General features: G+C 44.7%; 1 protein-coding gene, 1 long non-coding RNA gene and 1 pseudogene across 2 annotated transcripts; 1 reads left to right on the top strand and 2 right to left on the bottom strand.

Annotated features, from left to right (window-relative positions):
• Positions 1-9,125: 9,125 nt before the first annotated feature.
• LOC123857970 (olfactory receptor 9I1-like) lies at positions 9,126-20,371 on the top strand (annotated as a pseudogene).
• Positions 20,372-29,512: 9,141 nt separating this feature from the next.
• LOC135362310 (uncharacterized) lies at positions 29,513-54,205 on the bottom strand. Its single transcript, XR_010406866.1, has 2 exons — positions 53,413-54,205; positions 29,513-31,922 (listed from the first exon to the last, which is right to left on the bottom strand). It is a non-coding gene; the product is annotated as an uncharacterized LOC135362310 (long non-coding RNA).
• Positions 40,827-48,548, bottom strand: LOC123856388 (olfactory receptor 6Q1). Its single transcript, XM_045892591.3, has one exon. The coding sequence runs from the start codon at positions 44,533-44,535 to the stop codon at positions 43,582-43,584; it is 954 nt and encodes a 317-aa protein (XP_045748547.1). The 5' UTR covers positions 44,536-48,548; the 3' UTR covers positions 40,827-43,581.
• Positions 54,206-72,089: the final 17,884 nt, after the last annotated feature.

A 72,089-nucleotide genomic window follows, 5' to 3' on the forward strand; every position in this document is an offset into this window, starting at 1 on the left:
AAGAAAGAAAGAAAGAAAGCTCCTAGCACAAACCCATTGTTCAATATATATTGTTCTCTTCCCTCCACTTTCCCTCAGTTTCACCATGGGTGTTGCCACAATTCCATGGCCATTAACAAAAATGAAACAGATCACAAACAAGTGATAATGAAAGACAGTGAACTGAGGAAGATGAATAACTCAATCCTTTTCACCCAAGAAATAAAACAAACATGGGTGTTTAGTTGGGGTGGGGGTGCACTTATCTGCATCCCATATGGTCAAGGATAACCAAAAGATGTCTTTTTATTGAATATATTGTTGTGTGCCCAAAGAACCCCTCTGCCAGATCTTAATTTTATGAGAAGTTGGTCCTCCATGACCCTCCATATGGGAACAATCATTGTATTAAAATGGCCCACCACCGTACCTACAGTTGATTGGTTCAGAAATGAGTACCTGACCCAGTGTAGGTTTAATAAACATTTTTCCCTGGGCATTATGAAGTTGAACATGTAAAAGAGATTCAGAATAGGAGGCCAGGCTGGCCAAGGTAGAGAGGTCAAGAGAGATACAAAAATGAAGCAGTTATTCAAAGGGAATCAGCAATAACAGACTAAGAAAGAACCCTGGCAGTTTCCATCCCCTGCTTCCCATTGCACTGAGGGGCAGCCACAGTAGTTTTCTTGCTTCCTTAAGACACACTGTGTTTAGTGTTCAGGATCCAACACTAAATTCCCCTTTGAGAACTAGTTCAAGCTTAGTCATGAGACTCAAAGGATATTTGTAGATCTTTAATGGAGAGGAGTTCTTCAGCATATTCTAGCAGATCTGCACTCACACACACTGATTCCATCCACCCTTTAAATAAAGAAAGCTCTGGGTTTCAGTATCTATATACTTTTTTTTTAAACATAGTTTTCAGAGACATTTATTTTTTATTTCTTAGAAACACAATTTCTATGATGCATAATAATGCCACCAATGATTTTTAGCTCAGACATTTCAAGGACATAACCTTCCAGAAAGGGGTCGCTTTTCTGTTCAGAGAGTTGTTGCTATTCTTTTCTTCGATCTCCTGTTGAGTTTGTAGGTGTTCAGGATGGTTTGATCCCTATCCAGCTGAATTCCTGAGAGGAGACGAAATCCAGGTCTCTTACTCCTCCGCCATCTTGCTCCACCCCCAGTATCTATATTCTTTTATCATACTCTCATTATAGGAGAAACTTCCCCACCTAGAGCTCTTTGCTTAGGTAACCACTGTTCTAGCACTTGACCTTGACCTTCAGGTGATCAAACTAGAAAAAGCCCCTGACCCAGCTTTCATCGATGCATGAACAGAATAGAGAGCCATGACATGCTCTAGAGTTATACAATAATTATTAAGCATAACAATAAAGTTATCTCCCTCTTGAGGGTCTAAACTGAAAAATATGGGAAAAGATGAAGTTATTTGAGAAAGGAGACTCACAAATTATAATTAGTTATGGAGAAAATGGTTGAGTCATGTTAATGCGCAGACCAGAGAGAAAATGAGCAAATATCAGGTGCTGAGGAGGCAGCAATATAACCTGGTCCCTCATGCTGCATTAGATCTTTCAGGTCTTGAATTATGTTCCAGAATGAGTTCTAGGGCGCTCTATAGGTCCCCAAGAAATCCTTATATCCCTTTTGAAGCATAAGAATCTTAGCCATAGACCCACATTCTACTAGATAATCTGAGTGGGCCTCTGTTACAATCTAAACAACGTGGCAACTCATTGCCCTAGCTACTAATAAGAAAATAATAATGATGATGATAGCTAAGTCTTACAGAGCACCTATTATATGCCGGACACTATTCTAAGAACTTTTATATGTATTTAACAACCCTATGATGCTTAACAACTCTATGATGTACGTGCAATTACTATCCCCACTTAGAGATGAGTAAACTAGGACACAGAGAAGTTAAAATAAGTTGCCCAAGGTCTCAGAAGCTACAAAAGCCATAGAAGGCCATGATTTGAGATCATGAAATCTGGTTCCAGAAATTCCACTCTTATCTACTCTCTTATATCACTTTTGAATGCCATTTATACACAACCATCCCTTCTTTGGTACAGAATCACTTAAGGGAAAATAGCCTTACTCATTAGGCTCTTTCTCCAGGAATCAGGGAAAAAAAAAAATGGTTTCCTTGCTTCGGAACTGGAAGTCGTGTGAAAAAAAAACATTCAATGGTTGATGGAGAGGTCTCCACAAGATGAAATAAAATGAAAGACCACTTTAACAAAGAGAGGCTCTTACTTTTCACAAATGCCTATGCACCTGCAGGTTCTTGGCTAAGCCACCAAATGAAAGCTGGAAGAGATTCCCTGTAAAGGACATTCCATGAAGATTCATTCAGAATATACACTGAGCTGGGCTGAAGAGACCCTATTCTCGGTGACAGCTAAGATGCCACCAGGGCATTTAGGTCAGAATCAGCCATAAGGCTTGCCCTAGACAAGGTAGCTCTGTTGACGCTTGACAGAATGAGAGCAACACTGATTCTCAGATCTACCTACCAGTAAGCCCAAGTTCACTTGAGAGAATGAAAGCAACACTGATTCTCAGATCTACCAACCAGGGAGTAAGTCCAAGTTCTCTGTATTCAACTTCTCTGAATAAAAGGAATAAGGTCAGGAGAAACTCATGCCTTCTTCCCAACATCTTTTGCACACCTACAAAAGAGAAACTGTCTGCACAAATCATTCTTCCCCCTTAATCAACCTACAGGACCTACTTCTTTACTTTATCCAGGTCTCTGTTGAAGTGTTGCCTCATTTTGGAGAAACCTTTCTTGACCACCATATCTAAAATAATAGATCCCTTATTGCCTACCATTTCCCATCCCCCTACTCTGTTATTTATTCTTCAAGACACTTAACAATAGTTTGTTTTTAATCCCTGCCCCCAGGAGAATGTTCTTTGTCACCACCCCCATGCAAGCAAAGATTGTCTGCCATTTTTAGTGAATCTTCTGACTCACAGTAGGTGTTAAGTAAATATCTAATGAAAAGCAAGAAGAAGATAGAAATGAATAGGACTTCCATTTCTGGCAATATGGTGGACTAAGGTTTTTCTAACAAGAAACTTTTACATGTATTTAACAACCCTATGATGCTTTAGCAACCCTGAAAAACATGAAAAATAAATAAATAAAAAGGTGAAAAGACACTAAGAAATCAAAGGCTAAACATCTGAGGGAAAATAAGGACCCTAAGAAGTAAGCAGAGTATTGAAACTATGTGTGTCATCAAGAGCATCACCCTATAAGGATATATTAGTTATATATTGCTGTTAATTGGTAGCTTAGGGGCCCATGGCTGGCTCAGTTGGTAGATCATGCAATTCTTGATCTCAGGGTTGTGAGTTCAAACCCTACATTGGGTGTGGAGCCTACTTAATGTGGGGCAGCAAACATATCGTACAGTTTCTGTGGGTCAGGAATCCAGGCACAGGTTAGTTGGATTAGTTAGTCTCTGGCTCAGGGTCTCTCACAAAACTTATTAAGATGTTGCCCAGGGCTCTAGTCATGTTGACAAGACTTGAGTCCTTCCCCACTGTTGGCCAAATATGCCCATTCCTTGCTACGTGGTCCTCTCCATAGGGAAACTCACAACATGACTTTCATCAGAGCAGGTGCTAAAGACAGACGCTGTAGTCCTTTTGAAACCTAATCTCAGAAGTAACATCCCATCACATTGTATTTACTGAAGGTAGTCACTAAATCCAAGCCATACTCGAGAGAGAGGAACTACTCAAAGACATGAATACCAGAAGGCAGAATCATCCAGGGCCATCTTAGGAGCTGCCTCTGCAGTCTGTCCTCTGACCCCAAACAAACTGTTATTCAGCTAGGACTGGATATACAGCCAGACTACTTTCCCCAGCCTCCTTTGCAGCTAAGTATGGACATAGAGCTGAGTTTTTAGCCAGCAGAATGCTTGACTAAATGTTGTGGACCATTTCCAAGCCATGCTCCTTCCCATTCTGCTGGCTTGAGGCAGCTGAACACAGTGACCTTGGAAGCCACTGGTTGAAGGTCACAGAGGTTCAGTAGAAATCACTACTTGGAGGACTGGTAATGGCTCCTCTCTGTCACTAGCTGTGGGGCACTGACTCATCTCATCCTGGTTTTCTTAAATCTTGTCCACATCTTTTTAAATAGTGGTTTTACTAAACCCTCCTCAAATTACCCAAATCAAATGTAGCATCTGTTACCTGTAAGGACCCTGACTGATGCAGTCCTGGACCTCACTCCAAATAAATTCAAAGTAGAATCAAGAACTAAATATGAAAGGCAAATTAACAAACATTTTATAAAATAACAGAGGAGAATATTCTCATGACCTCATTATATGGAAGAATTTCTTATATACAAAACAAAAGGCATTAATCATAAATTTAAATATTCCTAATTGTGTCAGTATTCATTAAAGAGGTTCTGTTGATCAAAAACATGATTAAGAAGATGAAAATTGGGGCGCCTGGGTGGCATGGTTAAGCATCTGCCTTCGGTTCAGGTCATGATCCCAGGGTCCTGGGGTCAAGTCCCACTTTGGGCTCCCTGTGCAGCGGAGAGCCTGCTTCTCCCTCTCCCTCTGCTGCTCCCCCTGCTTGTGCTTTCTTTCTCTCTGTCAAATAAAAAAAAGAAGAAGAAAATGGAAATTGGGGTGCCTGGCTGGCTCAGTCAGTAGAGCATGCAGCTCTTGATCTCAGGGTTGTGAGTTCAAGCCCCCCCATCGGATGTGGAGCCTACTCTAAAAATATAAATAAATAAAAAGAGAGAGAAACTTCAGCTTATATTTAAAAAGAAGATGAAAAATTAAGACACAAAGTGGGAGAAAATATTTTTAAGGTACACAATCACAACTACTATCTTGTGTGTGTATGTGTATACATAAAAGTGATTAAGAGGGGGAAGGGTTAAAAGAAAAAGAAAAGTGATTGAGAAAAGATAGCACAAACACTCAAGCAGTGTTTGAGCCAGTCACAAGGAGACTGTTCAAATAACCACTACCTATGAAGAGATGCTTATTCTCATTAGTAATCAGGAAAATGCAAATTAAAAACACAATATGCTCACTAGACTAGCAAAAATTTTAAAGTATGACACCACTCTATTGACAAAGAGATGAAAAGAGTAGTATAAATTAACTAATTTAGTAGTAGTAGTATCAAATTAGTTTAATTTTGTAAAATATTTTGGCATTAACCTTTCAAAGTCAAATATACACATAACCACCGACCCAGATATTCCAGTGACCTAGGTATACACAACGGAGAAACTCTTGCCCGTGCCCATCTGGATACAGGTACAAAAATGTTCGGGGGCACCTGGGTGGCTCAGTTGGTTAAGCGACTGCCTTCGGCTCAGGTCATGATCCTGGGGTCCCGGGATCGAGTCCCGCATCGGGCTCCCTGCACGGCAGGGGGTCTGCTTCTCCCTCTGACCCTCCCCCCTCTCATGTGCTCTCTCTCTCTCATTCTCTCTCTCAAATAAATAAATAAAAATCTTTAAAAAAAAAAAAAATGTTCATAAAGCACTGTAATAGCATAGGGCACCTGGGTGGCTCAGTTGGTTGGGCGACTGCCTTCAGCTCAGGTCATGATCCTGGAGTCCCAGGATCGAGTCCCGCATCGGGCTCCCTGCTCGGCGGGGAGTCTGCTTCTCCCTCTGACCCTCCCCCCTCTCATGCTCTATCTCATTCTCTCTCTCTCAAATAAATAAATAAAATCTTTAAAAAAAAAAAAAAAAAGCATTGTAATAGCATAAAACTCAAAACACTTATCTTTAGTTTTTTTTTATTCTTCTGATCCGGAGTGTGGATGTGATGGCTGGAGCCTGATAGCCATTATGGACCATAAACTAACCTTGAAGCTGGAAACCATGCTCAGAAAGCAGCAGAGAAGAAACACAGAGAAGGCTAAGCCCCTGATGACATTTTTAATCCACCATACCAGCCATGGGCTACCTTATCTCCAGGCTTCTTTTATGTAGGATTGAAATAAACATTTATCTTATTTAAAAAACAGTAGTGTGCATGTCTATATACATATAATCCAAAAATAAGCTAAACTAAGCCATATTGTTAGCAATACATGGATGGATGAAACTACCCCCCCCCTTCTCCTCAGCAACAACAAAATGGGATTGGAGGCACCCTGCTCTGTTCTTTTTACCGATTTTCCACCAGTAAGGTGGTCTTCCTTTGTTTCTAAGTTACATACACTGTAGGACTGCTCACTACCCCACAGAATATTCTGGAAGGCAGGTGTTTACGGCTTGATGCTCAAGACCCTGCCACAATATAAAATGGAAAGGTAAGCATTGTGTGTCCTTCTGAGGGCGGAGGAACTTGACATGGGGTCCAGTCAGGCTTCCCAGAAGTGGTGAGGCTTAAATTGGGTCTAGAAGGAAGCAACCATGGGCAAACCAGACTAATAGGGAAGACGACCTGATGGAACATGCCACAGTTCCTAGTCCCAGTTCCTCCTCCCCACCATAGCCACCCTCACCCATCACTTCTCACCAGCCCACACGACCTCCATCTGACAGCTGGGAAGCTACGTGAGCTCGGGAGCTCGGGAGAGGCATGTGGCCCTTCTGGACCTGTTTCTTCATCTGTGATGTGTCAACATTAGTCTGAATTCTCTCTCAGTTGTTTGGTTGTTGTTTTTTTTTCCCAGCCCTGGAAGAAGTGACATGAAGGTGACAATATTCATTCCCTGAGGAACATGGGCAATGACATCATTCAGGGTCTTCCACTTATCCTCCTGAGCTTTTTAAACCCCAGACTCACTGTTTTCTTCCCCAGGTGGAGAGAGAGGGGCTATAATACCCCTGAGTCGGCTCTGACAGGAGGAGGCTACCTTCTCCCAGAAGCCCTCGCCTCTCATTTTGTGTTCAGCAGACAAGTCCAGGCTCACACAGCTCCCACTGTAAGGTAAATCATCATAGTGAATCATGGAAAAAGAGTCTGTCTTCCATTTTTCATTATCACCTTCGCACATAAGCACCATCCTAGGTGAATTCTATAAATAGATGTTAAAACCACCAAAGGATTCAATTGGATCAGAAAACTCATTGATTTGGAAACACGATGATCTTAATTGGGTTCTTTGAGCAAGAAGGCAAAACAGTTAGCCACCTGGAGGGCCTGTAGGTTGCAAGCTCTGAATTCCATCCAGCGACGCTGGGTAAACTGGGCACACAGTCTGGCTCTGCCAGCCGCTGGAAGCGTATTTGAAGGGGGGTTTCAGCATATGTGTACAGCCAGCCTAAAGACGATGAGATCATTGCATTTTCTATCATTTTCAGATTGCCACAGTAGCCATCTCCTTGGATCTGCAAAGAAAACAGAAAATATCAACAGTGCTTCACAGAAGTCCTTCATAAGAACAAAAGGAACAGCTCTTCTCCTATGCGGTAATGTGAATCTTGTAACTATGTTGGGAGATCAAATATATTCCCAAGACTATTAAATGTGTTTTCCAAATTTTTGAACAGTGCGACCTTGTGGACAAGCTACCTTCCCAAAGCTTCAACTCTGTCTTCTGTAAAGCAAGCCTAGGAATATATATACCTTGCCAAGGATCGCAGGAATCAGTAACACATAGGCTGAGTGCCGGGAATAATAGTTGGTGTTCAGATATTATTACTCTCCAGACAGCCATACTGTTGAGTAACCAAGTATTCAGAGCAAGAACCAAGGATGGGCCTGGACCCCTCTGAGGAGGTTGTCTCAACTGGTGAGGTCAGAAAGAAAGATACTTGTAATGGGCAGCTTTTGAGAAGAGAATGTGGAAATGGATGTCACGGGAGGGAAGTGCAGTGAGGGAGATGAAGAGTGGGGGGCCCTGAACCTGACCTCTGAATGTCCCAGCAACCCTCCCATCCCTGTGGCCCCATCCTGGGCTTGTCACTTCTGGTTTGTTCTTTAATGACTCCGTGGCCTTTCCTGAGGCTCTAAATAGGATTCTAGTGTCGAGCCCCCACCAGGATAAATTGGGGAGGGAATGTTCCCTGACACACTGGGTAAAAGTTGCTTCTTCTCTGGGCTTCAATTTTTCCCTCTGCCAAATGAAGAGAACATAGTAGACCAGGTGCATTCAAATCTCTTTTTAACATCGAATTCCCTTTCCAAACAAAATGAAATGAAGCACCTGGTTGTTGACAAGAGTTCAAGGAATTGCTGCTTCCTTTGAAGATGGGTGAGTTGGCAGCTCTGGGAAGGCGGGGGCCTCTGGGTAGCAGAGCTGGAAAATTACAGAACCACATCACCCAGGTCCTTTCCAACTCCAGGTTCTGTGGGTCTATGAGGTCCGGGGTCTCTGCTGAGGGTCGTGGGTGCTTTCAACAAGTGTGGAGGGGAGGGGTGCCTGGGTGACTCAGTCAGTTAAACATCTGCCTTCAATTCAGGTCATGATCCCAGAGTCCTGGGATCAAGCCCCACATCAGGCTCCTTGCTCAGCAGGGAGCCTCCTTCTCCCTCTCCCTCTCCCCCTGCTGGTGTGTGTGTGTGTGTGTGTGTGTGTGTGTGTGTGTGTGAGTCTCAAATAAATAATTTCAATCTCAGTTTCAATACCAGTGTTGTGGAGCATGTCCAAGGGCTGGACTGAAAGGTTATGACCATTCTGGGAAAAAAAAGGTGCTGTGATTGGCCAATCATGACAGCCCAAATCCTACCAAGCAGTGGGATATTGCTATAGGTCTGTGAAGCATATGATTAAACATGATAGAAATCTGAATTCATTGGTCATTTAGTTCAAATTATTGAAGCATTCATTTTTTCGAAGCATTCAGAGTAATATATTAACAGCCTCAAAGAAACTCATATTTGTAATCTTATGATTCAGAGATAGGCACAGCAAGAAAAGAGTCCTCGGAAAACATCTAGTTAAGCAAGGTGCAGCTAAAGCATGGAGTCCTTATCTCTAAATTTACATGTCTGTGGAAAGGAGGAAAAAGAAAAACTTTCTTGGCTAAATAAAAGATGGAGAATACTGCCATGAAAGAAGGAGTTACTGAGTCATAGAACGAAATTATAGATTTGGGTACAATTTTAGGATGTTTGTACTAAAAAGTTCCAAACTGAGTAAGGACAGGTCTTGAAGAGATGTCAGATACCAGCCCCATTCACAGCCCAGCGGAAGGTATGAAAGCTGTTTTATCCCTTTGGATATAGCAGACAGTTAATATGTGGGCTGACTACATGCTTTCAACTTTTTAACTTTTGGACTGTCACCTCCCCGCCAAAAAAGGCAGCTGGATAAATAAAAAAATTCTCCTTGTAAAGTATTTGAACGAGGGAATCCTGAAATAACTTTTCAGTTCCTCATGGTACTAACAGTGATGGACCTCTAAGGAGTGATAAGCCATGACTATGTACATGTCAGAGTTAAAGGAAATAGGGAAGATAAAAATGATAGGAAACTCACTTGAGAAAGGGACAGAAAGAAGCAGATGGTTGGAGCACAGAAAAAAAAAATCACAGTAATAACAGAGTTCTGGAAGAAAGCTGCCTAAACTCCTGTTCTTAATGTCCGGAGAATTCACTGAAGTAATCTAGGACTTCCTTCCATCTTCAGTCTCCACTAGACCCGGGTGAGAGAGCACAGGTCAAAAAAGATGGAAGCAATGGGAGGAACTGGGGTAGTCCAGGCTCAGGCTACCACCAAGCAATAAATGGGATATGTATCGATTTCCACACCTTCTTGAAGGTGTTAATGGTTATTCCAGGATTATTGAGAGGAACCGCTAAGTTAATGTGAAAAGGAAATGTCTGACACAGAATAAGGGCTCCATAAATCTAATGGTTTCCACAGAATCACTTTCTTTCTCAGACCCTAGGGAAAGAAATCCAAGACAGACCATGACCTGATTTGTAGGAGAGCAGAAGTAGATGATGAGAGCACTCACAAAGAATTACAGAAGTAACTGGAAATGTTTGACTTGGAGATGAGATTAGATAAAAGTGATTGTTAACACTGTCTTGGGAGAGAGGGATTTTACTCAACATAGTATCAATGTGTAGACTATATCACTGTGTAGAAGATGCAGAAAAAGTAATGTGGCTTTCCCAACAGGGAGACTTTTCCAAAGATAGAGTGTCCCCAGAAGTCCCCATCACAGAAAGCGGTAGTGCAAGGCCCTGCATCTGACAATTTTGGAGGCACCATTCACACCACAGGCTAATGAGCTACCCCACAAGCAGCTGTACTGAGCACAGCCCAAGAGGCCATCTGATGCAGCCCTGGGGTACACTGGACTACACAATTTGTTGGGGATATTCCAGAATAGAGAGATGCTACAATGGTCCTTTCCAGTCTTGATAGTCTAAGGTTCTCTGGTCTTAAAGACAACAAGCAAGCAAATTTGAAGAAATACTGACCCACAGGAGGGGCACAGAGATAGGTAAAAGCCTTTCATAGTAACTGCTAGTTGTGGATTCTCAAGATGGTAAACATTTTCTTCTCTCTCTGAGCAGAGACTATCTGAGGTATTCACCTAACATCTGACACTGAAGAAAGCAAAGGCCTTCAGTTCTGGAATCTCCAATTCCATTCTCCTCTTCCTACCACCTAGCTACATCGAGTCTATGGCCAAAAAAAAAAAATCTCACTGCTGTGACGGAGTTCACAGATCACCCCTGAACTGGCAGGCCCCCTATCCCTGATGTTTCTCATTTTCTATATTGTCACCCTTCTGGGGAATGTGGGGACGATCATTCTGATCCAAGTGGATCTCCAACTCCACACCCCCATGTACTTCTTCCCGAGCCATCTCACCCTGCTGGATGCCTGCTACTCCTCAGTCATCACCCCCTCAGATCCTGGCCACACTGGCCACAAGCAAGACGGTCATCACCTATGACCACTTTGTTGCCATTAGCCACCCATTGCGTTATAACCTGGCCATGACTCCAAGCACCTGCAGGGGATTGTTGGCTGCAGCCTATGTCTGTGGGGTATCAGGGGTCATCTGCATACTACATGCACCTTCACCCTCTCCTTCTGTGACCTCCCGCCCCTGCTGAAGCTCACCTGCAACAACATGACACAAAGCGCGATTGTCATCCTCTTTTTTGCCAAGTTCATGTTCCTGGCCAATGTCATGACCATCGTGGTCTCTTATATGCTCATAATCAGAGCCATCCTGAGGGTGAAGTCTGCTGGTGGGCAAGCCAAGACTTTCTCCACCTATACCTCCCACCTCACCACTGTTGTCCTCTTCTTCAGGACATTTGCCTTCATGTACCAGAGAAGTAACTCAGACCAATCCCCAGAGGAAGAGAAGGTTGTGTCTGTCTTTTACACCGTGGTCATCCCCATGGTGAACCCCTTGATCTACAGTCTGAGGAACAAAGATGTAAAAGCTGCATTCAGAAAAGTCATTGGTAAAATCCAGTTCCCAAAGAATGCAGGTAAGAGTCCTTCATCTTAACCCTTTTTCTCCCCAGATCTTCGTGCTCTGATAAGTATCAACACCGTGTGGTGCTTGCCCTCAAGAATGGTGGCTTTCGGGCGCCTGGGTGGCTCAGTCGTTGGGCGTCTGCCTTCGGCTCAGGTCATGATCCCAGGGTCCTGGGATCGAGTCCCACATCGGGCTCCCTGCTCTGCGGGAAGCCTGCTTCTCCCTCTCCCACTCCCCCTGCTTGTGTTCCTGCTCTTGTTATCTCTCTCTCTGTCAAATAAATAAATAAAATCTTTAAAAAAAAAAAAAAAAAAGAATGGTGGCTTTCAGCGACACCCGAGAAGTGATGAGAAGAACTACCTGCTTTTTTTGTTTGTTTAGTTTAGGGAAAACCACAAGGTTTGTGAAGTTTGCTTAGATGACTCCCTCTACCTCTCTTTTCTTGCCTTCTCCATCTTTACCCCACCTCCAAATTCTCAGGGTTTGGGGGCTACACTCTGATATCACAGAGCTACAAGTTAACATAGTCGTAAGTGAACTGACTACCACATCCAAACCCCCATCCCCAGCTCAACCATATTTAAGTTCCCCAGTTTCTCCTTCTTTATCCTATCATCTCAGTGCTCATTGATTTCAACTTATATTCTCTGTGGAAGATGATAGCTGGGAATCATACTAATGGGAGGACCGTCAGGAATTTTTTTTCTTTTATGGTATGGATAACCTGCCAACTTATTGTGAGGAAGTGAATGAAAAAAACCATGAACCCAGTGGAATTTCCCGTTGATAAAGGTTAGAATAGTAAAAGGAGGGGTGATTCCTTTGACTACTCCCTGATTTATGTCTCCCCAAATGGTTCCCAATATCTCCAGGGTTCTATTACCTGCCTTTCAAGTGGTGATTCTCTACCTTCTGGATCTCCAATTCTTCTGTTTCTCCTCCTCTTAAACACAGCACCTGACTCATGACAGTCACTGTTCTCAATAAGCTCATTCCTATGGGCTGCAAAGTCAGCAACGGTAGACATTCAGCAAACAGTCATAAACGGAATTACCTTCTCAGGTAATGTCCTACCCTTTCAGAACATCAGTTTCTTTTGATAAAAAAATTAATACTTCCTATTTGAAAGAATTATAGAAAGAAGGATTGAGGAAGATCATGAAAATCAATGTGCAGGTTTGGTTTAGTCAGAAGAGGCCAGGTTTGCTCTGGCAACACTCAGCTCCCAAACTGTTCACAATACTTCCCCCCCCACCATGCAAATCAGCAGGGGACCCTGCTGCATGTAGTCACCTGGAGACCCAAGCTTAAAGAATCTCCGCCATTTTGTAGCTGCCCTGTTGACAATGCAGACTGCACGTCATCACAGCAGGGGATAAGAAGCTACAGAATCATAACGGACCTTTGCTACTGCAGCCCACTAGTTAGAAGGAGCCAGACAGTCCTGCCTCACTAGAAGGGGGCCACTAAAGGTAAAAGAGCAAATGGAATATTTGCTAAGCAATACGGACTCTGCCACAGCGATTATCTGCAGTTGCGATGATCAGCATTCTACAAAACCATGAAGAACCAGATTACTTTTTTATTGTTCTGATTATTTTCTACAAACCACCTCTCCCGTATTTAGGGAAATGGCCCGCTCTTTCACCTGCCACCTGGTCAAGTGTCACTGGAATACACATGGGCTTTTCAAGCAAAGATCAGAGTCCTCTGGGAATATTATTAGTGAAATGAGAAGTAGTCTAAAATTCTCTACTAACTGAAGCCAAAAGACATATATAAAGTAGTGTCTACTGAGTAAAACTTAAAGATATTAAACTTGCATTTTGTAGAAGGCATGACTCCAGCCACATGAAATAGAGGAGTAGAAGACAGAGAAGGAAGCCCATGCATAAAGAGGAAGAAGGATGAGAGAGGGAGAGGGAGCCCTAATCCCACTTGGCTAGTACATTTTCCAAGCATAACATACCCAAAATAGGAGTCTTGATTCCCCACCCCCAAAACTGCTTCTCCCAAATCTTCTCCTGTACCACCTGGAGAACCAAGTTGGCCAGGCAAAATAAATAAATAAATAAATAAATAAATAAATAAATAAATAAATCGTCCTCATTTTCTTATTCCTCTCATTGTCTCACATCCAACCCATCAGCAAATTCTAACAGTCTTTAAATTTTATTTTTTTTTTTTAAGATTTTATTTATTTATTTGAGAGAGAGAGAGCACAAGAGGGGGGAGCGGGAGAGGGAGAAGCAGACTCCCTGCTGAGCAGGGAGCCCGATGCAGAACTTAATCCCGGGACTCCAGGATCATGACCTGAGCCAAAGGCAGTTGCTTAACCAACTGAGCCACCCAGGCGCCCAGCAAATTCTAACAGTCTTAACTTAAAAGGAAACCCCACCTAGTTTATGCAGGTGCCAGAGTCAGTAACCAACGTCCTGTGTTGGTACTGTGGTTGGGGCAAGAGTTCTAGTCTTTCAGCCTGTAAGCATCCTCTTCTCGGTTTGAAATGGCTTCACTTCTCCAGCCTTCCTGCTAATCTATGAGCTACCCAATATCGTTTCAATAAATCCCTTTTCTAATTAAATTGGACAATCTATATCAGTTGCTTACAGCTAAGAAAACTAATTGATACAGAAATCAGTAGCAGGATTGTTGCAGGAAAGAAACCATTGGAAAAATTGGAGGAATCAAGTTGTATTCTTAGCTACTTTGACTCTATGCCAAAAATTATATATTTTATATATATATGTATATATATAATAAGGAATTGGGTCAGATAATTATGGAGGCTAAGAAGTCCCACCATCTGCAGTCAGCAAGCTGGAGACCCAGGAGAGAGGATTGGGTAAGTTCCAATCTGAGTCCAAGTCCAAAGGCAGGAAGAAACCTATGTCTCACCTTAGTGTTGGTCAGGAAGGGAGAGTGAATGCTTCTTTACTCAGTCTTTTGTTCCATTCCGGTCTTCAACAGATTGGATGAGACCTACCCATATTGAAGAGGACAATCTGCTTTACTCAGCTACCAATTCAAATGTTATCTCATCCAAAAACACCCTCATAGACACACCCAGAATAGTGTTTAACCAAATCATTTGGGTACCTCATGACCCAGTTAAGTTGACACATAAAACTAATCCTCACAGAATTGGCTCTCTTGTCTGAGTCAGACTGAAACTGCAAGAATATATCTAGTATTACAACACAGGATGCAGACTAATACTCCTTTATCCCATAGCTCACAGTAGTGAAACAACCAGTAGCTTATGATCCTGAAATGTGATGTCTAGAAAAGGCAAAGCTTTGAGAACTATGAGGTCTCTGTCACATAATGAGTGATAAGTAAGGCATGAGTAATTCAAGACTGGATGGTAGGTGGTTGCTTCTAAAGGCACTGGCCAGTCTAAGGAAATTAAATGGCATATATTTCCTAAAGTCTTGGTCAAAACACAGAATAAAAATCAGGGATTATAAATTACTATTCTTTTAAAAATATCTTACTCTCGGGGCACCTGGGTGGGGGCTTAGTCAATTGAGCATCCAACTCTTGATTTCAGCTCAGATCATGATCTCAGTGTTGTGAGATCAAGCCCAGCGTCAGGCTCTGTCCTGAGTGTGGAGTCTGCTTGGGATTCTCTCACTCACTCTCCCTCGACCCCTCCCCCTGCTTCTCTCTCTCTAAAAATTTTTTAAATTAAAAATAAATAAAAAATAAACCTTGGGCGCCTGGGTGGCTCAGTCATTAAGCATCTGCCTGCGCCTCAGGTCATGATCCCAGAATCCTGGGATCAAGCCCTGCATCAGGCTCCCTGCTCTGCAGAAAGCCTGCTTCTCCCTCTCCCACTCCCCCTGCTTGTGTTCCCTCTCTCGCTGTGTCTCTCTCTGTCAAATAAATAAATAAAATCTTTAAAAAAAAACCTCAAATGAGGTAACTCACGTAAAACATTTTAAAAAAATAAAAACATCTTACTCTTTCAGCATTAGGGCTGATAATAAAAAAAGAAGCCTAACATTTGAACTGTGGGATGCCAAATTATATTGCCAATTGGATTACAGCCCAGAACTGAGTTTCTTATCCACCTAGGCTTAAAACTGTGGCGCTAATTGAAAAAGAATGAGAAAGAGAACAACCTTCCCTTCTGGGTGGCTCTGAGTCCCTCACAGCTCAACCCCACTGAGCCTCCCTTGCTAGCTCAGGTACCATCTCTTTCTCTGTATAATGGAGCTTCCTGACCTGCAGGAAGACCTAGTCACAACCTTGCTGTTATCTTGCCCTGCAAAGCAAAGCTGATTCTCTTCCTGCTCACGTACTACCAACCCTCATTTTCTCCAGATCTATTAGTGGAGTTTTATTAGGGTTAGATACATATATACCAAGATAGGTCAACTGCAAATTCAAACCAAGAGAATTCTTATACATGAAATAATTTAAAAGGTTCTATAAATTATAACAGCAAATACTGTAAGTTTCTAAATGAAAAATTAGAGAACTCGGCTTTAAATTGAGCTAGTGGAGCACCTCTGTGGCTCAATTGGTTAAGAGTCTGCTTTTGTCTCAGGTCATGACTTGGGGTCCTGGGATCGAGCCCTCCACCTCGGGCTCCCTGCTCAGGGGGGAGTCTGCTTCTCCACTCCCTCTGTCCCTCCCCATGCTCTTGCAGGCAAGTAAGCTCTCTCTCTCAAATAAATGAAATCTTTTTAAAAAATTTTTTTAAATTAATTGAGCTAAATTCATTGGTATGGGCCCTCATAACAAGATTTTTTTGAACCAGCAGAAAAGAACAGCAAATAATTATGGTTCTTTTTGTAATTTTGCCTTACAGAATATCTACAACATGCCATCCCGAAAGTCCAGCACACAATAAAAAAGTTACTACATATGAAAAAGGCAGTGACTAGGATTCAAAACCAAAAGAAAAATTCACACAGATGCATGATGATCCAGATGTTGGAATTACATGACTTTGCAATAACTGCTGTGGAAATATGTTAAAGAATTTAGAAGAAAAGGATTAAATGGGTAAACAGATGGGGAATTAAGGCAGAGAAACAAAAAAATCTAACAGAATACAAGTTTTAGAACTATATAGCACAGTATCTGAAATGGAGCAGATTGGATACAGCAAAATAGAGAGTCAATAAACACAAATACAAGTCAACAGAAATGATCCAAACTGAAGCAGAGGGAGGAAAAAATATTTAAAAACCAAAAACAGTTGGAAAAAAGCAAATGATCCAACATACATGTAATTGGAGTAGCACAAAAAGGCACAGAGAAGGGGCGCCTGGGTGGCTCAGTTGGTTAAGCGACTGCCTTCAGCTCAGGTCATGATCCTGGAGTCCCGGGATCGAGTCCCACATCGGGCTCCCTGCTCAGCGGGGGGTCTGCTTCCCCCTCTGCCCTCTTCCCTCTCGTGCTCTCTGTCTCTCATTCTCTCTCTCTCTCAAATAAATAAATAAAATCTTTAAAAAAAAAAAAGGCACAGAGAAAAGGAACAATAGAAATGTTTGAATGGAATGATGTCTTTCACATGCTAAAAAAAGAAAAAGAAAAAAAGACAAATAATAACCCAGAATTCTATATCCAGTGAAAATAGCATTCAACAGTGAACGACTATCCAACTAAATAGACGTTTTCAGATAAATTAAAGCTGAGAGAAAAAGTTGCCAGCAGACCCAAACTACATAAACATGATTAAAATATAAATATAAAGAAATAACAAATAGAAATATTAAAATAAAAATATAAAAGAAATAGTGCCAGGATAGTTGGGTCCATAGGAAGGAAAAAAAAAAAAAAACACCATAAAGAATGAGTATATATGGGGGTGCCTGGGTGGCTCAGTTGTTAATCGTCTGCCTTTGCTCAGGTCCTGATCCCAGGGTCCTGGGATTGAGCCCCGCTTCAGGCACCCTGCTCAGCGGGAAGCCTGCTTCTTCCTCTCCCATTCCTCCTGCTTGTGTTCCCTCTCTCACTGTGTCTCTCTCTGTCAAATAAATAAATAAAATCTTTTTTAAAAAAAGAGTGAATATATATGAACATAAAGGACTGCTTTTTCAAAATGTTTAAGAAACTATTGACAGCTTAAATTAAAATAATTACAATGTCTGATACAGTTCATAACACAAAGACAAAATAAGTGACAATAGTAACACAAAGGTCAAAGGGAGAGAATAAATGGAATTACACTCAAAATAGAAACAAGGATTTTACATTGAAAGTTAAATGGTATAAAATTAACTCAAGGTAGCTTGTAATAAATTAAGGGTGTATATTATCATTCCGAGAGCAACCACTCTGTGATGAAATAAATAGCTACAAATTATCTTCCCATTGAGAGTCAGAATATACTTCTCTGCCCCTTGAATCAGGGGTGGCCTTGTGACCCACTTTGGCCAACAGAATATGAGTGATGTTGCATGAGTTCCAAACCACTTTGAATATGTGCTGCTTATTTTACATAAAACATCAATGGAGCTAGCTTTAAAAAAAATAATAAAAATAAAAAAATAAATCTAGAGTTATTCCTTCCTCTCATATTTTCTAGAGAAGTATGTGTAGATCTGGTATGTCTTCCATATATATATACACACACACACACATTATATATACCCATATATATATATATATATACACACACACACACAATTACCACAATCAATATAAAGAATATATATATTCACTACCCCAAAAAGGTTCTTCGTGTACTTTGTAATTCATGCCTCCCACCCTCCATCCCCACACAAACATTTATCTGCTTTGTGTCATCATAGGTGTGTTTGAATTTTCTAGAACTTTACATAATCAATTTAAAAGCATTTACCCTTTCTCATCTGGCTTTAGTCACCATAATTATTTTGAAATTCATCCATGTTGTTGCATTTGTCATTAGTTCCTTTTTACTGCTGAGTAATATCCCGATAAATGAATACACCAGAAATTGTTTATCTATTCACCTGTCAAAGGACATTAAATTGTTTCCACCTTCTGCCTAATACAAATAAAGCTGCTGTGAATATTTCTGCGCAACTTTTTGTGTAAACATATTTATTTCATTTCTCTTGAGCAAATACCTGGGAGTGGAATGGCAGGGTTTTATGGTAGGTGTATGTTTAAAGTTTTAAACAACTGCCAAACTATTTTCCAAAATGGTTTTCCATTTGACATTCCCATTTGCAACATATGACAGTTCTGGTTTCTCCATATTCTTTGACACTTGGCATGATCAGTATAAAATTGCATGACTTTGGAAAACCATTTGCCAATTTCTTATGAAGTTAAGTTTCCACCTACCCTAAGTCCCAGTAATTCCTTCTCCTCAGTATGAATGAGAAATGAATGCGTATGTTCACCGGAAACAACTTTCACATGAATGTTCACAGCAGCTTTGTTCACGATAGCTCAACACTGAAACAACCCAAATCTGCATAAACAGAGGAATGGATAAACAAACTGTAGTACATCCACACTCAGCAATTTAAAAGGGGATGAACTAATGATATAACAACATGGACAAATCCCAAAAAATACTATGTGGAATGAGAGAAGCCAGATCAAACAGTTTCTTTATATAAAGTTCACACAGACAACCAACCTCTGGGAAGAGAAATCAGAACAGTGGTTGCCCCTGGAGGGTGGGGGAAGAATGATGGTGTGGACAGGGACAGGAGGGGTTTTTCTGGGGTATAGACATCTTCTATATGTTGATCTGTGTGATGGTTATATGAATACATGTATATTGCCCAAGTTTATTGAGTTGTGCTCCTGAGATTAATGTATTTTGCTGTTTTACATTATACTCAATTAAGTGCTGTTGGCATAAAACAACAACAAAAACCCTATATCAGGTAATCAGTTCTCCTGAAGAAAAGCTTTAGTGTTTCAAAAAGAAAGAGAGAGAGATCCAGAAAGAAAGAAAGAAAGAGAGAAAGAAAGAGGAGGAGGAGGAAGGAAGGAAGGAAGGAAGGAAGGAAGGAAGGAAGGAAGGGGAAAGGAAAGGAAAGGAAAAGAAAGAAAAGAAAAGAAAAAAGAATGAAGGAAAAGGGAGAGGGAAAGAAGGAGGAAGGGGAGGGAGATAAGAAGGAAAGGAAAGAGAAGCACTTTTACAACTTCAGGGTTTCCCAGGAGAGCCTCTATTTACACCTGTTGTCCTGGCACCCTAGTCAGTGTAGCCTGTGTCCCAGGTCTCTCACATTTGTAGTTAATAGGTCAGTAGACCTTCGTTTTACGCTTCCCGCTCCTGCTGCACTCAGACCTAGTAGTGTGTGGAATACGTGTACAGTGAATGGAGTTGTCATTTTGACATGTATTAAATCTGAAAGACAAATCAGCCATATCTCATCTCTCTTTTCCTGAGTCTTCCCGGACCGAAATCTCTTGTCCAAGGACATCACACATGGTGCCCCGCGCTTTGAAAAACAAAGCACTCAGACACAAGGATCTACGTTGGGCTCCTTTCTCTGGTCTAGGGTGGTGGTAAGAGAAACATCGAGCACAGTGCCCCTGGCAGTTGTCCGGCGGCCCATGCGGAAGCCCACAGGTTGTCCCCCGGCAGGCACTCAGGTATCAATGCACAATGTGCCCAAAACAGAGACTAAGAAGCGCTGCTGTCGAGCATATGCAGAGCGGGCTGAAAGCTTTTGTTACCATGGTTTGGTCCCTTTTTGCACGGTCAAAAGCCACAGCAACATATTTTATCGTTTGGTATCACTCTTATATTTTGCAATAAGCACTTTCCGTAGCGACAAAGTCAAAAACAAACAAAAAAACACAATTGCATGTTATAGGAAAGTCCACGATGAACGTGTACTCTGCACAAGATGTTCGTCAGCATTTATCACCCTCCGTGGGAGTCGTGGTGATGTCTGCGAGGACTTGAAAAGTAGAAGGCGCAAATCTGCGAAGATGCATCGTCGCTTGCTTCCAAAGACGGTGCTAGACAGTAATGATTGAAAATCACAGGTGTGTTTGCATTGCACTCTGTGAAGCGAGACTTTTCAGTCACATCAAAGGTCACTTAGCTCATTTATTTAATTCCAATTTTGTGTGCGCGTGCGCGCGCACACACACGAACTAAAGCAATACTTGGTAACGCATTGGCTCCAGGAGAAAAGAACAATTCTACACAGAGTGAGAGGATGATAGTTTTATATCAGTGTCATTAAACACTTCAAACAGAAAATCATTTGTTATTCTAATAACTCTTTCTATCCAATTCATCAAAATAAAGCTGTTGAAAGTTCATTCTGTCAGAGATGAAATATCTGACATTATTGCGAACACCTCAGCTTAAAATATCAAACTGGAAGACCACAGCTCTGGTTTTGGTTAGAGTAAAAATACAAATTTTTTAAAGATTTATTTATTTATTTATTTGAGAGAGAGAGAGCACAAGCAGTGGGGAGGAGCAGAAGGAGTGGGAGAAACCACTTCCTGCTGAGCAGGGAGCCTGATCCCAGGACCCTGGGATCATGACCTGAGCCGAAGGCAGACGCTTAGCCAACTGAGCCACCCAGGTGCCCCCAAAACACAAATTTTAGTGAAGCACAGCTTCATGATAAAAGTAATGTTCTTACTGAATTATGGAACTTATGGAATGGAAATATGTTTGGAATCAGTTGTAATACGCATAATTTAGAACTGCAGCCAAATAAGTTATGATGGTTTTTCCATCAAAATAGAAACTGTATTTGTTAAAATTTACAAATATTTCCATATAAACACAATTAGAGAAATGGAGTTACAAAGTTTTTGAGTACAGTGGGATGGAATACCGAAAAACCAGAACCAAGAACCTTCTGTATGGTAGCTCATTTCTTTCCTGCTTCTTATCCATAGGATTGTGGAAGCATATAAGCCTTTGAAAAACTATTCTTTTTTTATTTTTTTAAATATTTATTTATTTATTTGAGAGAGAGAAAAAACATGAGTGGAGGGAGGGGCAGAGGGAGAGAGAATCCTCAAGCAGACTCTCCACAGAGGACAGAGCCTGACACAGGGCTTGATCCCATGACCCTGAGATCATGACCTGAGCCAAAACCAAGAGTCAGATGCTTAACAGACTGAGCCACCCAGGTGCCCCAAAAGACTAACTTTCAATCAACCTAGGGATCTGCATAATATTGAACTCATTTGTTACAATGTTCTCAATTTTTTCATTGTATTCATTTAAAGCAGTTAGAAATCTTGTATCTTTAATCAAAGCATGTAATGAATAAAGGGCAAGAACCTTCAACTCTTGAAGACTTTCACAAATTCCAAGGGTTTTTTTTAAAGATTTTATTTTTAAGTAATCTACACCCAAGGTGGGGCTTGAACTCATTAACCTGGAGATCAAGAGTCCAGTGCTCCACTGACTAAGCCAGACGCCCCATGAATTCCAAGTATTAGAAACAAATCTTACAAATGGAAGGCACTGAAATCGATCCCCTCCCTAGGAAAGAAAAAAACTAAACAAAATGAACAAGCAAAAATAGTGCACAAGACATAATCCTGAAATTTTGGTGGACCTCCAAATTTTAATTGGTTAAAATTATATTCTGAACTGGGGTGAAGTAACAGATGAAATCAGTAATTTTGCTGCGTTTACATTTTTATTGAGATATAACTGAAACACAATTATGATATTAGCTTCAGGTGTACAATATAATGATTTGATATTTTTGTATATTGTGATCATTTAAATTTGATGAAACATTCAAAAAATCAAAATTTTATAATTTTGTCTTAGAAAAATGGGTCAAAGTAAGATATTCCAACTGGAGGCCAAAAAAAAGGCACATATGAAAATACAGGGGCTGAACTATTTATACAGTTCAATGAAGAAAAATAGAATGAAGAATACCCTCCATTCAGCAAAAATCTCTTACAGCTTATTCAACCCCTGTGTGAGGAAGTGGTATTCTATCAAAACAGTGACGGTGATCTGCAGCAATCTGGATGACTCACACTAACATAACCTGAATGAAAGAGATCAGACATACATGACTACATGCTATAGGAATCCAGATGTAAAAAGGACAAAAGCAAGTAAACTAATCAAAGCCATTAGAATTGGGGGTGGTGAATGAAACAGGGCACAGAGGGTTTCAGACATTGGTGATGTGTTTAATCTTGAACTTGGGCTAGTGACTGAGGTGTGTTAAGACTGTGAAAATTCACATATGATATTCATTTCTTTGAATGTGTGTTATACTTCAATGCCTTTTTAAAAGTATTATGAAGATTAATGGTATTCTTCCACACAACCATAATATTATAATACCATTACCACCCCTGAGAAAATGACCAATTATACCATCACATAATTTAATATGTAGTCCGCATTCATAGTTCTTTTTTGTCTAGGAATAGATTTTATTATTTGTATGAATTTAATCAGGATCCATTCTAAGTTCAAGCACTGCATTTGATTTTTATTTTTTTAACATTCTTTTAATCTAGAACAGTCCACTTTCTTTTTCAGACCCTGATAGCTCTGTTATAAATATTCTATACTCTAAAAGTGTTTGATCGGCTGCTGATATCTGCAGTAGACAGAATTCTAAAATGACCACTAATGATCCATGTCCTTGGGTAATGCTCTTCCCTAAAAGGAGGGTCGGACCCGTGAATATGATGTGATAACACTCCCATTATTAGCTTACCAGATTGTGAATGTATAAGTAAGGTCCCTAATCAGCTGACTCTAAGTTCATCAAAAGGGAGATTATCCTGAGTGAGCCCGACTTCATGGAGAGAGCCCACAGGAGAAAGCCAAAGCAGCAGAGATGCTCTCCTGCTCACCTTGCCATGTTGTGAGATGGGGGGCCACACAGCGGGCACCTGAGGGTGGGCTCAAGACCAGCCCTGGCCTACAGCCCACAAGGAAATGGGCACGACGGTCAAACACTTGCCACACAACGAATTCTACCCACAACCAGATGGGGCCTGTAGGAGGCCTTCGCCTCTGGAGATGCCATCCTCGAGAGATGGATGCCATCCTCGAGAGATGGATGCCATCCTCGAGAGATGGATGCCATCCTCGAGAGATGGATGCCCTACCCCGAGCCTTGATTCCAGTCACAGAAGACCCTGCCCAGAGGTCACAGATAAGCCACTGTCTGTCTGACTCCTGCTTCTGGAAAATTATGAGATAATAAATTTGTGTCAAATTTAAGTTGCTAACTTTGTGGCAATTAATTACTCACCAATAGAAAACTCACACATGTCACTCAGCCCTGTATTTCTTATCAAGTGAAAGCTAGTTTTAGAGCAGCATCCAACAAGCTTTTCCACAAACAGATGGTAAATATTCTAGACCTTCCACGCTGACCGGTCTCCTCTTCAGCTACTCAGATCTGCATCCTCCTGAGAAAGTAGCCCCAGGCAATATCGAAACCAAAGTCTGCAGCTAGCTGTGTTTCAATAAAACTTTAAGAAGCAGGGGGCCTGCCACGTTTCAATTCTTGGACCCGGATCTCCAAGCCCTCAAGCTTCCTGCTCCCTAGCGCCCCCTGCAGGCCGATGGGGGCACAGCCCTGCCCAGCCCGGTCCCCCAGCCTGAGAGCGGCCACTGACACGCTGTGGGGGCTCTGTTTGCAATCCTGGCAGGGCCCTCCCTTGTTTCTCAAAGCATTGACAACTTACAGGGCTCTTTCGAATCCCTGATTACCACACTTCGGCTTCTCAACAGCCGAGTGAGCTGAATGAGGAAGGCCCCATGGCGCCCGCCTTCAGGAGAGGAGAGGCCCGTGATTGAATGTCTGCCCGGCTCATGAAGCCAGTTCTCAGTTTATCAGTCGTTCCTGTCCCTCGGTGTCACTAGTCTCCCCGGTGCAGAGGGCATGATCCCAAAGCCCACCTCTGAGACGGGGGCTGGACTCCCGTGGCCTCTCCTCTGCCCCAGTGCCTCCCGGGTTAGGACAGTCCCCATGCTCGCCCCATCATGCCGGCTTGGAAAGTAGACTCAGACTTGAACGGAGCCTCAGAGGTGACTCATCCGAGGCATCAAACTGTGCTCCTTGCAGGAGGAAAACTCCAGGAGCCAAGAAAGCACCGAGAGGTGCAGGGGACCCAGCAGGTGTCACAGAGGGTGTCCCCACCCACCTGATTTTAGGCACAGAGCTAGCATGTTGTGGAAGGCTGTGCTCTTGAAACAGAGTTTCGGGACCACCTGCGGAAGCCATGTGTTCCTGTCACGGAGGAGAAAACAGAGGTCCCAGAGAGAGGAAGTGAATTGCCTAAGAGATGGGATAGTATTCAGGCCACAAAGAGATTGAAGCCGAACCCTAAGGCCAGCCCGCCCTGGCTGTGTCCCTCTGTGAGCACGATGTCAAGTGTACCCTCCCCGGGGACACTGAGGTCTGCGGCCACAGACTCAACAGGCTGCTTCACTGCTTCAGCCTGACCCTGGAGGCCTCAGCCTCCCCTGTGCATCACGGCGGTAATTCTGGCTTTGAAGATTATGGGGTGTGAGCAGGCCCAGGGGCCCTGGGGCAGGAAGGTGGACAACTTCATAAACACAAGCCCCCACGGCAGGTCCCCAGAAGAGAGGAGGTGCCGGTGGGCAGGGCACCCCTCTTGCTCTCAGGTAGTGGGCCCGTCTCTGCCGGGTCCTCAGCCAGCAAGCAAGGACAGTTAGTAGCTGTGAGGACAAGCGACGCAGGGATCAGGGTGCTGCAAGCCAGGCCCGGAAGCGGGTTGCAGAGCCCTGCACGACTCTGAAAGAATAGGCACGTAGGGCAAAGGCCAGGAGCTCAGCCACACTCACTCACCTTCTCTCTGGGGTCCCGTGAAGACTCAGCAGATGTGCCCAGAGCCTCCAGGAGGAGGCCCGGCCCAGGCGGTCTGACAACAAGGACCCCCAGCCACACGCCCTCAGGAAAGGACAGCCTCCATGGCCTGTCCAGTTATCCTTGTGGCCCTGCTCTTGGCAGTGCCCACGGGGGACGCTGTCCATGCTCCTGGCTACCTGCCAATGTCCAGGCCCTCAGACGGCTTCTCCACCAAAGGAAACGTGCTCATCGGGGCTGTGACGCCCTCACACGTGGTGCTGGATCAGCCACAAGCAAGGTTCCAGCAGCCTTTGGGGCAGCCACTGTGCCAGCGGTGGGAGGACTCTTGATCCTTAGGGAGGTATGGCCACCCAGTGAGGGAGGGCGGGGGAGGGACGCCTTCCTGATCACTGCAAGCAGCTGGGGGCGCTAGACCTGTCACCCAGCGTCCAGAGCCCCTGGGCAGGGACAGCACTGGCTCTGAGCACCAGGTGCCAGACTAGGTTCTGGTCCCGGCCGTCCCTGAGTCACTGATCACCCAAGGCAAGTCCCCTTCTCTCTCTGCACGATGCTAACGTTCCTTTGGTTCGAAGGTGAGAAGAGCTCTGCAGCTGGTGTCCTGGCGCCAGAGCTGTGGGAAGACGCACGTAGGGGTTGTGCAGGGGGCCCAAGGGGAAGGCAGCCCCAGGCCGGCGCCTGTCTGCACCCATCCGTGCCTGCCCGGCTTCCACAGGTATCTGAGCTGCTCCCAGGGCTGCACTGGGCCCTCACCGCCTTCCAGGCTGGGCGCCTGCAAGGTCTTTCCAGAAAGGTGCCCAGGAAGTCTGTAGCCAGACCGATGTCACTCCGCTCCCCACGTCTGTCTGTCCTCCTCCGGCCTACGTGTTGGTCAGGGGCACTCTGGCATGCGTCTGCACCCTACTCAGGGCTCTCTACCTGTGTCTCTGGCCGTCTGTCTCTGCAAGGGTGTGTCCGTCTGTGTGCCGTGCACCCGGCTGCCGGCCTCTGCATCGGAGCCTCCCACCGCAGGGCGTGTGCGCTGTGTGTGTGTGCGCTGTGTGTGTGCATGTGTGCTGTGTGCGTGTGTGTTTGCGTGTGTGCTGTGTGCATGTGTGTGCGTGTGTGTGCATGTGCCCTGTGTGTGCGTGATGTGTGTGCGTGTGCGCTGTGTGTGTGAGCGCTGTGTGTGTGCTGTGTGCATGTGCACTGTGTGTGCGTGTGCTGTGTGCGTGTGTGCGCTATGTGTGTGTTGTGTGTTTGTGTGTGTGCACTGTGTGTGTGTGATGTGTGTGCGTGTGCGCACCTCATCCACACCTGAGCGCCTGTCTCTGCATCGGAGCCTCCCACCGCAGTGTGTGTGTGCCGTGCGTGTGTGATGTGCACATGTGTGCTTGCATGTGTGTGCTGTACACGTGTGTTGTGTGTGTGTGCCATGCATCTGTCACTTCCGCTCTGCCAGTTTGTCAGCTGAGTGCTGCACTGAGGTCAGCCTCTCTTCACGTCTGCATGTCTGTGTGTGTGTGTGTCTCTGTATGTGTCTCTCTGTGTGTATCTGTATGTGCGTTTGTGTGTGTCTCTGTGTGTGTTTGTGTGTCTCTGTGTGTGTCTCTGTGTGTGTTTGTGTGTGTGGCTCTGTGTGTCTCTCTGTGAGTATCTGTATGTGCGTTTGTGTGTGTGTCTCTGTATGTGTGTTTGTATGTGTGTGTGTCTCTGTGTGTGTTTGTGTGTGTGTCCGTGTGTGTGTGTCTTTGTGTGTTTGTCTCTGTGTGTTTGTGTGTATGTCTCTGTATGTGTCTCTCTGTGTGTATCTGTATGTGTGTCTGTGTGTGTTTGTGTGTGTGTTTGTGTGTCTGTGTGTGTGTCTCTGTGTGTGTCTCTGTGTGTGTCTCTGTATGTGTGTTTGTCTCTGTATGTGAGTGTGTCTCTGTATGTGTGTTTGTCTCTGTGTGTGTTTGTGTGTGTGTCTGTGTGTGTGTGTCTTTGTGTGTGTGTCTCTGTGTGTGTGTTTGTGCCTATGTGAGTGTCTGTAAATGTGTCTGTGTGTGTGCTTGTGAGCGTGCGTCAGGGTCTGAATGTCTCTCGCTCTGTGTGTGCCCTTGTCCACCTCTGGGAAGCTGCCGGCCTTTCCCCGTGTATGTGAACTGGTGCATGGCCGTCTTTCCCCCAAGGCTTCGTCCTCCCGCCAGCGTACATCTAAATGCAGTCTCCCTTCGCACCTCGCCACGCTCCTTGCAAGGACACACCCTCTGTGGCAGTTTTATGTGGCTCAGCAGAATGCTACTGACCGATCCTAACTGCCCCCCGTCCTTCACCCTCTCGAAGGCTCAACACCCGCTTTTTCCTGAATGTCCTGGGCCTTCTCTTCGCTGTATCCGAGGCGAAAGAGGACCCAGCCTTCCTGCCCAACATCACCGTGGGACTGCCGGTCCGTGATTCCTGTATCTCAGGGTCTCGGGCCCTGGCGAGCACCCTGGCCCTGCTGTCCAACCAGCCCCGGCCCACGCCCAACTTCCGCTGCGGCCCCCGGCCACGGCTCCTGGGGGTGGTTGGTGGGATGAGCTCCCCAGAGTCTGAGCCCATGGCTGAGCTGCTGTCCATGTACAGAGCCCCTCAGGTGAGGATGCACCTGCAGAGAAGGAACCACTAGCGTCCTCTGGCTGTGAGCTACAGGATCACGCTGCACCCGGCCAGACCCATCACAGGTTGTGACCTGGAGAGCTTACTTCCCTTCCCTGGGCCTGGGGTCCCCCGTCCTACAAAATGGAGGAGCAGGTCCCGGACTAGATGGGTGGTTCCCTAGTGCTTGTCCCCAAACTGGTGCTGATCCACTGGGATGCTTTCTCTGGTTTGCAACAACAAGACAAAGAAATGCCTTGGGGTCGGTGTATGCATGTCAGTGTGAGGTCGCCGGCCCTCCTTCAGCAGTGGTTCCTTTTTTTTTTTTTTCAGTTTTATTGAGATATAATTGAAAGACATCACCGTATAAGTTCAAGGTGTACAGCATGATGGTTTGACTTACACCCACTATGGAATGATTACCCCAAGAAGTTTAGTTAGCGCCCATGGCCTCATAGAAATACAATGAAGAGAGAAAGCAAAGGAAGGAAAAGGAAAGTTTTTCCTTGTAATGAGACCTCTCGGGATTTACTGTCTTGACAACTTTCCCATGTGCCAGACAGTGGTGTCAGCTCCTGTCCCCAGGCTGCACATGCGTCCCCAGCGCTTACCTCTCTCGGAGCTGGAAGTCTACCTTTTGGCAGCTTCTTACAATTCCTCCTTCCCCCCTTCTGGTGACCTCAAATCTCATCTCCTTTCCATGAGTTTGTTAGGGTTTTGGTTTGTGTTTGTTTTAGTTCCACATGTAAGTGAGATCACACTGTCCGTGTCTTTCTCTGTCTGGCTTATTTCACTCAGCATGATGCCCTCCACCCATGCTCTCACAATAACAGGATTTCCTCCTTTAATGGCTGAATAATATTCCATCATACATGTACACCACAGATCCTTTATCCATTCATCCATCGATGGACACTTCAGTTGTTTCCAGATGGACCTATTGTAGGTTTTATTTTTCCAACACACTTCTGTGGCAAAATAAACCTTTGGCCACCTTATGCCAAACTCTCGTAATTTTTGGTTGATTAAACAGCCTGGGACACATGTGCTCTAACTGCCCATGATCTGAGGGCTGATGAGAGCACTCAAGGTTTATAACCCAGGCCAGGATGAGCTCATTCCTTCTCCCACCCTTCTCAGAAAGTTGGAAAGTTGAACAAGTCACTGACCACAGTGCTGGATTTCATGATGTTTCCATGAAACATCCGCCTAGACTTGACTTCTGTTTGATCTTTAGTACGTATCAAATCTGTTAGGCAGGGAAGCAATGTTTATGAAATCATTTTCCAGTTGGAGAATCCTTATTTTTCCCCACCATGCAGGGAAATAAGTTACATGACTATGACTTGTGAGCTCTAAAAGACACCACAAGAAATATTAAATATCTTCTCTCCCAGATTCCACGGAGGCCTCAAATGCCCCAGCTGAAAAATCATCCAATAAGATGCAAACGCTTAATTCTCAGTAGCTGTTGTTCAGTGATGTATAGCTATTGTCAACCACTCACATCCTAGTATAAATGAGTTTATCACAGGCTTTCTTCTGCACTATTGGTTGAGATTACTTAATAGTAACTATGCCTGTAATTTCTTGAGTCATTACCCTCAGTGGGAACTGCTTTCTAGATATTTTGCATGTATCAAATTCTTATGAAAATTAAATGGGTTAATACACGAAAAACACTCAGAAAAATGCATGACTTATAGTAAGCTCTGTATCAGTATTTCCTCTTATTAATATCATTGCCTTTATTTTTATTATCTCATGTAATCCTCACAACAACTTTAGGAGGTAGATATTATTATTCCCATTTTACAGATTATGAAATTGAGACTCAAAGAGGAAATGTCACTTGCCACAATTCACACAAATAATAAATGGGAGTTTGGGATTCGAAGCTGGGCAACCAGACTCCACAGGGAGAAGAAGGTACAGAAGCAAGAAGGAGGAAACCTCACCTAAACAGAAATACTGCCTATTGTGGGACTGGTTATTGTTTCCAAATTCTTACTGAGCACATCACTCATGGCATAGAACGCTATGCTATAGGTACCATATGCCATGGCTCTGTCCTCAGAAGTGCTCCTACTCTGGACAAGAAGGCAAGCATGAACCAGAGAGCCATAACACCAGGGCACCCTCTGGCTCTCGAAGGGTTGGGACTTGGGGCGGAACAACCTAGCCTCAAGGTTCCAAATGGAACTATTCGTTTAGGGTGACCTTGGCTTGTCAGTCAATAATCAGGACACTTAGCTGACTGAGGATGGCTTTTCTCATTTCTTATTTATGTGGAAATTCTTACAAAGGCATAAAAATAAATCACTTCTGTAGTGAGGATGCAGGAGGCTGTAGTTTGTCTAGACAGCAAACAGAGCACACATTATGCTTTTCTTAACTGGAGTCATTGAACCTTTTACATTTGCTCAAATTGCCGACGTGTTTGATGCCATTTGGCCCTCTCATAGAACTTTCTATCTCTTAGGCTTTGTCATAACTTTCCACAAAAAAATTTAAAAACATAATACTAGAAATAACAAATAGAAAGCTGTTTTATGTGTTATTTAGTTTGAAAGCGTTTCTATGCTTTCATTCATTTTTCCATTCATTTTTCATTCATATTTATTATGCTTTTTTCTTGTTTTGTCCTTTCTTGAAATTTCCTGATTTTTTTAACCTTTTTTTTCTTCCACTGCTTTGGATGTTCTATATCTTGTTTCTATGCTTCTCATGATTATTCAAGTTTTTAATTCACTTGAACCTTTACCTCTCAAGCAATGTCAAGAATTATACAACGCATAAACACAAATCACTTAGCACACCTTACTTCTCTGTTTCTCCCACTGGCTTCCTACTCTGCCTTCTTGAGTCCACTGCTGTCCTTCTTCCAGGAAACTGGCCTCCCAGGCCTGAGCATATAGGCTTTGGAAGGACCTGGAGGTAGATGATGAGATAGGCTGAGATAATATTTAAAAATAAAAGACAGACACAGAAGGATTAATACAACTTGATATTACTTATATGATGAATTAAAATAGATTCCCAGAAGCAGATAATAGAGAAGTGGTTCAGGCCTGGAAGGAAGGAAAACAGGGAGATATTCGTCAAAGGGCACAAAGTTTCAGTTACACCCAATGAGTTCTAGAGATCTCCTGTACAGCATAATGCCTAGAGTTCACAATATGTACTGTGTTCTTAAAAATTAGCCAAGAGGGTAAATAGTGTGCTAAGTGCTCTTATCACACAAAACCAGACTAATATAATAGAGAAGAGGGTGGGAGCAACTTTGGACTGATGAGTAGGTGCATGGCGTAGATTGTGCTGATGGTTTCACAGATGTACACTTATCTCCAAACTCATCAGGTCGTAAATGGTAATCACGCACAACATTCTGTATGTTAAAAAAAAAAAGAAACTATTTGCATATAGAAGGGGGGCAGTGAGGGCGGGTCCAGGACAGCAGACACTGGGCAGGGGTGGTAAGGTGTCCCCACGCAAATATACAGCCCCGCTTCTCCCCCACGGGCAGCCACAGATCCCAGCACCCCCAGTTCTCCGACTGTCCCGGTTCCCGTCCTTCCTCCGCACGGTGCCCAGCAGCGCCCACCAGCCCCAGGTCCTGACCAAGCTCTTGAGCCACTTTAACTGGACCTGGGTGGGCCTGGTGGGTTCTGACAGTGGCAACTTGGAGTGGCTGGAGCAGCAGCAGCTGCGGAAGGAGGGGAGGCGCGCGGGCAGCTGTGTGGCCTTCTCCAAGATCGGCAGCCAGGCCCACAGCATCCACAGCGTGGCCAGCGTGCTCGCCGCCAGCCCTACCACCACGGTCATCGTCTGTGACTGTTACCACCTCCACTTCGGGCTGCTGGCCGAGGCCCTCTGGGAGAAGAATGTGACCAGGAGGACGTGGGTCTTCTCCACCTCTTTTCCTCTACAACCCATCGCACCTTGCTGAACGTCACCTTGAGCCTGACCATGCACTCGGGATTCCTGCCGGGCTTTGAGGACTTCCAATTGGTGCTGTGCCCAGCCGCCTACCCGGGCAACAGTCAGGTGAGGAAGCTCTGTGAGGAGTTGCAGGGATGCAGGTGGCCTGGATCAGGGGCTTCCAGCCCAAACGCCAGAGAAGAGGCTCATCACTGCAAAGAGCATGAGAACATGACAGTGGTCTACCTGTCTACCTTCAAACCGCATGACCTGACGGCCACTTACCAAGCCTACCTGGCAGCCAGAGCCCTCCTGGCCGCCTATCAGAACCTGACGTCCTGCTCCCAGGAGACGGGCCTTTCCTGGGAGGCTCCTGTGCAGACCCACACAATGCCAGCTCTTGGCAGGTGAGCAGCCAAGACCTCCGGATTCAATCCCTATCCCTCCCAGCTTGCTCTGAGCCACAGGCTAGTGCTGAGGAAGCAAGGTCTAATGAAAGGAGTACTGACTTTAGAGCCAACGTCTCCTGGGCTCAGATCCCTTATTATGAAAAATGTCAGGGTCTATAGCTAGAAGAGAGGACTGGCTCCTGCCGGCTTTGAGAGTCAATTGTAAAATTTTCAGGAATTGCACAAGCTCTTTGCTCACCATGGAAAGTAGGAGACCTAAAAATCCTGCCTTTTTCCCCCAGAGAGCTGGTTGTTGAGCACTCAGCCACATGCCGCTACAAATATCGAAGTAAAATTATAGAAACAAAGTCAGAGTAGAAGAAAAATCCTCTTACTACTAAAAGAATGCTTTCAAACTAGGCACAGCTTCTTTAAGATGGCTTTTAGGTGATTTCATCAGTACTGTGTAGTGTGAGGTTTTTAAAGGCTTTAAGAGTAATAATACTTAACAATTTTCAAGTGCTTTTCCATGCCAAGTAATGCTGCAAGCACTCTGTATGTATTAATACATTGCATCTTCACAACGACCCTAGGAGGTAGGTCCCCTTTCTACAGATGAGAAAATGGAGAGGCAGAATAACACATCCAAGGTCACACAGCTGGTTCAAGTAGATTCAGGAATCACACCAGGCAACCTAACTCCACAGTATGGGCGCTGGGCCAGGCTCTCTGCTGCCTCCCTATGCTGAAGTATTCCTGGGATCTCTCAATATCTAAGCCCAGCATTGCCCCCAGCCAACATCTTTGCTGAAACTCCCTCCTATGGTCTTACTGAGCTTCAGTGGCCTAACTCAACAAATATATGTGTGTAACACAAGTATTTACTAAGCCCTTTTCATGCTCCTTGGAGCAACATGGGATACAGAAATGTACAAAATGTGTGCTTGCCTTCAGAGTGTTTCTGTTTCCTAGTCACCAATCATGTCTGGCACCGAGAAGGAAACTAAGTAGTATGTATGAAGGGACGCTGCTACGAATACGTGGAGACACCCATATTCATAAGATGAGCCTGTCCGTGAAATGTCTCAGGCAAGCCCTAGACGACCAGATTTCCATTAACTTGACTTCCACTTCCCTATGCACTGCAGATTAAGGCAAACTTGAAAGATGAGAAAGCAGAGTTATTTTCCATAAAATGTGCAAAGAGGAGGTGCCTTCCTCCATGTGTTGGTGAGCACAGATGTGGGAGAATGGTCCGGTGATGTGAAGGGAGCTCCCTTGCCTGTGGTACGCCTAACCAATTTCTTGCCTTGTACTTTCTGTCCCTGCCTCAGGTGCTCCTTTATACCCAGAATCTTCGCTTCACCACCAGAGCCCACGAAGAAGTTATCTTGAGATGCTGGCAATGTTTAACATTAAAAACGTCTATGTCTTCCCAGACCAGAGAGGACAGACAGCCATTGTTGGACATTTTGACTTCAGCACTCCTCCTGGAAAAGAGCTGCTGATAAATGACAGTGCCATAATCTGGGCAGAAGGGCTCTTAAGGGTGAGAGCTGAGAGCCCCCCTACCACACCCACAAAGCACCTCACACTTCTGAGCACCCGACAGTATTTGTTACATTGAACTGGCTTAGGGTACTTGGTCAAAGGGAGTATAGAGCGGACCATTGACTCACACAACTCTAAGGCTGTTCAGCAAATAAAACCTTCCAAAACCACCCCTGGCTTCCCAAACAAAGGAGCTTGCTAAAGACAAAGGTAATTAATGAGCAAATGGGAAAGTAAAATATATATAATTTCCAATTTAATTCAATTTGATCTGCATTCCCCTGATGATTAGTAATGTTGAGCATCTTCTCTTGTGTCTATTGGCCACTGTATATCTTCTTTGGGAAAATGTCTGTTCGTGTACTCTGCCCATTTTGTAACTGAACTGTCTGGTTTTTGTCATTGACTTGTATAAGTTATTTCTATATTTTAGATATTAACCCTTTATCAGACATATCATTTACAAATATCTTCTCTGATTAGGTAGCTTGCCTTTTCATTTTGCTGATGGCTTCCTTCACCAAGCAAAAGCATTTTATTTTGGTGTAGTCCCAGTAGTTCATTTTTGCTTTTGTTTCCCGTGCCTGAAGAAACATATCTAGAAAAAGCGTTGCTTAGGCCAATGTTAAACAGATTACTCACTGTTCCTTCAGGAGTTTTATGGTTTCAGGTCTCTAGCCTTTGATAGGAGAATTTAGTGCATTTACATTTAAAGTAATTATTGATAGGTATGTGCTTATTGCCATTTTGTTAGTTGATATAGGCTGTACTTGTAGTTCGTCTCTGTTCTTTTCTTCTTCTCTTCTAAGAGATCATTTTTACCTACTGTTATTTCACTAATATCCTGCACGGTACCTGATCCATGGAACACATTGGTAACTACCTGAGCAAGGAAGGAAGGGAAGGTAAAGAGGAAAGAGGAAAAGAAAGGAGGAGGTAAAGGAAGGAGAGGGAAGAAGGAAGAAGACAGGAAGGGTCCTGGTAAGGTAGAATGATGCTGGTAATTCTTCTAAGACTTGAATACACAGATGCTGCACAGTCTCCCCGGTGCTCTCTCTCCTCTCGTGCATAGGTCCTTATCTCGATCTGCAGTGAAAAAGGTCCTGTGGGAACCAGGAAGTCGATCCTATCTGAGAAGTCAAACTGCTGCTACAGTTGCATTCCCTGCCCCAGAGGAGAGACGGCCATGGCAACGGGTAAGACAGAGGCTGCCCTTGTCGACGGGGGCCAGCCAGCAGCCATGATAGGCTTCAGACAAGCCTTCATCATCACTTCAAGGAATGACTCCTTTCTTTACTGGGAAAGAAAAACCCAGCAAAGAGGAAATCAAAAGATGTTTTCAAGATGTCCTTCCCACTTGCTACAGTAAAGCCATTTAAGGCTATCCATTCATTCTTTCTTTCATCGACTCTGAGTTTGTCCAAATTCTGTGCCTACTTTCATGTCTGCCACATAGTAGCCATCCCATAAATATTGAAAAAGAAAAACCCTTGGGTGCCTGGGTGGCTCAGTTGGTTAAGCGACTGCCTTCGGCTCAGGTCATGATCCTGGAGTCCCTGGATCGAGTCACGCATCGGGCTCCCTGCTCGGCAGGGAGTCTGCTTCTCCCTCTGACCTTTCCCCCTCTCATGTGCTCTCTGTCTCTCTCATTCTCTCTGTCTCAAATAAATAAATAAAATCTTAAAAAAAAAAAAATATATATATATATAGGGCGCCTGGGTGGTTCAGTTAGTTAAGCGACTGCTTTCGGCTCAGGTCATGATCCTGGAGTCCCGGGATCGAGTCCCGCATCGGGCTCCCTGCTCGGCAGGGAGTCTGCTTCTCCCTCTCCCACTCCCCCTGCTTGTGTTCCCTCTCTCAATGTGTCTTTCTCTGTCAAATAAATAAATAAAATCTTAAAAAAAATAATAAAAAATAAATTAATTAATTAATTAATTAAAAATAAATAATAATAAAAAATTAAAAATTAAAAATTAAAATAATAATAATAAATAAATAATAAAATAATTTAAAAAATAATTAAAAATAAAAATAAAAAATAATAATAATAATAAAAGAAAAAGAAAAAAATAAAAATAATTTTAAAAAGGAAAAAAAGAAAAAGAAAAAGAAAAACCCTTCTATCGACTTAATCTGCATCTTGCTAAGATGTCATTCATTCAACAGATATCAACTGGCACCTCCTATATGCAGCCACTGTGCTGGGTGCAAAGGTGGTGACAACAAATGAGGCACAGCCCTTGGACCACAGAGCTCATGATCTCTTCAAGGAGATGATCCCTGTGTCTTCCAAACCTGGGAGAGTAAAGAAACTAGACTATGAAGTGAAATCAATTGCCTTAATACAAATTCAAGCCTCGAACCATGAAAGTGCAGAGGAAAAACGAATTCTAACAAAGGGGTATGTAGGGGAACTTTCCACTGGAGGGGGTGGCATACGATTTAGGCCTTGAGCAACAAGTGGAATGTCCCAGGCAATGAAACATGAGAAGGACAGTCGGGGCCAAGGAGCCCATCAACAAAGTTTCAAGACAGGAAAGCAGTAAGGAGCACAGAGTCACTTGAACACAGCCACTGATGGGAGATGCAGGGAGCAGGTGGCCAGATAACAGAGGGCCTTCCTTGCCAGACTCAGGACCGTGGAGTCTACTCTGCAAAAATGGGGAGCCAGGGAATTAATTACGTGGAGAAGCAGTGTGCGTTTCAATGTGTTTGGGGAGATTGAGAAGCGATCAATGTACTGAAAAGAAAGAGAACTGATCAGGAGGCATAGGCACAAAATCCAGGGAACTGTTGAAGCCATGGGATGGGGAAGGTCTCCTGGCACAATGGAAACTCTCAGTGTAGGGAAGGCAGGGTCCTTGAGGATCCTCTTTGCCCATTGAAAGAGAAAGGCACCGCGGAATGAAGCCGGGGACAGGGAGGAGACACCGGTTGGTGAAGAGAGGACAGAAATGATAAATAAGAAATCATCCTTGGACTTGCAGACTAGGACATGAAATCAAGCATCTGGGATCATAGAGATGTAACCAAATCAAGGAAGAGAGTTAAATGAGAACGTATGTCTGCTCTAGAGCTCCGGTAACAAAGCCCATCCTTAAAATCACTACGGAAAGCAAAACTCTGATACGTTCCATCAAAGGAGTGATTTAGACGTAGGTGCCTCCATTAAAAAAGAGAGAGTCTGTGTACATAGTAAGCACCCCACTGAAATTCTTTAAATTAAATGGGCTGATGAATGAATAAATGCATGAATAAACTAGCCATGACTGTGAATTATGACACGGCCACAGTGGTGGTTGGACTAAAAGGGACAAAGCCCAGAGAGGAGTTAGAGCTTCTGTAGGTCATTGTGTCGATGTTATTTTATTACAATCTGAGGCATGATGACCAGTTGCCACTAGGATTTCTGCCCTCTGTGTCTTCGGCCCTCAATCTGAGGACATCAAGTACCATGGAAGGGTTACAAAACTGAAATACACAAGACCTAGTCCTGTGACTTCTTGGCCACAGGACAGTTTCCAGAAGCTTCCCCACTCTGGTCTCTGACCCAGTTTCTCTTTCTCCCTTCAGATAGTGTTGCATGTGAGAAGTGCCCTGAGGACCAGTGGCCCAATATGGGGCAGAGTCTGTGCATCCCCAAAATGCTTGACTTCTTGTCCTACCACAAGCCCCTCAGCGCAGTGTTGGTGGTCTGCACAGCCCTGCTCTTCCTCCTTGCCCTGGCCATCTTAGGCATCTTCATCTGGCACCACCACACCCCCATCGTCTGAGCCAATAACCGTCAGCTCAGCTACCTTTTGCTGTCCTGCTTGGCCTTCTGTTTCCTCTGCCCCTTCCTGTTCATTGGGCACCCAGGACCCTTCACCTGTGCTGTGAGTCAGGCAGGTTTTGGGGTCACCTTCACAGCCTGTGTGTCCACTGTGCTGGCCAAGACCCTCATGGTGGTGGCAGCCTTCCACGCCACCGGCCGGACACCCAGCTTAGGAGGTGGGTGGGGCCGGTTCTCCCTAGCACCGTCCCCATTGTCTATTCCCTGATCCAGGCAACCTTGTGTATGCTCTGGGTGATCAGATGGCCCCCACGGCCTGTGAACTCTACTGGGCCTGGATCCATGATGACAGTAAAGTGTGATGAGGGCTCCTTGAAACTGTTCTATGCCATGCTGGGTTACTTGGGTCTGCTAGGGCTGGTCAGCTTGCTGGTGGCCTTCCCCACCCACTGGCTGCCTGACACCTTCAACGAAGCAAAGCATATCACTCTTAGCACGTGTGTGTGCTCCTGTGTCTGGGCCTCCTTCATCCCTGCCCACATGAGCACTCAAGGCAAGGACACGGTGGCCGTGGAGGTCTTTGCCATCTTAGCATCAGGAGCAGGCCTCATGTCCTGCCTCTTCTTTCCCAAATGCTATATCATCATTCTCAACCCCGAGAAGAACACAAAAGAACAAATGCTTGGCAGGCAGCCTCTCAGGCAAGGTCAGAAGCTGACTGTGGGGAGTGCCGCGTTCCCAAGGATGCCCTCCCTGGGCTGGCCGTCAGGACAACATGCCCTGTGACACTGGTCTGGACTCCTCCTCGTCACTTAGCGGCTTCTACTATCAGAGGGACGTGAGACATGTTTGCAATAATGTTGTCCTTGATGGAAGCATCTGGTCTCATTCATCCTGCAGCCGCTCGGCAGCCAGCCAGTGCCTGGTGTGGAGAGGAGACAGAAGAGCTGTTTGGTGAACGAATAAGTCAACGTCTGCAAAGCTAGTATTGGAGGAGATCTTGCAGAGGAGGCAGCGAGGTAGAGTGGTCGGATGGAGTCAGAGAGTCCTGGCTCAGAGCCTCCTGGCTCCTCCATGTTGCTGCTGTGTGAACCTCGGGGTGTGGCTTAACCTCTCTGAGCCTCAGGTTACACCAACGTAGAATGAGACTATAAGGCTCCCTCTGGGTTGATGTGAGGATGAAGTGAGAAAATGTGGGGAGTGCCCAGCACATACTAAACACTCAAAGGGAGGTATTTAAAGTCATCCATCCACCCTGTCCTTTTACAAGGGAAATGATGCCAAGAAGGGACGAATATACCCGGGCATCATTGTGCAGTTAGATAAACAAGTTTAAAGACCTAGTTCTCTGTTTCCTTAGCTGTGTGACTTTGGACAAGTTACATTACTTCTCTGTACAACAGTTTCTTCACGTGCAAAGGGAGGTAACAGCACCAACTTCATGGGGTTATCAATGAGGAATAAATGAATTAGTATTTATAAAGCACTGAGGATAGTACCTGGCCCATAGTGAGAACTAAACAAGTATTTGTTAAGTAGTTCAATAAAATTATACAGAGTGGCAAACCTGGATGTCTTGACTCTTTGCTGAATAACTGAAACTTTTATGAGACCCTTGCTGCAAGCTATGCCCTGGGGAGGGAAATTCAGAATGGCTGAAGTGGAGCACTTGCAAAGCTTGTGATCTAACATTTCCAACCTAACCTGATTGAAGTAAACTGAATATATCTCTTGTGGAACTAACTATTCTAACAACCTGCACCTGCTCTGGCTGGCCGCTTACCTTTGGGTAGATGAGGACAGGTGACTGGCACAGACCCAGCTGAGCAACCACTAGAGAAGAGTCTGCTCTAAATAAAGCCCCTCAACTTCCCTGGGAGTGTGGGGGTGCTAATGAAGCCCACAAAGTTTTGGGCATCAATTAATTAAATGTTAGTGCTCCTGGACTGCTCTCTGGGGAGGGACAGAGCTGAATGGCACTACACAGATGGTCTCAAGGTCCCGAAGCATCCACGTTTCTGGGCAATGAGATCCATTTTAAGTTCCTGTCAAAAGGGGTTTAAAATGCTCCTATCTTACTGACCAAGAATGATATTTAGACCCTGACAATGAAGCCATCGATGGAAACAAGGATAGAGGTAGAAAAGACTCAATTTAGAGAAACAGAAAGCTGTTCTAAAATCTATATTTAAAAAACTGAAACATTAAAAAAAGAAAATTACAGAAAAAATAATAAACAGAAAGCTGTAGCATCCCACAGCCAAAGCCAGTGTTTTGACAAACAGCTTAGAAGTCAAGGATTTCCAAGGATTTCACATGTGAAAATTGAAATTGAAAGCCACAGCCAGAGATAGAATAAGATCTCTGAAAAAAGGAATACCAACACAGGGGTAAAGGATAAAAAGAATGTGGAACCATAGAAGGGGGTCCCATAGACCAGCATCAAAGCCTTCAACAATGGTGACATAATGGTACACAGCAAACTGTAGAGTTCTGATTTCAGTGTACGGAGCCCGTCATTCATACCAAGTCCCAAGTCAAAGCACCTTCTCCAGGATGGCTCCCATGTAGTCCCTAGCTAACAATTAAATTGCTATCTAGGTACCCAGGATGGGCAAAACAAGTTGAACGGCGTTCTTTACAGCATTCTGTCTTAATAAGTCTTACTTCTCTTGGGGCACCTGGGTGGCTCAGTTGGTTAAGTGACTGCCTTCGGATCGGGTCATGATCCCAGGGTCCTGGGATCGAGCCCAAATCAGGCTCCCTGCTCAGCGGGGAGTCTGCTTCTCCCTCTCCTGGCCCTACCCGCCCCCTCGTGTGCTCCCTCTTGCTATCTCTCTGTCTCTCTCAAATAAATAAATAAAAATAAAATTTAAAAAAATTATTAAAAAACAAGTCTTATTAAGGAGAGCCCGTGATGTAATGAGCACTGGGTATTATATAAGACTGATGAATCACTGACCTCTACCTATGAAACCAATAATACATTATGTTATTAATTGAATTTAAATTTTAAAAAATGAAAAAAAAAACAAGTCTTACGTCTCTCAAATTATTCATTGTGACATTCTCTGGGTACCTCTGGGTCTCTTTGGTATCCCCCAAAGAAGGAATTATATTCTCAGAAATGCCCTATTTACAAGAATACATATTTTCCTGTCATGATTTCATAATTTATCTTCATTGCAGAATGATCTACCATTAATAGTGGGTTTAAAATCTTTAGCCGTTGAAACTTCCAGTTTAAAATAAGTCACTGGGATGTAATGTACAGCATAAGGAATATAGTTATTAACATTGTTCTAGCTTTGTTTAGTGACTGATGGTAACAAGACCTATCAAGGTGATCATTTCATAATGGATAAAAATGTTGAATCACCATGTTGTACACCTGAAAGTAATATGATATTTTGTCAACTATAATGCAAAAAACAAAGCCAGAAGCTGATTAATTAATTAAAAAGAAAAACTTTTGCTGTCAATACCTACAAATATCATGTATCTCACCAGCACTTCAGATTCTGGTAGATAGGTCTTTTTTTAAGGGAGTGATTGCTTTACAATGTAAATAATCACACTCACGAGGCCTCTTTTTTTCAGTTTTTTTTTTTTATTGAAGTATAGTTGACCTATAATATTATATTATCAGTTCAGTTTCTCATATCAGATTTTATTAAAACAAGACTCACTTTTACATACGTAGGATCCTTTCTAAAAGTATGCTTCTGCGTTTTTACCATTTTAAGTAATTTATCTTCCACAAGCTCAAAATTGTAAGCTTTACCAATACTTCCCATAGAGTTGTTCTTAGAGTCAAAATCCAGAAAGCATTCTGTTTGAATTTGAGTTCTTTCTGGAACCATAAATGAGAATGACATGACCCTGTATGAAGGTTCATTCTATATGTCAACTTCACTGGGCTAAGGGATGCTCGGACGGTCATTAAAATATTTTTGGGGTGTGTGCGAGGGTTTTTCTGAAGAGATAGCACTTGAATAAGTAGACTGAATAAAGAAGATTGCTCTCATCAATACAGGTGGGCATCATCGAGTCCATCGAGGGCCTGGATGAACAAAAAGGAGCAAGAAGGGAAATTTTCTTCTCTTGGCTGGTGCTGGGACATCCATCTTCTCTTGCCCTTGAACATTAGAGCCCCTGATTCTTGGGCCTTCGATGTCAAACCACAACTTACCCTATATGTTCCCCTGGTTCTCAAACCTTCAGGTCAGACTGAATTACACCACTGATTTTCTTGGTTCTCCAGCTTGCAGATGACAGATCATGGGACTTCTCAGCCTCCATATTGTGTGAGCCAATACCTATAATAAATCTCTCAATCTATCTAAATAGATAGATAGTTATATCATTATCATTATAATGATAGATGATAGATAGATAGATCTTATTGGTTCTGTTTCTCTGGAGAACTCTTATATACCCAGTATGATTTGCTTTGTTTCCCTCAGCCAGAAACCTAAAAGTCAAATGCATTTTGTGCTCAAATCTACTCAGGTCAGGTGTCTGAAAGTTCTACTCTTATTTCATTCATATGAATTCTTATTTCTGATTCTGAAAGGTTCTCATCTTTGCACTGTTTATGTATCTTGCCATCATCCAAAAGAATATAAAGCACATATATAATATTCAATAAATTATATATAACTTTCAACAAATGAAATGGTTTTCAAAATGTGTGATTTGTCTCTACTAGTCATTAAGCAACAGCTAAGACACTGGGTGGGGCAGGGGCGTAGATGCTGTGGGCATCATCATATCATCTGTTCATTCTTGGCCAGGTGAGAAACACCATCACAGAAAATCTGTCCTTCCCCCAACCCAGTCAAGCTCTGCACTTTTCTCTTCCATACACTGTAGTTTCTAGAATGAACATTCAAATGGTGATCGTAAATGTTTTTAAGAGTACAACTATCTAAGTGTAAGGAATGACTTGAATTATAATTGTCTTTTAAGCCTTACTTCAAGTGAGTTGACATTGCCATACAGATCTTCTTAAATGCATCTTTTTTTTTTTTAAAGATTTTATTTATTTATATGACAGAGAGAGACAGCAGGGGGGAGTGGGAGAGGGAGCACAGCAGGGGGAGTGGGAGAGGGAGAAGCAGGCCTCCCGTGGAGCAGGGAGCCCGATGTGGGACCTTAAATGCATCTTCTTAAATGCATTTTCAGAGCACGGTTTGGTAAAGAGGGCAGGTGGGCCTATATTTCAAATAAGACAATGTAGCTTCGAAGAAAATAAGTACATGGATCACAATGGAAAAATCAGCTGTGGTTCTGAGGACTTTGTGGTGGAACCTGCTGGTTGTCTGCCAAAATTTGTTCTTTCCTTTTTCTTCACAATAATCAGATTGGGGCTGGGTACCTGGCTGCCTAGCTATGGACTATTTTTAGCACCCTGGCTATTAGACATGACTATGGCTAGCTTCTTACCAATAGAGGTGAGTAGAAATGATGGTTTCCACATCTAGTGGAGAAACTTTAAGACATGGGGTTTGCTTCCTCTGTGATCTATCCTCACCCTTCTTGCCCCCTGGGATCCTGTGTTGACCATGTAAATAACAAGAAGGCCCTAGATTGGGGATTGGCAAATGGTCTCTGTCACAACTACTCAACTCAGTCATTGTAGCGCAAAAGGAGCCATAAACAACATATATGGTGTCACTGTATTCTAGTAAAACTTGATTTATGGACACTGAAACTTTTAATTTTATAAAATGATTATGCATCATGAAATATTATTCTACTTTTGATTTGTTTACAATCAAGTATTGAAAGTATAAAAACCATTCTTAACTCACAGGTCATTAAAAACAAGTGCTGAGTTGAATTTGGCCTACCGCTCTTAGTTTGCCAACATCCTAAGAGATGTTGACCTTGCAGATGGAAGGAACTTGGGTCTTTGAATGCCTGTTGAGCAGAGCCACTCACCAACCTGGAGCACTCACCTTGGACGGGTGCAGGAAAGAGGAAATCTTCCCTCTTCAAGCTACATTATAGTTAGGTGTCTCTTGTTACAGCAGATTAATATTTTACTTTAACTAATACCTAATCCATAACTCCTGGCTACCCAGGGCACTGCTCTGTCCCACAGCCCTCCTTCTGAAAAGCCAAGACAAGAAAACTAGATCCTCACTTGCCTCCTCAGTGACCTTTCCAAGACCTGAGGGAAAAGGCTTGGCCCAGAGCTCCCTTCACCTCCTTGTTCCGAAGACTGTAGATGAGGGGGTTGAGCATTGGCGTGACAATGGAGTAGAAGACAGACACCACCTTGTTGAAGTTGAAGGAGGAGGCCACTTTTGTCCGGACATACATAAAGAAAAGAGTGCCATAGAAGAGGCTCACCACGGTCAGGTGAGCTGCACAAGTGGAGAAGGCCTTTCTGCGCTCAGCAGCCGAACGGATATGCAACAATGTCCAGACGATGTTGCCATAGGACACAGAAATGACCATAGAGGAGGCCAGGAGCACTGCCAGGGAGACTAGGAAGTCCGTGGTCTCCTTCAAGGTGACATCTGAGCAGGACAAGGCTAGCAGGGGTGAGGCATCACAGAAGAAGTGGTCGATGACATTGGGGCCACAGAATGTCAGCTGGGACATGAGGTAGATAGGCAAAACAGGTGTGAGGAGGCCCACCAGCCAACAAGCAGCTGCCAGACGGACGCAGGTGCCCCACGACACCAAGGTCCCATATCGGAGAGGCAAACAAATGGCCACATAGCGGTCATAGGCCATGGCAGCCAGTAGGAAACACTCGGTTGCTCCCAGGAAGGTAAAGATGAAGAGCTGAGACAGGCAGCCAGCGTAGGAGATATTCTTGCCGGCACCTACCCCGATAAAACCAGCCAGCATCTTAGGCACTGTCACTGACGTGTACCAAATTTCAAGGCAGGACAAGTGTGTCAGGAAGAAATACATGGGTCTACGTAGCCGCTGGTTCAAAGCCACCACCAAGATGATGGCCAAGTTCTCCACCAAGGTGAACAGGTAGATGGTGAGAAAGAGTGTAAAGAAGAGGAGGCGTGCTTCATGCACCCCAGCAAAGCCCACCATGACAAACTCTGTTACATGGGTCCAGTTTGGGGCATATGGCAGCATATGTGGGAGTGGAAGTCAGGACACTCATAGCCTCATAGATGAAGACAACTCAAAGAGAACCAGTGAGGATGGTGCACTAGGACATCTTTCATTTTGGAAGAGGAAAGCAAAGTCCAGTCATTGTCCCTGCCCTCAAAGAATATATAGTCTGTGAGGAGCTCCAGAAAACAGACAATTTCATTACAAAATTTAAAGTGCTGGGGGCGCCTGGGTGCCTCAGTCTTTAAGCATCTGCCTTTGGCTCAGGTCATGATCCCAGGGTCCTGGGATCGAGACCCACATGCAGCTCCCTGCTCTGCGGGAGGCCTGCTTCTCCCTCTCCCACTCCCCCTGCTTGTGTTCCCTCTCTCAGTGTGTCTCTCTCGGTCAAATAAATAAAATCTTTAAAAAAAAATTTTTTTTAAGTGCTGGATATAGATGGTGATATTATGGGAGGAAATAACAGGGAAGCTCCCCCAGTCTGGAGGAATCCAAGAACACGTCTCAGCTGGAACCTGGAAGTTAAGGATAAGTGAGTGAGATAAAAGAGAAGTAAAGAGAGCACAGCAAGGGGGCACCTGGGTGGCTCAGTCAGTTAAGTACCTGTCTTCCCCTCAAGTCATGATCCCAGAGTCCTGGGATGGGGCCCCTTGTCGGGCTCCCTGCTCAGTGGGGAGTCTGCTTCTCCCTCCTCCCCTCCCCCCATAAATAAATAAAATCTTGAGAAAAAGAGAGAGAAAGAGCACAGCAAGTATAAAATCCCAGATACCAGACACCATGCATTTGGGAAATTTTAAGTACATACAGGTTACCATGGAAGTTAAAATCTTGGCTTCCTGATCAAGCATACCTGGCTTTAAATGCAAAAGAATTTAATGAATAGACTAGTGAAATTTTACAATAGATAATCCCTCTAAAGCATTTAGCACCATGTTTGGGTCAATACACAGTAGAGAAAAATTTAAATGTTGACTTCTCTTGGATTCAAGTATGGAGGGAAGATGGCTCTTGTTGAGCCTGAGGTGCTTAAACAGAGGAATAAGCTAAGCCCTCTGCCCTTCATAAGGACGAAGTTTGCTGTGCCAAGGCAGCTTTGGCTTGTGGTGGAAGGATTAAGAAGGGACACAGAAAGCCAAGTGGGGAGGTTTTGCAGGTCATAGCATGGGATGATGATGGCCACGGGCACAAGGCATGGGGAGTGAGCAGGGCTATTCAGAGACAGAATCGGGGCTCCTGGGTGGCTCAGTAGGTTGGGCGTCTGCCTGTCTTGGGTCATGATCTCAGGGTCCTGGGATCCCCACGTGGGGCTCTCTGCTTAGCAGGGAGTTGGCTTCTCCCTCTCACTTTCCCTCTGTGTTCTCTCTCTTCAAATAAATAAAATCTTTAAAAAAGAAAGAGCAAGGGGCACCTGGGTGGCTCAGTCGTTAAGCATCTGCCTTCAGCTCAGGTCATGATCCCAGGGTCCTGGAATTGAGCCCCGCATCGGGCTCTCTGCTCTGCAGGAAGCCTGCTTCTCCCTCTCCCACTCCCCCTGCTTGTGTTCCCTCTCTCGCCGTGTCTCTCTCTGTCAAATAAATAAAAACTTTAAAAAAAAGAGAGAGAGAGAGAGAGACAGCATCAACAGGATTGTGTTTGAATCCAAGTTCCAACATCAACTTGAGATGTGTGACCATGGGCAAATCACTAAAAATTCCTTTTTTAAAAGCAGATAATAAAAAAAGAGGTGTTGGGAATGCAAACTGGTGCAGCCACTGTGGAAAAAAAGTATGGAGATTCTTCAAAAAATTAAAAATAGAACTACCCTACTATCCAATAATTCTACTACCGGGCATTTACCCAAAGAAAACAAAAACACTAATTCAAAGGGATACATACACCCCAATGTTTATTGAGGCATCACCTACAATAGCCAAACCGTGGAAACAGCCCAAGTGTCCATCGATTGATGAATAGATAAAGAAGATGTGGTGGATATATATACAATGGAATATTACTCAGCCACCAAAAAGAATGAAATCTCGCCTTTTGCACCAACACACATGGATCTAAAGAGTAGAGTGCTAAGTGAAATGTCCATCAGAGAGAGACAGAGACCATATGATTTCACTCATATGTGGAATTTAAGAAACAAAGCAAATGAACAAAGGGAGGGGGAAAGAGACAAACCAAAAAATAGACTCTTAATTATAGAGAACAAACAGATGGTTACCAGAGGGGGGTGGGGGTGGGGCTGAAATAGGTAATGGGAATTAAGGAGAGCACTTATCCTGATGAGCACTGAGTAATGGATAGAATTCTTGGGTGACTATATTGTACACCTGAAACCAATATAACATTGTGTGTTAACTCTACTGGAATTAAAAATTTTTAAATAATAATTTTTTTAAATAAAAAAGAGGTGAGTGAGATGAATACGAAGTGAATAAGAATAAGAGAAATAAGATGAATTCCTACCTTGTTTTAGATTAAATGAAAGAATATAAGGTCTCCATTTTTGGCTGTTTTAAATCACAACCCCAAGTTCTTGGACACTCTTCTCATTAAAAAGCGGGGCCTGTGGCCACTTCCCTTGAACCTGGGCTTGGTGACTGCTTGTCTACAGAATAAGACAGAAGTTATGCTGTGCCAGTTTCCAAGCCCAGGTCCTAAGAAATGGATTCCTCGGGCGCCTGGGTGGCTCAGTCCGTTAAGCGACTGCCTTCGGCTCAGGTCATGATCCCAGGGTCCTGGGATCAAGTCCCACATCGGGCTCCCCGGGGAGCCTGCTTCTCCCTCTCCCACTCCCCCTGCTTGTGTTCCCTCTCTCACTGTGTCTCTCTCTGTCAAATAAATAAATAAAATCTTAAAAAAAAAAAAGAAAGAAAGAAATGGATTCCTCTTCCTGATTCTTGGAAGGCAGGCACCATGGTGTGAGGAAACCCAAGTCGCCTGCAGAAAGGCCATGGTGGGAAGGAACTAAGCTCCCCGTTCTCATCTGGGGCTGAACTCCCACGGACAAGCCGGCCAGGTGACTGAGCCACCCGGGGAAATAGAACCTCAGCCCCCAGCCGAGCTAGCCCAGCAGACACTAGCCTGCCCTGCTGGGCCGTCACCCCCATTGCCGATTTATGAGCTAAATAAGGGACTATTGCTACTTTAAGCCACTAAGTTTGGGAGTGGCTTGATTAGCAGCAATACATAACTGAAACAATGACATCCCGGTTCTGTAACCTCGGGGGAATTATTCAATATCTCGGACCCTCTGGAAAGGTATAATGTCTTGCCTACACTCACAAATGCCTACACTAGGATTTGAATTCAGGTTGACAAGGTCTAAAACCCTTGCTCCTTCCCCTAAAAAAATAATAAAGCGTGTTCCTGCTGGCTTCAACATTCCATGATTTCCCGGCAACGAAAGCGCAGAGAGATACACAGTCAGAGAAAGGTCAAAGTCTTCAGATTCCTGCATGCATCTGCACCATGCCTAAATCCACAGCAAATGGTCTGTAAACACAGGCTTCCTGGCCAAATCACTGCCTCGCACTTTATGCTTCTGCTGGCTCCAGGACATTCCAGGACGCCATCCCTGCACGTTTCTCCCCTCTGCAAGCTGCCTTATAATCTAGCAGCTTAGGAGCAGTGCCTACCCTTCCTGGATGCCCTTCCTAACACATACTCGCTGCACACGCTGCAGAAGCCTGACTTGACTTGCTGTGTTAAAAACAGGCTTCATCGCATCCCAGGCCCTAATCTCTACTTAATAAAGTAAAATGGAGCCAAGTCTTGGTTTCCAAAAGCCCAGTATTTAACCTACATGATCGTGCGGATCATCGAATCAGTCTTCCTCTGCTGCCCAAGACCCAGTTGTGTTCTTTGAGATCCAAGACAGTAACTCCAGCTGTCAAATGGATTGAATCTTTATACTGAGAAAAGCATCCAAAAAGTTTTAATGCATAAAATACTTGAATAGATGTCCCATTACTTCATTTACTAATGTATATTAATTCCCTCTCATTCATTAAAAAAGAAAGAAAGCCCAGTGTCTGCTGGGCTAGCTCGGCTGGGGGCTGAGGTTCAAAAATAAAAGGAAAGAAAACACATTAAATAAATAAATAAATAAATAAATAAATAAATAAATAAATAAATAAGGAAGAAAGATTCCTACAATTATCAAACCCTTGGCAAATTTTGAAATCAACAGCATTTGAAACTGACTAATCTGTAATTTACTGATGTGGTTTACCCAGACTTAGATTCTTGCCACTGCCCCAGTCAAGCACTCCTCAAGGAGCCCCTGGGTGTCAGGCATTGTACTAGACACCAAATCCATAAGAGTTCATGAGCCCTGCCCTTGAAGAGCCCAGAGTCTTTCAGGGGAGACAGAGAAGTATCCAAGTGGTGCCACAGCAACATGATGAGCTCCTTTTCATGCATATGGGAGAACAGAGCAGGGACAATCAGTCTGGCCCCAAAAGAAGACGGGATAGGCAAGATCAAGAAAGAATCTCCAACCACATCACAGTGAGGGACAAGATAATCCTTGACGGACAAAAATCAAATCCTTGACTGACAAAATACTAATCCTAGGGCGCCTGGGTGGCTCAGTCAGTTAAGTGTCTGCCTTCGGCTCAGGTTATGATCTCAGGGTCCTGGGATCCAGTCCCACGTCAGGCTCCCTGCTCAGCGGGGAATCTGTTTCTCTCTCTCTCTCCTCTGCCCCTCCCCCCTGCTCGTGCTCTTTCTCATGTGTGTACTCGCTCTCTCTCTCTCTCAAATAAATAAATAAAGTCTTTAAAAAATAAAAACAACAATAATAATCCAGGTTCAGCAGAGGAGAGTGGGGTGGGCCAGGGAGGAGAGGTGTGAAAGATGAATCTCTGAGAAGAGACTGTGGGGTCCCCACCGGGGCAGTAGACAGAGGGAGCAGGACCCCATTCAGGCGTCAGACTACTCCAGTGTCTTCATACCCCAAATCCACCACCTCCTAACCAAACTGTGATGAAAAAAACTAGATGGAGGGCAATGTCCAACCCAACTGAATGGATTTCTCATGGAATCGTGTAAGTCACCAGGGATGGGTTCAATGAGGAAAGCTTTCTGGGCAACTTTCTGGAGGAGCTGAGCCTCCCCTCAGAGCACTCAAATCCTGTGTTGGTAGGAGAGGAGCCTCCCTCCAAGGAGGGAAGAGAGGATGTTTACCAAGCTCCTCCCGTGGCCCACATTCTGCAGGGCTTAGATCATCCCCACAACAAGGCTGTGATCCCATGACCTAGGCCTTGTCAAGGTAGGGACTGTCCTGGGTTTCATGCAATTGAAAAAACAAGCTCAGAGACAGCAAGTGACTTGCCTCAGATCAAAGAACTAGGACGTGACAGAGATAGATGCAAACGCCCACGGGCCTGACCCAAGAGCCGGTGCCCCCCACTTGGGCCATGCCACCTCACTGTGCCATGGCCTTTCACTGTAGGACACCCCTGCCCCCAGGCAGCTGCCCTGCCTGTGAGGTTAACTCCTCTGCACTCAGGGACCCGCGGGAGAGATGCCCCGCAGGCTCTGGGACTGTTAATCCATGGGCCTCCCCTCTGAGATGAGAGAACTTTATCAGCCAAGTGCATGTAAGGAGCAAGGGGCCAGCAGGGAAGGGGACAGTCACAGGGGACAATCACGAACGTGACTGGATGCAGACAGAGGCCGCACAGGCACTTGGCCTAATCTGACGTCCTCAAAAGAAGGTGCTCCCTTGGCTAAGGTTTTCCCTGACAAATACAGAAAAACAGTTTGGGGCTCAGGCAGGGAAATCCAAACTGCAGTCCTGCAGCTGTTTGCGGCTACGTGACCAGCTCCCTGTCTCCCTGCTCTCTCCACCTGGCCTCTGAGACGCTCGTCGCCAGCGGTGAGACGAAGTGCCAAATGAGCTCACTAGCACGCAGACAAAAATTTCGGGAAACAGCCACCACCCCAGGGTGAGCAAGCAGTGGTGGCTGGGCTCCAGGAGGCAGACAGCAAGGGCTAGGCTCCCTGCCCCCGCTCACTGCAGGCCCACTTCTCGGCTCCTGCAGCAACGTGACAGCCATGGCCCATCCCTCGCCACCCGGGTACAGACAGCCCGGGTGCCCAGCAACGCCTCTGCAATCAGGGGAGCGGGGCTCGGCTCTGGCGCCATCAGGGACCAGCTCTAGCCTGGGAAAGTCCCTTGATCTCGCTGAGCTCAGCTTTCTCATCTTCACATGGGGGGCACGACACGCAGATTTGCAGGGCTGGTCTAAAGATGGAAGGAAACAGCAGGAAGGGGCATTCAGGGACTTTGCCCTAATTGTCTTTGTTCTCTCTGCCTGTGTGGCTTCCTCCTCCACTTCCTGCAATTCTCTGCATAAGGCTGTTTTAGCAGGGAGGCCCGTTCGGACCGCCTGCCTGAAAGTGCAGCTCCATCACACTCCAACCCCCTTCTTGCTTTGACATTTTTGTCTCAGCCTCACTGTCATCTGTTAGACATTTATTTGTTTGGCTATAACATCACACACACACACATACACACACACGCACACACACACACAGCTCCTTGAAGACAGTCCTTTGTCCAGTGCCAAAAGGAGTCACTCGTTTGTAATCTGCATGCAATAAATTGTGATGTAATAAAGGACTGGGTACATGCTCTGAGCATCCTGCTGAGCCAGAGTGCTATTTCCTTTCCACCTTCAGCTACTGGTCTCAAGCCAACAAGAAAGCAAGGAAGCTCACCAGGACTTCCGGAAGGAAGCGCCCTCCTGTGTGGGTGTGGATGTCTCTGCAACCCTCCTACCCATCAGCGCCAAGATGCAAGATGTCTGTGGATCTGGACGAGTCCGCTCCCACTGGCCCGTGGGCGGAACGAGTGGAATTGGTCTTATGCATAATTTCCTTTTCTTAGCTACTGACCTTACTTTTAAATGTCCTGAAAAACTGTACTACCTCAGCTCTTTTCAAACTCTGCTCCACTGAGCCCTCGATGACTAAGTCAGGTAGCTGTGCAGGGGAAGAAAGGGACCTGGCATGTGAGGCTCCCAGGAGCCTTGTTTCAACCAGCTAGTAAGTGACAGAGTCCTGAGGAGCATACAGCCCAGCCTGACCCCACAGCCCACCATCCTTCCATGATGCCACCTCCCCGGGGTTTAGCATTCCTACCACCAAATCTGATCAATAACTGAGAGCTTCTCACATTATTCTGGCAGCTTCGGTACTGAATAGGCATGACCTGTTCCTCACAGCTACTCACGTATAGCCTCCCCATAACGGGAGCACACGGGAAATGCAGGCAGAAGAAAATACATGGAACATCTCTGCAGTCAGATGTGCAAAAGAGACCCCAGTGCCAGGGTGAGCTGGAGAGCCCACTACTGCAGAGGGAACCAAAGTGAGCATCGAACTTTCTGAGCTTCTAGCTCCTAATCTTTAAATGGGAATAATACCTGCTTTTCCGGGCTCCCAGGATATTAAGTACATCGGTGAGATAATGGACGTGCAGGCTCTTTGAAAACATTAATCCCAGGAAGACTTTCTTATTATCTTGCTTCTGTTGCTCACGGACTATGTGATTATCGCCGAGTTTCGGGAAAGGGAGAGCCTAGGGGATGGCAGTCTCGGTGGGGCCCCGGGCATGGCCTTGAAGACGCAGCTGATTAACAAGCAAACTGATTCTGTTTAGACTGTAGGTTAATTTGAGGTGACTGGAAAGGCGGCGGAGATGAAGGGAAACTTGGCACCCCTACTCTATGTGACCTTAAGCAATCCAGTGGAATTCTGTGTGCCTCTATTTCTTTGCTTGGAAAATGGGTTGGTATTTAAAACCTCAATGACTCAGTAAAAGAACTTTCAAGAGAAGAAATGAGATGACAAATTGGGCAACTCTGAAGAAAGGATTGGGTCGTACTGAAGTCAAGAATTCTTATTCTAGGGGCACCCGAGTGGCTCAGTCAGTTGTGTGTCAGACTCTTGATTTCGGCTCAGGTCATGATCTCAGGGTCGTGAGACCAAGCCCCACGTTGGGCTCCGTGCTGAGTGTGGAGCCTGCTTAAGATTCTCTCTCTCTCCCTCTCCTTCTGCCTCTCTCCCCACCTTGTGCTTTCTCAAAAAAAAAAAAAGAAGAAGAAGAAGAAGAATCCTTACTCTAGACTTGGTACCTCTTTGCAGCTGTTCTTCCATGCGCCACCTTCTGCATGCTCTCCGGGTATGAGCTCCGAGTTTCCAACTTTGGTGTAAACCAGAAACTAAATAGCCTCTCTCCAGGTGCCTCTAAAGAGCCACTCACCTGCCCCCTGCTATTTCCCCATCTCTTCTCTGGGGGGAACACAGAGGCCTAACATACTCAGAACATTGGGGCTGGTGGCAAATGCAGGTCATGGATCTCATTGTGGGACACAGGCCCCAAATTCAAGGATCACAGCTTCTCTGAACCTATGGAAAAGGGTGGAGATCCACCATCAGCTGAACTAGAAAAGGAAGAAACAAGGGTTGTCACTGGCTATGACTCATGTCCCACGTATATGGCTCTTACAGCCCCCAGGGTCTCCCATGGGATCAGGTCTCCACAGAGGTTCGAAGCACTCAGACAACAAAGGAAAGAAGATAATAAATCATGGAAAACTCGGCCCCAGGGGATGTGCGGAAGCTCCATGGGAGTCCCAAGTGTGTAGACTAGCTGGACAAACATCACTGCAGGACGAGGGGCCCGCTGAGGAGGATTCCACGCCAGCTGGACTCTTTGCCAATGTCTCTGGCTCTAAACTACTCTAGTATAGGGTGAAATGAAATCTTGAGACTTCCACATTTATGAAGGATGCAAGGAAGCCTGCCTTCACTAGAATGAGCCAGATATCCCCTCCCTACCTGCCTGCCCTTTATCCCCCCGTGGGGAAAATCTACAATGACAACAACGGATGTTACCTCATAGCTTCTCTGGGCCAGGATCTGTGCCGTACAGACGTGGAAGACCCAGCCTCAATCCTGAAGGAGCTCACGGTCTAATAAAGGCTGTGACTGAGACTCACTTTTATGCAGAACGTAGCAACACCAAATTGCCTTCCTTCCAAAGAACTTCCTCCAGAGCATTTGATGATTATCTGCAGGCTGAGTAATCTTTCTTCTCCAAAAAGGAAATATGATATCATTTCACTATAAAGCAAAAGGAACATCAGGGGTGTGATCCTATTCTGATCGTAGGAGGCAGCTGAGCCAAAGCTAACAGCACCCTGTAGACGACTGGCCTTCAACATCTCTTAAACACACAGGTTTCTCTTTGTTTCATATGACTGCGTCGGCCTAAATGCTTCAGGGGCAGATAGCTTGTGTCCCCAAACAAATGACAAAGCTCCTCTATGTCTTACATTTAGCTGCATCCCCCAGAACCTAGTGCCCTGTAGCTCAGTGTAAAACAGCACAGACATGGATTTGAATCTACATAAGCCTTCGATAGATGTGTTACCTTAAGCAGGTCGGGCCCTCTGAGCCCATTTTCTCATCAATAAAGCTGGAAGATAACACCACCTGACAAGGATGTGGTGAGAGACAAATGAGGTACCGAGAGTGAAGAGCTCCCTCACCTAACTGGACACGAGGCAGTCACACTATAGAACTTTGTGCCGCTCGAGGCACGGAGGACATTGAAGAGTGGCATACCTATGTCCCTGCACAATGGAAAATTTTCAGCTCTGACCCTATTTGACCCAATCTAACAGAGACTTTTCCTCTCCCAAAATGCAAAGCAAACTGCCGCCCGCTCTTCGGCGCTGACATCTGAGGCTGGTCCAAAGCCACTGGGAAGACCACCGCACCAGCTGGCTGAGAAAGAACTACCTGGAAAGCCAGGGAAACAGGCAAATGCCAAACCTCTGCTGTCACACCCCGGCCCCCCTGGTTCCTGTCTTTCCTCCTCCCCTCTCTCCCTCGGGAACATTCTGTCTTCTGCCAGCAATACTCTGCCTTTACAGTGTAAACCAACCCAGCCTTGTGGGTTTTCCTGAGTCTGTCACTCCATTGTCCCAGTTTTACACCCTAGAAGTCCAAAATCGAGCAATGAAAGGCAGAATGCTTCTCTGTGAGTGAGGGCAATAAAAGAGGCTTTGGATGATCAGATTCCTTTTATTTTGCTCTTGCCCAAAGAATCAAATATCCCAGCCCAGAAACCAGGACACAGAGGAGGATGAGCAGCCGCAACTCTCTGATGGAGGAAGAGGAACCCAGACTGGAGGGAAAGGCTGGGGGACTTCACCAGTTCCTCTGAGTAGGGATTTGAAATCAGTAGTTGTACTTTTATATATCATCGTCATGAAGGATACAGAATTGGATGCAGTTGTTATTCCAGAAGAGAGGCTCAATCTTCTCTACATAATGATTTGCAGCCTTAAAAACATCCAGAAGCAAAGTCTGGCCTGGTATTCTTGCAGGTATTCTTTTTAATACATTTTTATCATGACATAATTCTGATATCTACACAAGAAGAAACATAATCACTTTATACCCACTACCCAGCTTTGTCAAATATTAGCTTTTGACAATTGTTACGGACTGAAGGTTTGCATCTCCCCAAAGTCCTATGTTAAATCCTAATGCCCATTGTGATGGGATTAGGAGAAGAGGCCTTCGGGAACGAAGTTGGTCATAAGGATGGAGCCCCTATGAATGGGATTCATGCCCTTATTAAAGAGACGCCAGAGAGTTGTCGTGCCCTTTTTCCACCATTTGAGAATACAAGAATTTGGCAGTCTGTAACCCAAAAGAGGGTTCTCACTGGAACCCATCCAGGCTGGCTCCCTCCTCCCTCCTCAGAATTCCAGCCTCCAGACCGTGAGAAATAAATCTCTGTTGTTTATAAGCCACCCAGTCAACGGTATTCTGTTACAGCTCCCTGAACTAGGACAGCAATATTTACTTAAGATCTTTTTTTTGAAAAAATACAATTAATAAGGGGCACCTCAGTGGCTCAGTCAGTTAAGTGTCTGATTCTTGGTTTCGGCTCAGGTCATGGTCTTGTGCTCATGAGATCGAGCCCCAGGTCAGGCTCTGCACCCAGGGTGGAGTCTGCTTCAGATTCTCTCTCCCTCTCCCTCTCCCTCTCCCTCCTCCCCCTCTTCTTTCTCCCCTTGTGCATCTGCTTTCTCTAAGAAATAAATAAAATCTAAGAAAAAAAAGTAATGATAGATACATGATAGAAAGATAATAGATAGATAGATAGATAGATAGATAGATAGATAGATAGATAGATAGATGATAGAAACAATGCAGGTGCAGTTGAGGCCCTCTGTTTATCCATGTCTGTCCCATTAGCCTCACCCCCTCCTCACAATTAACGAATATCATAAATTGGGAATTACCCCATTCATGCATGATTTATATTATTTGCTATCCATAAACATTATGTTGTTTTGTTTTGCATGCCTTTAAAATGTATATAGATGGTATCCAGCTCCATATATCACTTCGTAATTGGCTTTTTTCGCAGAATATTTTTACTTTATTTATTTATTTATTTGACATAGAGAGACTGAGACTGACCACAAGCAGTGGGAGCAGCAGAGGAAGAGGGAGAAGCAGACTCCCCGCTGAGCAGGAGCCTGATGTGGGGCTCGATCCCAGGACCCTGGGATCATGACCTGAGCTGAAGGCAGTCGCTTAACTGACTGAGCCACCCAGGCACCCCCAGAATATGGTTTTTAATATTTTTTGTTGAGGCGCCTGGGTGGCTCAGATGATTAAGGATCTGCCTTCAGCTCAGGTTGTAATCTCCGGGTCCTGCTATCAAGCCTGGCTTCAGGATCCCTGCTCAGCAGGGGGTCTGCTTCTCCCTCTGCTCCTCCCCCCTGCTCATGCTCTCTCTCTCTCTCAGATGAATAAATAAAATCTTTAAAAATATATTTGTTGTTATACTTGCATCTCTGGTTCTTTCATTTTAATTTCTATGTATATTACATTGTATTAACAAAACCCCACAATTTCCTTATTCATTCTCTTGCAGGTGCGCATTTAAATTGTTTCTACATTTTGCTATCCCTAACAATGAACATTTTTATACACATCACATCCTGCACCTCTGCCAAAGGCTTCTAGAGCAGTGAGTGGTTCTCAAAGTGTGATCCGGCTAATAGCAAGAGCATCACCAGGAACACGTCAGAATGCAAATCCTCGGCCCCCGACCGACTGCGTTAGAAACTCTGCAAGTGGAGCCCAGAGAGCTTTGCTTTAATGATACCTCCAGGTGATTCTGAGACAAGCTGAAGTTTAAGAACTGCTTCTCTAGGATGTACACCTAAATGAGCATCTCCCACATCACTAAATATACCAAATTGCTCTCTGAAGAGGTTGCCCCAACTATATTCCCACCAGCAGTGCCTCAAAGCCCCATGTTTTTTATTTCAGTGACTATTTTTTTATGTTCAAATATTCTAATTGGCCTTTTTTCGTATCTCTCCATTCTTATTTTCAGCCTATTTTCCCATAATTTTTTATTATTTAATGTAAGTTTTGATTTCATTTATTTCTTTGAAATAATCCATATATTTACTCTAAAGCCTTGTCTGATTGTTCTGTAAAATCAGTTTCTTCTGAAGCAAATCCATGTTCTGATTGTTGGTTTGTTGACTGCTTTTCTCAGTATTAGCTTTTATTTTTTAAGATTATTTATTTATTTATTTGAGAGAGAGAGAGAGAGCACGAGCGGGAGGAGGAGCAGAGGGAGAGGGAGAAGCAGACTCCCCACTCAGAGGGGAGCCAAACATGGGGCTCCATCCCAGGGCCCTGAGATCATGTCCTGAGCCGAAGGCAGATGCTTACCGACTGAGCCACCCAGGCGCCCCTCAGTATTAGCTTTTATCCATCAGTTTTTTACTTGATTTACAGTCTAACTGGGATATGAGGTGGTGTGTTTGTTTCAGTTCTCTCTCTCTTTCTCCACCTCCTCTCCTCCCCTCCTCCCCCCTTCTCCTTTACCTCTATATTCAATTATCCTATTGAGCAGCTTTGGGGCTCCCCAGTCAAAGTCCAGGTCTAGTAAGGGCAGCAACAGGAACTGTCCTGCAGAGCCAGTGGGCTGTGGTCAACCCAGGCTGGGTCAAGGGGAAGCTTGACTCAGCACTTGGTCACAAGGCTGTTTCATCTTTCTCTCCCCGCCTGGAGCTGGATAGGAGCCATTGCTCCTTCAGCATTTGGCAGCAGGTTTATTTCTAGCCTCCTCCCCTGAGGGTGGGAGGTAAGGAATGAATACCACGCTAGCCCAGGGCTTCAGTCAGGGAGCCTACCTCTGCTTCCCCATATCACAGGGAATACTTTTTTTTTAGAGAGAGAGAAGGAGAGTCGGGGGGTGGGGAGAGGCTGAGGGAGAGGGAGAGAGAGAATCTCAAGCAGACTCCATGCCCAGCGCTGGGCCTGACGCAGGGCTTGATCTCACAACCCTGAGATCATGACCTCAGCCGAAATCAAGAGTCAGATGCTTAACCGACTGAGCCACCCCAGCTCCCCTCACAGGGAATACTTTTGACTCATGACCACCACTGACTGCCTCTGCATTCCAAACCCTGCCAGTCCACCCACCCTTTCAGGCCTGATTGCTGTTTGTGTTTTTCTGTGCCAGCTGGGATCTTCAAAAATGCTTGTATTTAAGCCTCACCATGCCTTCTTCTGTTTTCTCTTTTTGTTTTAGCCAGTACTGCTATGTTTGTGGAGCACAGGGGATTCTTGAAGCATGCGTTCCGTCTCGATCTGGCTGTCAGCAGGTACTGTTAAAGCTAGAGAGTTGGATTGTGTAAATCTCAAGCACGGTCAATATCTGGATGCCCAGAGTGGCTAGACCGAGTCATCCGTGATAATGAACGCCCCTCAGCCAGGCTGAATTTTGTCTCCATCTGTTACATATAACTGAAGCCCCAGGCGTACAAGAGGCAGTCAAATCTAAAGATTAACTGAATCTATGCTGAATATTCAGAATTCAAACAATAATAGAGTAGAAATCAATAGAATTGAGATAAAAGTTTGAAGTTAACTCGTTTTAGAAAAATCTGTTCCTATGATACACAACTGTAGAACCTCGCAGTGTTGTAGAGAGGACTAAGGTGGGGGAGGCACTTAGTACAAGCCTTAGTACGTCTTAGGTCCATAAGGATGCACCTGGTATCAGGATGCACTACAAAGGGGCCAGAGGATCTATTGGGTATAGAGGTCTTTAGAGGATCAACAGGAAGAGAGAAACAAAAGGGAACAGGAAATGTTCCCAGCCGACAGAAGGAAATTTTTTCCAGCCAACAGGAGGAAAGGATTAAAAACAGAAAAAAGATTATTATCACCAATGAAATGAAGTTTTCCTCCCTTCTAGTAACCTTCACCCTGTACACCATAAACAAGGAATTTCTAACATAAATCCACAGGCTTTGGAAATCCAGAGAAGCTACTAGGAAGACAACATATTAGACCCTCTGGAATGTATTAGTACATTCTACGAGAGCTGGGATTTATGTGTTGTTCATAGATCCCTGCCTAGGGCACAGTGAGCGTTTAATAATTGTGGAATGAAAGAACAGATGAAAATGTTTGTTGTGGCAGATCCCAATGCGAGCATTTGTGAGGATGAATTTATATTGTGCATACAGAGGGGTAGCAAATCAGCAGAGGAAATATTCTCTCAGCCTCCAAGATTCAGTGTAACTCCAACGCCAAAAGGAAAGACTCAAACCAAATAAACATACGTCCAACACCGGCCATGGGGAGGATCAGAGCAGGAGCATTCTCTCTGCATGTGGGTTTTCTTATTTGTAAGCTACTTAACAGCACTTCCCGTGGTGTAGTTTTGAGGAGGCTTTAGGATTACGCGTGCGTCATCCGCATAGAGTTGGGTATATGCATTAGGGTACTCTAACACCTCCATCAGAGTTGCTGCTCTTAAACATTAATCAGAAAGAATATTTACTAGTCCCGACTATATTCTCAGCACCTGGGAATCAGAGAGGATGGGGTGTGAAATGTCAAGAAGAGAGGGCAAACGCTGTAACCTTTGAGGCTGTGGGCACCCACAGGGTTCATTTCGGGACCTTCTCACTTGTCGTAACTGAGCAAGTCAGGAGAGGGCAGCAAAGAGCTGCAGGGCTGGACGGAAGAGGAAGGAGCCTTCCTCTCTGCGAGGTTCTGGCCCCAGGAATGTAGGATAAGCGCTGAAACCCAGCCAGGAGTCAGGACCCTGGCACTGTTCATTCTGTTCAGCCACTGGCTTGCGGTGTGACCTTGGATAAGACACGTCACCTCTCTAGCCTTCATGTCTCAATCTCTAAAATGAAGATAATTAGGTCTCAAGACTGTTGTGAAGCTTAAAAGAACTGGAAGAACTGCGGAATTCCACAGTAGAGTTGCCTGAGGGCAAGGACGGGAGACACACACACACACACACACACACACACACACACACACACATGCTCTAGACCCGAAGCTGGGGACAAGAAAAGAGCTGACTTTGGGAATTACATAAATATGGTTTTATGGTTTTGGTGGTGTTGTCGTTTTAAATAATAAGGCATATGTTCTAACCAAAATATAGGTACAATTCCCCGATGGTACACTTATTCCCTTTGACCCTCAGGCACATGCAGCCTAAGAAGTGCCTGAGGCGAGACCATGCTTTTTGTTCCCAAATACCATTTATTCTCCTCCTTCCTGGGCACATGGAAGAATGGTTCTGGCCAAGAAAGAACAACAAGAGATGGCTGTCACTTCCAGGCTGAAGCAGTAGAAAGCCCCTATGTGACCCTCCAGCTTTCCTCGTCTTCTACCAGCCGGACCACTTCTTGACAACAGGCTTTGGATACTTAATATGAGGGAGGAAAAAAACTATGTTGTGTTAAAACAGATATATTTCCAAATGTATCCAGCACCTGACCACTTCTTAATCACCTCTATCGCTACTGTATCCAGGTGCTGGATACATTGGGGGGGCACCTGGGTGGCTCAGTCATTAAATGTCTGCCTTCGGCTTGGGTCATGATCCCAGGGTCCTGGGATGCTCCCTGATCCGCGGGAAGCCTGCTTCTCCCTCTCCCACTCCCCCTGCTTGTGTTCCCTCTCTCGCTGTGTCTCTCTGTCAAATAAATAAATAAATAAAATCTTAAAAAAAAAAAAAAAGACAGATATTTGGTATCTATATGTTATTGCAGCATAGCTGAGGCTATTCTGACTAAAATGGTAACAGACAGAAAAAAAATGTTTAAAAAGGAAGCATGTATAGCAATATTAACGTAATGAGATAGAACTCGAGGCCAAAAAAAAAGCAACTGATTTTACAATGTCATTTTCTTTTTTTTTTGTTCTTTTCTTTTCTTTTTTTTTTTTTTTTTTTGAGAGAGAGAGAGTGCAAGCAGGGGGAGGGACAGAGGGAGACAGAGAGAGAACCTCAAGCAGGCTCCATACTCAGCACAGAGCCCAATGTGGGACTTGATCTCAGGATGCTGAGATCACAACCTGAGTTGAAATCAAGAGTCGGGTGTTCAACTGACTGGGCCACCCAGATACCCCTTACAATGTCATTTTCTACTGAGTAAAGATGCATGCCACCAAGAAGATATGCCATGATGCCTTATGAATTTAAGCATATAAGTTCAAATTTTTACAAAGAAATTCCATTAAAAATGTAAGGAAAGATGGCCTCCCTGAAAGGAGAGTCAGAGGGGAAGCCATTGAAGAGGTGTGAGCAGAGAAAGGGCATGGTATGACTTGAGTTCTAAAAGGATTGCTCCTGCTCTTGAAGTTTTCAAAACAGACTGCAAAGGGGCAAAGGCAGAAGCAGGGAGACTAGTGAGGAGACTACTGCAATAATCCAGATGGAAAATCTCAGTGGCTTGGATCGGAAGAGTAGCGATAGAGGTGATTAAGAAGTGGTCAGGTGCTGGATACATTTGGAAAGGACAGACAATAGCCATTCTTGGCAGACTGGGAGTCTTCAGCTTCTGGATCATATTGAAAGCAGTATTAGACCACATGAATGTGCCTAGGGAGTGATCGTAGGTTAAGAGAAGAGTAGTAGGAAGTACTAGGAAGAGAAGTCGTCTGACAACTGTGCCCTGGGCACATCTACATGATGAGTCTGGGAAGATGAGGAGGAACCCACAAAAGAGACAAAGAAGGAGCAGCCAATGGTGGAAAGAAACCTGGCGAGTGAGCCACGTGCCATGCGAAGAATGTGTCCAGGGGAATCCAGTATTGTCAACTGTGTCAAACACGGCCAATACGTTAAGTAAGATAAAAGCTGAATTCACCATTGGATTAGTAACACGGAGGCCATTAAAGATCTTGAGAAGAGCTGTTTTTGGTATTGTAGTGGAATCAGTTCAAGGGAAAATGAGAGAATTAAAGACAGTGGACAACTACTAAGAGAAACATGGCTATAAACAGATGCAGAAAAATAGGGCAAGAGTTGGAGGGGAAAGTGGGCTCAAAAGAAGGTTTTTCAGCCAGAAGAAATAACCAAATGTCTGTGTGTTATTTGCATGTTTGTTTATCATTAAATGTATAATGAGAGACTCCATGCCCCTTTCTATCCCTTGGTTCCCAGACCACTGACCCACAGAGTGAAAGAACATTGGCGCCTGGGTGGTGCAGTAGGTTAAGCAACCAACTCTTGGTTTTGGCTCAGGTCATGATCTCAGGGTTGTGGGATCGAGCCCCAAATGGAGCCCCACATCAGGCTCCACACTCAGCTCAGCATCTGCTTGAGACTTTCTCTCCCTCTCCCTCTGCCTTCCCCTCCTCTCAAATAAATAAATAAATCTTTAAAAAAAAAAAAATCATGGTAAGCTCGTGATGGCTTCAGAGAAGACACCGCATCCCTCATGACTGGCCCCAGTGATGAAGCTGTCTCCAAGCCCCCACTGTGAACAGCAGTCGTGAGGCTAGTTATAGACGAGGCCGTATGGGAGACTGCCACCTCTTTAGCATATTGCTTTTTATTTAATTTTTTTTCTTATCAAAGGACTTCATTATGCAGTTTATCACGAGGCTCATAACAAGGAAAAGCCACCCTGCTCCACTCCTCTGATGCCCAGTCTCCACACCCCAAAGCAATCACACTCAACTCCTTCATTTGTTTCTTAATGTGTTTATTGTCCTATTTCTAGGTCACATGCTTACAGTTTATTTTTTCACTTCAAGATTTTAATTTTTCACTTCATAAGACAGAAAACAAGGATTTAGTTCTTCTAATTCACACAGCACACCCACTTCTCTATATCCCTTCTAGATTATTCTCTTAACAAAGTTGTGTCAAGATGTTTTGTTAAACTGAAATTTGGCTATATTGGCTATAAAATATGTCATTCATAACTGAGTCATTTGGTATGTTATGATTGCATACCCTTTCTCATATGACTTTTTGTTTTTCTTCAATTAATAATTGCCTTAGTTTTCCATCTGCTTAGTTTTTTATGCACTTATAAGTGACACATACTCAAACTATCCCCAAACCATTTCCAAAGAAAATTAAAAACCCATCTCTAACACCAAGTAAATACACCAAATAGTCCATTAATTCCATGTATTTCTCAGAGACACATCTTCAGGGGCCCTACATGCTCCTGCTTCTCTCTCAGCTGGTTGCCCTCTAGATCTGAGGCACAGCTGTCATCCTAGACCATGTCAGGATGGCCACTCCTTACCCCTCTCTCCTCTTTGGATTCTCTGTTTTCTGGATCTTAGATCTTCCTCTCTCTTGGTTTATTTCCTCATTTTGCTACTCTCTATGTAGCTTCCTGAGACAGGGCGCCTGGGAGGTGTATTTTAGTGACCTGGCAGATCTGAGCTTTTCTCTATTTTACCATTACATTTGTTCAATAGTTTGTCTAAGTGGAATTCAAGGTTTGTGATCACCTTCTCTGTCCTTTGAACATTGAACCCCACTGTCTTTTGGTTTCCAGGGCTGCTGCTGAGAAGTCCAATGCCGTTCTGATACAGGTCTTTTGTTTGTTGGCTCTTTTTTACTCTCTGGAAACTATAGGATCTTCTTATTATCCCCACAAACTGAAATTTTATGATTATGTGCCTTGAGACAATTCTGTCCTTATTTGTTTTCCCAGACACTCAGTGAACTTCTAAACTCTGGAAACTCGTATCTTTTAGTCCTAGAAATTTTTCTTTCTCATTTCTGTAATAATCTTTTCCCCTCCAATTTTTCTGTTCTTTCTTTCTGAAATTTCTAGTCATCAGATTTTAAAACTCTTTGACTGATCTTCTTGTTTTCTTCTGTTTTCGTTACTAGTTTTCCATTATTTTATTCTACATTTATTGGGGGATATTTTCCCAATGGTCTTTTGCAAGTCTATTGAATTTTTAAATTTTTGTATCACACTATTACTATTTCAGTATCTTTTCTGCTCTTCATTTTATAGTACCCTGTTCCTGTTTTTGGAAACAGTTTTATCCATTCAATTAGCAGTATTTGTTAGGCACTTGTGAGTACTGGTGGTAGAAAATTGAACAAGACAGAGTCCCGGCTCTCATAGGGCTTCCATTCAACTGGGAGTGACAGAGTAAACAACTAATAGATAAACTATATAATATCAGGAGATGATAGTGCTACAAAAAAATAATTAAAACAAGGAATGGAAATAGAAAGTGATGGGGAGTGGCTCTTTCACATATCCTACCTCAGCTCTCATATGATATTCATTACAGTGTTTTGAAGTTGACATCTGCTCTCTATACTGTTTCCTCTGAGTTTCTTTTCTGGTTGTTGACTTTGATCTTGTCTTTCATTCTAGTGTCTCTCCCCCAAAAGCCTTGGATTTAAGAGTGAGTCACAGCTCAGCATGCCTGGGCAGGGTTTCTTGGCTCATAGGTTCCATCAAAGGGCAGTTGAGAGAGACGCTGGCCTCTGGGGATATGAATTATGGATAGCACTGTCCTTCCAGTTGGTGGCCTCTCCAGAGAGGACTATTCTGCATCCCTGCTCGTCAGCTGTGAGCCTGGCCACCAGCATTCTGGGACTCAAATGGGGTTAAGCAGTCTAGGGAAACCTCTTAAAGATTTTCATTAGTCTCTATTTTCAGTCTGGCACCTAACGACTGCCCGCAACTGTGTCTGGTATCCCCAAATCCAAAAGCTCCGGAGTTCAACTTCTCCCAAGTAAAAAGTTGCCCCCAGTCTTTTGCTGGGGCAAGGTAAGGAATCTGGGGTACACCCACTCTTCATCTGAACTTTCAATTCTCTCCTTGTTTTTAGCACCAGTCTACCTCTGCTTCTAGAGATAACCTTGCATCTCCAGCTCATGCGTCTTTAGGGACTTCCACAGCATGACTTAACTAATGTCTTGTTAGCTTCTCCCCACACTTAGCAGGGGCTGAGGAATTAGTTGTCTTCATTAGTTTTTCTCAACTACTCTGCTCTCCCATGCTCTCTTTGTCCTTACGGGTTCATACCCTTTATTTTTCTTCTGCTGACATTTCAGTAGATTCATAGAAAGGAAGACACATAAAATCATATTCTCAGCCCCCATATTTAACCAGAGTAATTCTTTTGTGGCAGCCACTCCTAATTGCTGCTGATTAAAAAAAATAAAACAAAATAACGATTTCTGAATCGTCATGAGTGTTTGTTAGTCTGCGTTCACTGCCAGGCAAAGCAGGGAAAATCTAATCCAACACAGAGAGGTTCAGCCTTGTAGGATGGAGTCTTCAGATTAACAGTCAAAAATAACTCAGAGAAGGGGATGCCTTGGTGGCTCAGTCAGTTAAGCATCTGACTCTTGATCTCAGCCCAGGTCTTGATCTCAGCGTCATGAGTTCAAGCCCCACATTGGACTCCATGCTGGGTGTGGAGCCTACTTAAAAAAATAGAATAAAATAAAGTAAAACAAAATAACTCAGAGACAATTAGCCTAAGCTTTGAGGGTTTCATCACATCTAAGTATACACCAAGCCAGCTTCAGGGGCTTGAGATCTGTGCAACCACAGAGGATCCCATGCTCAGAGGGTCCCCTGCTTACTGGAAAGCTCTACTGTCGCCATCTTGAAATTCTTAATAATTTTTAAGCAAAGGGCCCAACATTTTCATTTTGCCTGGGCCCCACACATCACATGGCCACTCCTGCGGCCAGTCCTGGATATGCATGAGGCACAGACATCCTGTGAAGACAGTCTTGCCAACCCAAGGCAAGCGCAGGATGTGTAAAGGCAAAGGCCACAAAGTTCACAAGAGAAAAAGCCTGTCTGATTTAAACAGTTCATCATCTTGACAGTTCAGAGTTGACTGGTCATAGAGCTCAGCTCAGGCCCATTGTTGAACCTGCAAGCCCGTCTTTGGATTTTAGACATTGTGTGGATCCGTCAGATGCATTTGGCTGGACACAAATAAGACATGTGAGTCACAGACAGAAGGCAGTCACAAGTTCACCACCAGGTCGTTTCTCTGCTGATTCTGAACAGTCTTCTGAGAAGCAGTTGCTGTGGTTTCTTTCCCCGTGGCCTGACCACTTGCATCTATCTACCATCTAGCAGTCTCTCACGCTCTACGTACTCAGAGCTTTGCCCAGACAAGTCTACATGCACACACCCAGGGTCCCGCAGAAATGTTACTGATGTTCAATATCCATTCCCCTTCTTCCTTACTCACAGAGCACTAATATCTGTGTGTGTGGCAGGCATGTGCCAAGCTGAAAACTCTCTGTCCCAGCCTCTCTTACAGGTAGCCCTGACTTCTGCCCAATGCGGCTCAAGTCAATGGAGCTATGGATTTCAGGCCATTGGCTCTGGCTTTTCTGGAAATGTTTTATTCTCTTGACATAGAGATTATCCCTTCTTTTGCATCTTGTCCTCATTTTTGCTGGCTGGATTTCTGAAGTGATAGCTGGGGCCACAACAAGCCACTCAACAAACGTTTAGTGAGTGAGTATTTGCTCTGTGCCAGGCTCTCTTCCAGACGGTGGGGAGAGCACAAGGGCAGTGGCAAAACCGATGCCTTGCTGGCGCATGCGCTCCAGGAAACCATCTGGCCACGCAAAGAAAACCAGAGAATCACATAAACCTCGGCTTTGACTTTTTTTCATTTCATTTCTTTCTTAAAGATTTTATTCTCTCAGTGCCTGGATGGCTCAGTCTTTAAGTGTCTGCCTTCAGCTCAGGTCATGATCCCAGGGTCCTGGGTTCGAATCCCGCATCGGGCTACCTGCTCAGCGGGGAGCCTGCTTCTCCCTCTGCCTGCAGCCGTCCCTACTTGTACTTGGCTCACTCTCTCGTGCACATGCTCTCTCTCTCTCTCTAGCAAATAAATAAATAAAATTGTAAAAAAAAAAAAAAAAGATTTTATTCTTAAGTAATCTCTACACCCAACGTGGGGCTCAAACCTACAACCCTCAGATCAAGAGTCCCATGTTCCACCGACTGAGCCAGCCACGCGCTCCAGCTTTGACATTTCTGAGCAGCTGGGCTAAAGATAGGGACTTCACTGGGAAAAATAAATTTTATTCAGCCTCTTAGGGCTCCTTAAGGAATAAGGCATAAGGACTATTAGAAATGGCTTTGACAGGAGAAATTAGAACTGTGATCTATTTTGGAACCATAATTTAAAGTAAAATAAAAATTTTATATATTTATGTATGTTTATAATTTATATATGTGTGTGTGAGTGTGCATGTGTCCTTTTTTTTTTAAGAAAGAAATAGGCAAAGCAAACGTGGGAAAATGTCATCGTGAATCTGAGTGAAGGATATATCAGTATTTATTATATTATTTTCTTTACTCTATTATAATCATAGTGTTATACTATTATTTGATTTTTCTAAATAAGAAGGGGGAGCGAATCAGTCATTTTTTTGGATCACGTAGGAGGGCTCATGGGCTTCCTGTGAATAAGGTATTTTCAAAAAATGAAGGGCAAGCCCAACCATCCATGCGGAGAGGAGGTGCTTGAGCCCCCTAGGGCCCCCTTCTCCACGCTGTGTGGAGGAGTTTGCCAATCCTGTTGTAAGAGGGGCTTGCTCTGGAGACAGCCTTCCAACCAGTGCTGCCCAGTGTGCCAGATGACCAAGACAGAGCCCCCTCCCAACTCCAGGCTGGCTGTTTGCCCCTGCTCACCAAGGAAAGGCCCTGAGACCTGCCCCATACCAACGGTCCAGTCCAGCCAGCAGCCAGGTTGTGGGGTGGAGAAGTAGAATGCGCCCCCCCACCACCTGCCCAGAGCACCATTCACCAAAAATAATTCGACACTCACGTCGTGTCGGCTGGTAATGGCAGGACACCACCAGCTGTGGAATGTCGTCTCTCGAATCCAAAGAGGCACACCATGATGTAAGGGAGGGCAAAAGAAGCAAGTTGCAGACCAGTAGTTCAGACCAATCCCACCTGGTGCTAGACCGAAAGGAGGGATGGAGAGGGAGAGGGATGCAGGGGAGGGATGGGGAAGGGAGGGGAGGGGAAAAAAGAAATATAAAACAAAAGAAAACCTCTATTTGGATGTCTGTACGTATATACTTACGTATATACACTCATATAGAAAAATCTTGAAAGATATACGTTAAGAGTGGTCAGTCTTAAAAAAAAAAGAGTGGTTGTTCTTAGAGTGTATTTAAAGGTAAAGATGAGACGCTCTTTTTTTCCTAATTTTTCTTGTATATTGCATAAACTTTCTGAATTAGTCTGTCTTCCCTCGTATTTTTTTTCTAATGAAGAAAAGAAAGGCCAAGGCCACTCTAACAGGTGCAGTAAACAAAGGCACAGCACAGTCCAGATCAGAGGTCCGCCGACTACAGCGGGTGGGCCGGCGACAGCCTGCTACCTGCTTTTGTAAATGAAGTTCTCTGGGACCCCAGCCCCCTCCACTCATTGACGTATTGTGGTGGCAGCTTCTGTGGTATAAACGCCAGAGGGGACCGCATGGGCTGCAAAGCCAAAAACGTGGACTATGTGGCCCTCTGTAGAAGTTCACCGACCCCTGATCTAGATTCACATTTACCTCTGAAATGGGAGTGGTGCCGGCGACCTTAGAACCCTGACCTGAAAATTCAGACGCTGAGAAGCGGTAAAAGGTAAGTTAAATGTCACCTCATCATAAAGGCCATCCCTGTTCGCTCAGTGTCCGTCACCCCAACACAGCCCCGTCCATCATTCTGGGCCAGCTTTTGTCAAAGAATTTATCCCATCTGATATGTTCACGTTTGTGTATGTTCGTCCCCCTCCTCCTAATGTGAGAGCTGCAAGAACAAGAATGTTCTCACTCTGGTTTGTCCCTATGTCCCCAGAGCCTAGAACACTGCCCAGCCCACAGACAGTGGTCAAGAAACATTGAATGAATGAATGAATGAATGGCAATTCAGTAGCAAAATTTTCCTATTAGGGTGAAGAGGGATAAATACACAGTGGCGGGCGCCTGGGTGGCTCAGTTGGTTGGGCGACTGCCTTCGGCTCAGGTCATGATCCTGGAGTCCCTGGATCGAGTCCCGCATCGGGCTCCCTGCTCTGCAGGGAGTCTGCTTCTCCCTCTGACCCTCCCCCCTCTTCATTCTCTCTCTCAAATAAATAAATAAAATCTTTAAAAAAAAAAAAAATACACAGTGGCAACAAGAACCGGACTCTAAAGGGAAAGAAAAAGAGCAAGTCACTCGTTGAACAATCCACGAAGGTGTTTTAAAGGCATGGATTATAACAGTTAGTAGTTGCGTACTTGGGACTTTTCTGTTTTTCGGTTCAGTTCAGAACGAATCTGGAGAAGAGCGTCTGCCTCGGGGAAACACTGCAGTGAAATGCAGCAGTGTTGGGGGTGGGGAGAGGTGCTTATTATAGTTTTTTGGTTTTGTTTTTGTTTTTTTGTCTAAGGCAAGGCCCAGGGTCTTCACCTGAAAAACAAAGATATGACAAGATACGGAACTCACCCAAGGATGCTGCTCCTGGGGGGTTGGGAGCGGTCAGCGACACAGAGGAAGAAGTAAGTGGCGGAGGGGCCGAACTGGAAATCCCTCCCTGCCTCCCGTTCCTTTGAACCATAAGGCTGTCAGGTGAGACCAACAAACCCCAGGCAGTCCAAGAGGGGCCTGCGCCCATAGGACACCCAGTGCGGGCAGGCAGAGGGTGCCACAGGGACCACAGGGGGGCGGATGCTCCCAAGGGCCCTCCGTGTGCCAGGCTGAGGGATAGACAGGAGGACAAGGTGGAGACTTGGAAAGGGATTCAGTTGTTCTGCTTAAGAACACAGAGAAGGGGCACCTGGGTGGCTCAGTCGTTAAGCGTCTGCCTTTGGCTCAGGTCATGATCCCAGGGTCCTGGGATCGAGCCCCGCATCGAGCCCCGCATCGAGCCCCACATCGAGCCCCGCATCAGGCTCCCCGCTCGGCGGGGAGCCTACTTCTCTCTCTCCCACTCCCCCTGCTTGTGTTCTCTCTCTCTCGCTGTGTCTCTCTCTGTCAAATAAATAAATAAAATCTTTAAAAAAAAAAAAAGAACAGAGAGAAAAGAGATGAAGGAAATGTGAAATCTTTCCCCTTTGGAAGGAAATCATATATGACTAATGGGAATTTTTATAGGTTTTGTCATAACCGAAACTGTCTCCCCAGGATTCAGTAGAGCTTTTTGGTTTCCCCAAGACTTTCAGTAAAATTATCATTATTCATTCATTCTTTGTTGCATTGGCTGTGCTTTCTGGGAAACATAACAATGCTCCTGCTTCAAGGTGGGTGTAGGGTCAAGAACAGAGGCTACTGGGGTGCCCAGTCACATCTGAATTAACAAGAATAGCCTGTTGTACTCGGCTGGCCCTCCAGGTCTTATCTCTGCCTGGATGAAAGGCAGAAAAATGCGCAACCTTGAAAGAAAATAGACCCATTCATTCTCCTAGGTGAAACCAAAAAAGCCCTGTGCTGTTTTAGAAACAAATTAACTCTCAGTCGGCTAACAGATACCAAAGGAAGACAACAATCCATTCAAAGGTAAATTAATCCTCTGTACAAATGACCAAACTTGAATACCGAGACTAGCATGGACCCACAAACCCATTTGCGCTTTCTCCAAACTTTGTACAATGTGCCCCATTCTCTCAGCTGAACAACCTGTTTATCTAAAACAGCCTGCCTCTGTAATCCCAGGGTCCTGTACTTTTCATTAACTGTTTCACTACATGTTTCACTACTTCTTTCCCAGCCAGATAGCTTCACCTAGTTAACTTCGCCTTCGATCAGAACATGGAAAAGCTACGCACCCAAATTTACAGTGTGCGACCTTAAAGGAATCCAGTTCAGAAATTCCTATTTCTATCATCTCTAGGTCTTTGCTTTTTCCTGCAGAATCGGCATTTCTCATCTGTAGCTTGGCCAGTGGGTGATGTGATATTTTATACCTTCTCGTCACAGATTTGAACCTGCAGGAAATTCACGAAATAAATGCACAAGCTCAGATCTTCCCTCGGAGCCTGATCCCCTAATCTTTGTTTCTATTCAGACCTGGCAGCCTCCATTTCGGACATTCATCTGGATTCAGACCAGACTTGGCCGATATTTGCTCCAAGTTGCCCACCGCCGCCCCCTTCCCTCTCACCGAAGTCAGGTGGTCTTCATGTCTTCCTTTCTATTGTTGGAGGCAAAGGGAGGGGGGCTGGCAGGGGACATACATGATAGCTGGAAAAGTTCAGCCATCCAAAGGTATAAAGTGAAAGTCCCACCCCATTCCCCGGCCCTGCGGTAACATTGTGAACACCTGGCCCATATCCTTACAGACCTCTAGGTATATGTAGCTTATGGGCACGCGCTCACACACACACACACATGCACGCACACACACAGGATCATGTTGGACATTCAGTTTCACGACTCGTTTTTTTTTTTCATTTGCTCTATATATTCATTCATTTCTCACACATTCATTGAGCATCTATTCTGTTCCACTGCCCTCTAGGCCCTGGGAACACATCAGTGAATAAAACAGACGGCTGTGCCTGAACTCCTGGAGCTTACGTTCTTGTAGAGACGGCAGACCAGAGAAAATAAGTACGCACGTGCCATTGCAGATGGTAGTAAGTGCTAGGAAGCAAGAGGGCAGAGGGTTAGGCATTGTTATTTATTTATTTTTAAAGATCGATTTATTTATTTGTTTTAGAGAGAGAAAGAGAGAACACAAACGGGAGGGGCAGAGGGAGAAGGAGAGAGAATCTCAAGTCAACTCCGCACTGAGCACAGAGCCCCATGCAGGGCTCGATCTCACGACCCTGAGACCATGACCTGAGCCAAAACCAAGAGTTGGACCAACTCAACCAACTGCACCACCCAGGCGCCCTGGCATTGGTATTTAAATAAGATCAGCAAAGTCTCTCGGGATGCCTGGGCGGCTCAGTCATTAAGCATCTGCCTTTGGCTCAGGTTAAGATCCCAGGGTCCTGGGATCGAGTTCCGCATCCAGCTTCTTGCTCAGGGAGGAGCCTGCTTCTCCCTCTGCCTGCAGCTCAGCTCCCCCTGCTTGTGCTCACTCTCTCTATCTCTGGCAAATAAATAAATAATAAAATTTTTTTAAAAATCTAATAAGATGACATTTGAGCAGAAACTGGGGATGGAAGGCAGACAAGGAAACGGGGTGGCAGCAGAAGAATGGGCAAGAGGGAGAGCCAAGGAACTACTCAGGGTGAGGGGC

The sequence above is a fragment of the Mirounga angustirostris genome, unplaced genomic scaffold (assembly GCF_029215605.1).
Source record: "Mirounga angustirostris isolate CCGP_5_RB_7025 unplaced genomic scaffold, mMirAng1.0.hap1 SCAF_13, whole genome shotgun sequence".
NCBI classification, from domain to species: domain Eukaryota; kingdom Metazoa; phylum Chordata; class Mammalia; order Carnivora; family Phocidae; genus Mirounga; species Mirounga angustirostris.

Excerpts from the sequence above, each read along its gene's own strand:
- LOC123856388 (XM_045892591.3), bottom strand. The coding sequence starts at position 44,535 with ATGCTGCCATATGCCCCAAACTGGACCCATGTAACAGAGTTTGTCATG.